The sequence below is a fragment of the Mytilus trossulus genome, chromosome 6 (genome assembly GCF_036588685.1).
Source record: "Mytilus trossulus isolate FHL-02 chromosome 6, PNRI_Mtr1.1.1.hap1, whole genome shotgun sequence".
In the NCBI taxonomy this organism is placed as follows: Eukaryota; Metazoa; Mollusca; class Bivalvia; order Mytilida; family Mytilidae; genus Mytilus; species Mytilus trossulus.
Window position 1 is genome coordinate 5,701,122 of NC_086378.1, and position 72,089 is coordinate 5,773,210.

Below are 72,089 nucleotides of genomic sequence, written 5' to 3' on the forward strand. Positions count from 1 at the left end.
TAATAATCTTTATTTTACTGATGCATTTAATAATTTGTTGATGGTCGACCCGGGGTACATCGAATTTGTTCTTATCTAACTTTTTTTGGGACGAGGCGATTTGTCAACTTTTTTTTAGGAAACTGATAGTCTGGCCGATGAAAATATATGTTCTAACGGTAAAGACTACGATTAGCTTAAAGTGTAAAATTTGGAAAAGTGATCTTGTTCATAGCCTACCTCTGTTTGTGATAATTTTAAATGACAGTTAAAGGCAAACTTTGAATCGTATTTTTATTTTTGTTGATTTTGATTATTATCAAATTTCCTAAGAGGGCTCTGAATAATTTATGTTGTTGTTTAATCTTAATAAAGTACCAAAAAACTAACAGGAGATCGATTAGACGAGTATCATTTTGGTATTCGATTTTCGGTCCTACCGAGCGATATTCGAGTACTCCAGTACTCGTTGACCGTTGTTTTAAAAATGCATTAGATAAAAAAAAATCATGCATTTTGATGTCACAATTACATAATAATTCACAATTTTCATAAAAATAAAGAAAATGGCTGATATAATGCAGGTTTTCACCCATATGTTTTCGTTGAAACATCATACGTAGCAACATTTAAACATAATACATGTAGAAAAGTAGTAAATAAGGTATATATATATATATTCAACGGAAACACCTTATACGATATATATATTGTAAGAACAATTATAAGACCGTGTATGAAAACATGATAAAAAAATTGAGATCAGAACGGGAAAAGGTTCAAAGCAAAAACACCAAAGCGCAGCAAACAGCAAAAGTCCACCAGTTGACGTCAACGCTATGACGCAACGTTAGATATTGCTACTACCACGAAAAATAGCGTTAAGTAAATATTTGAAGGGAAAATTTTTATAGAAATACTGAAACAAATATTTTAAGTTATACATGGAAATAAAGATAGATTTTTAAATTTTCACATTATGATAGAGAAAGAATAAAAATACAATATTCATAGGCTTAGGAAGACACAGACTATCCGAAAAACGTTTATTTAGCATTGTCCCATGTAACAAACTAAAACCATAAAACTCGAACAATTCGCGAAATGTTCACGCAACTCTTCGAAATTTTGCATGAACATTTTATGACGTGATATATTTCAGTATTGGTTAACATGGTTGTCTCCATTTAAAATTTGCATACACATTTTCAAAAGAATATGATGCACGGAAATGTCCCATCGGAAATTTAATTTGGAAACTTGAAACATTTCAGTTCAAAAATAAAATTTTGACAGATAATTCATTAAATTGTAAGCACGATTGTTTTGTACTAAGTGTTAGCTCCCAAAATTCGAATTGGAAAATAAATTGAGCTAGATATTCAATTCAAAACAATAGATTTGCAATGTCTTGCAGAAATGTCCGAGTTAAACTTTCATGCCTTCACAAAACTTTTACGGCCAAACAAACAGAGATTTGATTTCGTGAAGATTATTTTTCGGCTTTGATAACTATACAAATAAAAAGTACTTTTAAAGTAGAAGTTGGTACATCAAATAGCGTTAAGATTACAGGAACATCTATAAAAAATACAGATTAATGAAAATGTCTTGCAAGTTTGTCCGTTGTCATAATTTGACGTCGCCACACGCGTAATTTGCTAGGGACGGCATGAACTGCATTCGCGTGTTCCTTCCTCCAAAAGTATAAATGTTTCAATCAAAACGAAATGATGCACACATTACAAAAATACACATATATTAAACGATCAAAAAGTAAGAAAGCTTCAGTATCATAAGTATAAGCTATATATTAATTAAAGAATCAAGTTTAAGGCAAAGCATAACAAACAACAATTTATAATGTGGAATTAATGGCCACAGTTCACTTTGAATGACGAGGTCTGACATGATAACAGAATGACGACATGATTGTTTTAACTGACAAATCTGTGCACCATTGGTAGCAATGGATGCTCAAGTTCCTCCAGGTTAAATTCTAAAGAGAACGAGGGCCATGATCCCCAAATACGTCGGGTCTTATTCGCATCACCCCCTGGTTTCAGGGGAGTAAAGATTAACAATTTAACAATTTCTAGATCATAACACAGTTAAGCTCGAACTGGTACCAATTCAGAACCGGCCACTCATGGTATACATGAGATGGTCTCAACAGAACTTCCTGCGGTAGCGCAGGAAAGTAAAAAACTAATATGATCCGACGTACAATACAGGAACGGATCATGACCCCTTAATCTTGCCAGACCCCGCCAAACAACCTTTTACTGTGACAAAACATTTTATTACCATATAATGAACAATTATACTATTATTTGAGATATAAACTCTGAAAGTTCATAACAAAATTTAAAGTTCTATGTGTGTTCCAGGTGGATAAACTAAAATCATACTGATTGTTCCAATCCCATTGCTGGTGGCTGTTTGTCCTGGTAAAACTGTATAAAACTCACTCGAATTTAGAATACGAAGTTCTCAAAAGTTTGTTCGGCAAGCAGTTCCATCGGCTTAGTTTAGTCATCTTTATTTCGTCCAACAACGTAGTATATGTTCAAACTTCTCTCTGCACAGCCTGAAAAATGAATAAAACAGCAGCAGACACAAGTAATTGTTGGTAGATTGTGGGGGGAGGTGGGTGGGTTTTGAAACTTTCACTTTCCTAGAGCGGCTAGTTCAATTGTGTGGCTGAGTCACGTGATGTTTATAAGCCGCAAGCAAAATGCGGATCGGAATGATACAAATGTCATTTACGGAAAATACATATATTAATAAAATCTCTTTCATTAAATTGGTTTATCTTAAAAGTGATAAACCTTATTAATTAAAGAATCAAGTTTAAGGCAAAGCATAACAAACAACAATTTATAATGTGGAATTAATGGCCACAGTTCACTTTGAATGACGAGGTCTGACATGATAACAGAATGACGACATGATTGTTTTAACTGACAAATCTGTGCACCATTGGTAGCAATGGATGCTCAAGTTCCTCCAGGTTAAATTCTAAAGAGAACGAGGGCCATGATCCCCAAATACGTCGGGTCTTATTCGCATCACCCCCTGGTTTCAGGGGAGTAAAGATTAACAATTTAACAATTTCTAGATCATAACACAGTTAAGCTCGAACTGGTACCAATTCAGAACCGGCCACTCATGGTATACATGAGATGGTCTCAACAGAACTTCCTGCGGTAGCGCAGGAAAGTAAAAAACTAATATGATCCGACGTACAATACAGGAACGGATCATGACCCCTTAATCTTGCCACTTGAGTGTGTCTATACGCACTCATTAAATCCCCCCCCCCTTTATTTCCTCTTAATCCCTTAAAAACCATAAGAAATGCTATTCCAAATTAGACCTCCGGGAAACGGCGAATTTTTGGAGATGACAGGAAAGTTTCAATACCCCCCTGTATGTTGTTCAAGTATATATTATAACCAATATCGGATAAGTGAGTTCCGTCATATCTATACAAGTTCAACTCTTGAGCTCGGATATTGGGATGCTGAATAATACAGTGCCCATCATTCAAGACATAATTGTTAATGGCCGAGTTTACTCGTTTGCGAGATCTTTCAATAGCTTTTCCATCTGTAGCACCGTGCCAATACCTTCGCATTAGCATTTCGCTCCATACGATGCGAGTGTTAGGTAGAAGTAAATGTAGACGCAAAATATCCCTTACAATATTTTGGATAAGTTCCAAGGTTTTAACTTTTACCAGATCATTGGAACCAAGCTGAATGACTATCATGGCGGGAGGAGAAAATTTTTCAACTGCGTGTAATACTTTGGCATTAAAATCATTCCACAACATACCCCTTTTTCCAAACCAGCGTATGTACACCCCTCTGCTTTGAAGACCAATGTTTGGGCCCCCGTGTCTCGTTTTTGCATTTGTCTGTGCCCAATATACAATTGAAGATCCGACGAACCAAATAGCTTTTGAACCTAAAAGGAGGTATATAATATGTATTATAATATTAAAACACTTCGTGAGCTGTAATGAAATTTAAAGACTCAGATACGAATATAGCGTAAATATGCAACGGAAGACCATCGGCCGCACTGCTTTATAATGTCGTCTTTAACACCATGTTTTGCCATATCAGTTGCTCGTCCTATCCGAAAAGAATGAGAACGAATGTGAAACGGTAGTTCACAGAAACCCAAACATTTTTGAAGCAGAGAACAAAATTGGTATTTAGTTAAGGCCAAACCATTAAAATGTGTATATAATTTATTTGACCCATTAACACCAGAGAAGCGAACCTGCAAGTAAGATTGTAATAGCCTAATAGGACAGATATTCGAATCGGCATGGCTCTGAATGATCAGAGTTATGGAATTGTGCTTTTGATCGGTTTTTGAGCTGCATAATTTTACATGTAATTCGGTTTTGCCATTACTCTTATCAAAAGTGATATCTTCACATTTTAAAGCATGTCCGCTTTCGTCAGTACGACTGTTTATAGCCAACTCACTTACTCGAAGCATGGCAAAATACGCAAGAGAAAAAGCAGAAGAAAACAATAAAGTTTCATATTGAGAATTGCAAACGCTGCGTAAACTGTGAATTAAACGTTTTAACAAGTCGAACGATATCGGTGTTCGAACATCTAGTTTTTGCGGATTTTTCCTACGCAATCCTTCAATCATTTTGCTGATGATGAATGATTTCGTGTTGTCTGTTATATTGTTAATCTTGTGTGTGTGGGCCAATCCGGAGATGTAAGTAGAAACAGTAGACGCAGAGAAACCTTTGTACGACAGGTATGCTATGAATTGAGCTATTTCGTCGATAGGTACCGGCCAGATATCGCGATAGTTATAAATAAAGCGAAACTTTTTAAAACATTCTACAGCTGTTTTATAAGTTTTCCAGGAGTTCGAAGCCATTGAACATTTAAGTAATAGGTCTGCCTCGTCTTTTAAACTTTCCATAGATGGACCGGAATCGTGTGTGGGTTTGCATCTGCTGTGGGGCATAGTTTCCGGAACTTCTGAAAATCACAACGAGAGAGGGAGTCAGCAAGAGAATTCAAATGACCTGGGATATGTTCGGCTTTAATCAATATGTTGCATTCCAGGCAGGCCAATACAAGTTTTCTGATTAGGGACATAACGCTTGTCGACTTTGAAGACTTTTTATTGATTATAGAGACTACACTCTGGTTATCTATGTGAAATAAAATTTTCTTGTTTTTTAACATGCCTCCCCAAATGTTCAAAGCAACTACTACTGGGAACAATTCTAGAAAGGTGATATCGGTTAAAATTCCAGAAATTATCCAATCGTGGGGCCAACTCGCCTGGGCCCATTTCCCTTCAAAATAAATACCAAAACCTTTTCCGACCCCACCTGCACTGTCAGTGAACAATTCGAGATCTGAGTTAGATGACCAGAATTTATCCAGAATTACGGTAGTACCGTTATAGTTGGATAGAAATAGTAACCAAATATTAAGGTCTTCTTTCATAGCCTTAGTTATTCTAGTTCTGTGATGGGGCCTACGCAAATTGCAAGTGGCGTCAATCAAACGACGACAGAACGCTCGACCCGGAACAATTACCTGACATGCAAAATTTAGTATACCAATCAAAGATTGTAAATCCCGAAGGGTGATTTTGGATCTACCTAAACAACAAGAAATTCTGGCTTTTAACTCAATAAGTTTGTCTTCGGGTAGACGCATTACCATGTTGATGGTGTCAAATTCTATACCAAGGAATATCAACACTTCCGTTGGCTCGACCGTTTTTTCCTCTGCTAACGGAACCCCCCAGATTTTACAAGAATCTTGAAAACACTTTAGAGTGTCGTGGCATTGTGAAGTTTGTGCCTCGCCTCCAAACAGAAAATCGTCCAAATAATGTAATATATTGTCGTTTTTTGACTGTTGCTGTACAACCCAATGCAAGGCGGTGGAAAAAGATTCAAATAGCGCCGAGCTAATACTGGCCCCCATTGGGAGGCATTTATCAAAGAAATACTGATTCTCAAATTTGAACCCCATCAGATCAAAATCACCCGGAGAGAGTCTTAGCAAACGAAAAGCCGATTTTACGTCGCACTTGGCCAAGAGTGTGTTCTTTTTCAATCTGTGAATCATATTGACAGCGTCGTCTATACTTGAGTATTTTACAGAACAGTACTGCTTGTCAATAAAGTCATTAACGGAGTGATTTATAGGAAAGGACAAATTGTGAATTAACCTGAATTCTGAACTAGATTTTTTAGGGATAACCGAGATCGGAGAAACCCGAAAGGTGGGGAATGGAGGACCTGAAAAAGGACCAGCTACCCTACCCAGGTTAATTTCTTTAAAAATTTTGTCCCTAGCTATGGTGGCTTTCTCCCCAATCAGCTCTTTAGAATCAATATCCATAGGAAGTCTCGGACCGGAATATTTTAATTTAAACCCAGTTTCGAGACCTTGGATCAGGTCTCGCGCAACCTCTTGATACGGGTAGTTTTTGAGAGCTTTCTTTACTTCATCGACGTTTATTGGCGAATTACCTAGAGAATACAAATGTGTGTAACCTGCAAATTAAAACAAAAACAAACACAAATTAATTAACATGATAAACTATAGTAAATACAGTACAAGGAGAGATAACTCGCCCATTTCTAAAAAACAAGTTCAGTTGTACTGAAAGAAATCTATATATAATTTCTTGGAAAAATAATATTTACAAAACAAGGTAAACAAAGCGGAATTAATTCCTGCAATCTAAATAGGGATGACTACCATTACATTTCGAGCATTTGTGCGTAAATTTGCAATTCTTGCCAAATCTACAAGTACCCTTGTTATTGAAATATCTGCATGTAAACACGCGGCGTTGTCCTACATTTTGACTCGACACCCCACTTGTTGATGAATTCCCACTATGTAATTGAAGGTTGTTGCCGTTTGAAAGTCCTGTATTAAAAGAAGGACTAACGTTCGGAGTAGATACACATAGCAACCACAGTTCCATATCGACAACTCCCCATGAAGAAAAGGGGGAAAAAACTTTACGTAATCTAAACTGCTCATCGTAATGAACCCAGCCTCCAGTGTAACCTCTCGAGGCTGCCATTCTGACTGTTTGCATGTATTTGAAAAACTCCAGACCTTTGTTGGGCCATTTTTCGAGCAATACACTTCCATAAATCATGAAAGCGGAAGTCCAGACATGAATACTTGTTATGGGACTTTTCTTTTGGTTAACTAATGATAAAACCCCCCCTTTTAATACCAGATCACCCTCTAAATTTTGCTCGTTTACAAGGTCCCGAGTGGATCTAAGAAGAATGTTCAGGTCAATGAACTCACCGTTCCATATTTTTTCCTTAATTTTGACCGGAATGTGAGATGAAATGGGATCAAAAACACTTGAAATGTATGAAGGGGATTGGTCCACTTGTACATGTTGTAAACTAGTATCTAAAGACCCAGAACCCGACCCGTGAGTTACAAAATGATTCGAGACAGATAACATACCAAGGTTGTTGTTTGCTGGACTCATCCCGCTGGGGCCAGGTTGTGGATTGGGAGGTATCCAAGCTCCCCTTGGTCTGTCCAGTGCGTCTCCCGCGTTACCATTTGGACTTTCTGTATCCATTTCATCTTGAATCCTGAAAGGAACGAATGGGGGTTCCTGATGTGCGTCTGATACAATGCTGATAACTGGACCACTAGCAATTGCCAAATTAGAAGAATCGGTCGCTAAACTAGAAACTTGTACGGTTCTTGTCGTGTTCTGTGATTTTGAAAGTGCTCCTCGTGTGGACGGCACTTTGCCTTTTCTATATTTCTTTGCTGGACCTGCAGGCTGCTGTGAAACCTTTTTGGGAACATTACGAGGCCTCTTTGGTGGTTTCATAACTGATTTGAAATCTATAAGTTGCGGATGTCGAAGATTTCTTGACGATTGTCTTTTGAAACTTTCACTTTCCTAGAGCGGCTAGTTCAATTGTGTGGCTGAGTCACGTGATGTTTATAAGCCGCAAGCAAAATGCGGATCGGAATGATACAAATGTCATTTACGGAAAATACATATATTAATAAAATCTCTTTCATTAAATTGGTTTATCTTAAAAGTGATAAACCTTATTGTATGACACTACTTGAATAAAATCATACTCGGGTTGAATATATAATGCAGCAATATTCCTCCAAAAGCACATAATTACTAGCAGTAAAATTGAATATCCTATGTTAATTATAAAATCATATTGGATTGGATTCTCATGGCGTTTATACTTGTGTGTTATACTTTGTATTTACCCAAAAAGGAACAATTAGATAAAGCGCATTTCCAATTTAACGTCATTTTTCTGTTACACTAAATGGTAGCAATATCTGACGTTGCGTCTATGAGAAAATCCAACATACGGGGACGGACTTTAGCTGACCGCCCCTCAACTAGTTTAGAGAAAATAGCCGTCAAACATACAAATGAATAAACATTTTAAAAAAGATACAAGATAACAAGGGCAACATGTTACTGACTAAGGACTGGTGCAAAAATGCGGCGGGGTTATATATGTGTTGTGAGATCTCAACATCCCCCTTTAGCAGTAGCCAATGTAGAATAAAACAAACACATACCAGTACGTACAGTAAAACTCAATTTAGAATTGGTAATTAAAATTGCAAAATTACAATGATCAACATAAACTAACAAATGACTACTATAAGTGATTGACATGCCAGCTTCAGACCTAAATTATATTGATTGAAATTTCTTAATATTATAGAAATATACTTATTGAGGTTAGAGTTTTAGTATCAAGTGCAAAATCTAAAGCTCAAACACATCAAACTAATGGATAATATCTTTCACATTCCTGACTTGGTGAAGGCATTTTTTACTAATGTAGGAAATGATGGATTAAACCTCGCTAGCTTAACCTCTCAAATTTATGACAATCGCATCAAATTCCATTATAGGTTTTCAAGGATGTGTGAACAAAACAAACAGACAAAATATGTAAAAAATGTCAAAATTAGGGGTACAGCACAAACACTTTTTAAATGTGAATCACAAAAGGTCATGTAGACAAAGCACATTAGCAAAAATGAAGGACAGGAATACAAAAAAGATTAAGGAATAATAAATTATTGACGAGATGCATAAGAACAGAGTCATGAATTTATTCCTGTAAATTTTATAGTTAAAATTTTTTTTTTTTTTTTTTGTCATCAGTCAAAGTAAATGTTTTGCGACTGCTATAAAAACACCTTTATTTAGTTTTTGACCATTCATTTCTGCAAACAAGACATATTTGGCAAACATAAAATATGTTCTCTTTTGTTTGACTTCCCTGTTACACATATATTTAAAGACTCTGTTAAACTCAAATCGTTTGGTATCATATCCTTAGTTTCTCGTTTGAAGGATTTGTATTTGATTTATTAAACGCAAAAGTTCTCAGTATATTTGATTTATATTTTAAATAAAAGTTTAAGTTAGATTTACAACATGCGAGTTTTGACTAGACCAATGTCTGGTTCAATTGACTACAATACACATTTACAGGAAATTAAGTCCTGACTTCTTTTCAAAATAAAAGTAACTACGCACATTTATAGAATTGGTATGATTTGCAGTATCAAGTGGAGATAAAAATAAAAATGGATTAAATTCACTCATATAATTTTAAGACTAGACTATTTTATTCATGAATACAACATGTAAGTACAGTGTGATGACGCTTTAGTATATCACATAATAAAATTCATTTTGTCAATACTTAATCATTATTTATGTAACAGTTTGGTTTGTGTGAAAAACTATATATATTTCCTCATTTGGGAAGTTCATGTTTTTATTTAAGATTTCAATTATCAATTTTTCATAAAAATAGGGTAATGAATAAAATAGGAATTTATAGCAATAACAGAGCAGGTTTTTTTATTTTGTTTTGTCTAGTTGGTGAAGCAGACAGTAAATAATACTATAATAGCTCTTATGTCCTTTAACAACAAATGTTAATCCGAGGGAATGAGTATTTACTTTTTTGGGGTAAAAGCTAGAAAGGGATAAGAGGACTTTTAAAAAGGAATATCCTGGGCAGGTAGGAACTGTAAGAACTTAAAGAAAATAATTTGCATAGGACAGTATGAATATCAATATTCTGAACCACAAAACACAGGAAACCAATTGTGTATAAATGTAAAAACAATTTAGACGACGAGGCAACAAGTTGAAATGAATATCAGCCCGACTAATGGTTATCAAAGGTACCAGGATTATAATGTAGTACGCAAGACGCCCGTTTCGTCTACATAAGACTCATAATCATAATAACAGTGACATGTAACCATTTATTTTTATTTTGATGTTTAGTTCAAACAGCGTCAGCACAATGCTCTCTTCAGACGTTGTGTCTAGAAATGAAAATAGTGGTGATTGGTTGTGGTACTGTTGCTGTTGCTGCTATCATAGGCTTTGTTTTTATTGCATGTAGAGGGTCGAAACGTGAGTTTTTATCATCCATGGTTACGATTTTAAAGTGATGAATTAATGTAAGCCTGAAAGGATAATTTTGATAAACAAACAGTCTTAAATTGATTTATAGAAAATCCATCTCTCTTTAATATTTTCATTATTTATTCGATATTTGCATAAATGAACAATTAGCGAAATTTGACCCAAAAATAACTAAAACATTTCACTCTTTTTTGCAATATTTTTTTTACTTTATTTTATATTATTTTAGGAAGAGAGCCACCTCCGAAGAAGCACCACCCAACCATTAGGAAGTCTAAGTACGATATGTATTTAATATTTGGGGCCGCTCATTTATTATTCCATTATTCAAATGTTTCCTATCCACTTTGGTTTTCCCTCAACTGAGAGTAAGTTTTTGAGTGGGAGAACTTTTGTGCAATGAAGATATTTAAAAAAAAACTTTAATTTGATTTTACCCGAGGCAAAGATTTCCTAAGCCATATTTGACATAGCATTAGAGATTTTTCTGTTTGATGCTATTCAACTTTATTGTTCATTTTGCCTTATAGCTGTTTTGGATTGAGCGCCACCGTTAAGTTTTTCGTAGACAAATGCTCGTCTGGCATAATAAACTACAAGTATGAAGCTGGTATCTATGGTGTGTTTTTTTAAACAAGTTCAACGTGCATTCAAATCTCAAAGTTACCCTATGTAGAATATGTATCTGAAAAAAACAAACCTGCATGGTTTAGCTACCACCTAGAAGACAGCTTTATTAAGAAATCAAAGACGGTGTATAAGTTGGAGAGCATGGTCAAATCATGTACTGTAAGTAAAACGTTAGTTTGATCCGTTGGGTGAATACTGCCTTGCAAGAAATCAAATATACCACTTATACAAGGTTTAATCAAATCCCATAATAACAATTAATTGAGTTTTGCATTACTTCGTAAGGTCCACATAATTGGATTGAAATTCTGGTCTTGACAAATAGGGTCTATTCATTTTATTTTGTGTCTATCTGATTGATCATACCTTTATCAAAGTAAATTTAACAATTTGTTATTTTCAGGTCTACAACATCATTGTCTCATGTTACAAAGGTGATCTTTCACAAATACAATCCACCCACTCACTTTCTAATTTATTGAGGGTCAGTTGAAAACAAAACTTTACGACAAAAGAAATAATTTCAGCTTTCCATTTGTGAACTTTACATTTCTGTGTAGCAACATTCAAGCAGCGCCTGCATAAAAGTATATATCTCCCAGTTGATAAGATATTCTAAGACTTGTATTTCCTATCTAGATTTCCTTGAAAAGGATAACTGCTCACAAATATTATTAAAAGAAGATTTCTAAGTGGTGAAGGTGAATTCAGCCCTTCGATAGTTTCATAGACGCCATCACCAGTCCTTTGACCGTTATAGAAAATCCGTTACACATATCATAACTTATATGTTTCTTATAATATAGCTACAATACTGTACCTTTTTCCAAAATGTGACCTACCGAATTAGACTTATTGCCATGTCTATTATAATTTGAGCAAAGTAGAGTTTGTTATATGTGAAATCTGCTCAATCTTCCGTAGCGCCTGTTATCACCACACAAGGTTTTGATGGGGTTCGTACTGCTCAGTCTTTAGTTTTATATGTTGTGTCATATGTACTATTGTTTGTTTGTTTGTCTTTTTCTATATTAGCCAGGGCGTTGTCTGTTCGTTTTCAATAAATGAGTTCGAATGTTCCTCTTGTATATTTCACCCCTCTTTTATAAATTCTGAAAGTATTTTAAAGCATGAATTATACGGGTTTAATTATTGCTGGATATGGTATATGCGTTTAATGGTGATCTAAAATTAAAATGAATTATTTAGTTTCATTTATGTTTTGGCTAGTAACAATAAGGCTACTGTATAAGGACAGAAATGTACGAAAGGAATTTGTGAAGGAAGTCAGATGCTTTAAGCTTTTGGTATACAGAGACCGTTTGTAAGAGATAAAGTGAACATGAAGAGAAAAGATAAGGACCGCCTTACCTTTTTTCGAAGAATACCTTTTAAAAAACGTCAAAATCATTCAATCGCGTAGTGGTATTAACTATTTTTGGATTCTCAAAAATTCTATCTATAACTTTTGGACTAGTTTTAATAGCAGTCTATTTCTGTAATTTATTCTTACATACTTTTGATTTTTTAACCCTGTATGCTTACATTGCCTATGTAAATTTTAAAACTGTTTGTATGCACATTGAACGACAAATTAATGTGACGTATAAAATAATGTGTTCGTAGATAGAAGATGTTTTTGTGTTCGGTTAAAGTGTCCCTTTTAAAATTGTTATACGATGATGACTGATGTACCCATATTTTGACTCTGTTATAAATTGTGACTGTTTATTTAACGCATCATGTAAACATAACGGAATTTGATGAGACTATTATTAAAGTGAGAGGGTTAGTGCTATAGAACCAGGTTTAATCCACCATTTTCTACATTTGAAAATGCCTGTACCAAGTCAGGAATATGACAGTTCTTGTCCATTCGTTTTTGATGCGTTTTGTTATTTGATTTTGCCATGTGATTGTGGACTTTCCGTATTGATTTTCCTCTGAGTTCAGTATTTTTGTGATTTTACTTTTTATATATGGTTTTACCTGTTAATGGTTTTTTTATAATTTCAGAATAAAAAGTGTTGTAGTCTACGATGAAATTGATGAATCACCAGTTAATGGTAATATAAACTTTTATTTAATATAGTATAGTGTTTCTGGAATAAAATCCCCTTGTTTTCGTTATCTAATTTAATAATTTCAGTTCCAACAAGAATATTAATATCGTTAAATAACAAGAATATTTCAAATAACAACTCACTTTGTTTGTTTATGTATTACTTTTGATAACACATACATGTGATCATATCAAACTTCTCATCAGGAAACATTAGTGATCTAGATACCCGGTCATAAAACACTCGGTCATTAAACACACAGTCATTTAACACATATGAAAAGTAATACAGATTCAAAGATGGATCATAGATATAGGAAGATGTGGTGTGAGTGCCAATGAGACAACTCTCCATCCAAATAACAGTTCATTTGTTATATGTGTACGGAAAACACTCATTATCAAATGCACCATAAGGGAGTGGGAAAGATGTGTTTAGTATGTAAATATCCGACTTTTACTATATCTCCAGTTTCCCGTTATGAATAAATGTCAGATACAATATCAGACCAACATTCATTTAGACAACCTCTGATAGTACCCCGAGACCAAAAGATTAAGCTTCAAGCAAAAGCATCGTGCTTATAGAACTACCTGAAACAGAGTAGTATGCCTTTGAATACTATACAGGGAAATAATCTAGGCTATACTTAAATCAAACAATTGTCATGTATTGAAACTTTCAAGTCACTTTTCTATCTTTCGCCTCTTTTTTTCAAGTAGAACATTAACGCCATGTTTCTTAAAAGGTGCATGTTAGATATGTGACGCAGATCCTATCTGTTATGTAGAATTGACTTTAAATGCATTTACACGATCAGAATCATGAATGCAACGTCAATATACCGGAAAATTATTTTAAGGATTGTCTGTCGATTTTTCTTTTTGTCTTATAGACCGTGTAGCATGGGCGCTGCTTATACAGAGTAAAATTATTAAGCGATTAAAAGGGTTGCATAATTGGTTAAGGAATACAAAATGATTTTAGGAATATGATTATCTTTAACAACTATGTTGTTTAAATTTATTTGCTAATACACTATCTATCAAATAGCTGACTAAATTATATGTCTATGTATTATATCATTTGTGAACTAATTTTTAACTTAAATCAAATATTTCATAAATCAGCACGTTTTTTAATTTATTTTAGAAAAAGTAAAGAACAAGGAAGATAACAGGTAAAAGGAGGAAGTTTTTTGTATTGTTTTTTATTGATGTTTATATAGAGGTAGTTCTGGGTAACATTTTTCTTTATTATAATTGGTCCTAAAAGTACTTAAAGTGAACATAGACTGCTTAAATTTAAACAGACCTGTTATATAAAAGAAACATAAGATAAATAAATTGTAATTGCATTGTGATCATTTTCTCTTAATTCTTTTCAACTTCGTACTTTATTTGGCTTTTTAAAACTTTTTTGGATTCGAGCGTCACTGTTGAATCTTTTGTAGACGAAACGCGCGTATGGTGTATTTGAAAATTTTAGTCCTGGTATCTATGATGAATTTATTTCCATGTGTATCGTAGTTTGAATTAGAAAAAAGATTAACCTATGATTGAAATCTGAAAACCAAAATTCAGTATTTTAACCATAGATGCAATTTATTAGGTGTTAATCATTGTATTATAATTTTTGTAGGTATAGATATGAAGAAGTAGTTATCAAAAGAAGTAGTGGACTGAACTATGACGATCTTGTGCATAGACGACGTAAATCTAAAAGTAAGTTTGCATTGAATGGTCTATGAGATGTGATGAAATCGGGGGTCGAATTTGAAAGGCAATGCCCTACTCTGTTGAAGTTTCAATTAGAATGTTGACATCGGAGTTCGTTAATGTTGTCATTTCATATTTTATACGTTTTTCGTTGAAGGCCTAACAGAACCAATTTGATTTTATTTTTCATAAATGACTTATTGTAGGTATTTTTAGTCCCAGGTCAAATATTTATCTTGCAAATTTCACAATCAGTAAATTTGTTTTAATTATTTCATTAATGATAAGTTGTTAGAAAATATCGTCGACAACTCAATAAAATTTAATCATTTGATTAGCGTTAGTTTTATAACCAACGTCAATTCACATTTTCGTTCATTTTGAGGGTAAAACTAGACCACGAATTCAAATGTTCAACAAGATAAAAATTCTATAAAGGCAGGAGCCTGTATTTCAGTGGTTGTCGTTTAATTTGTTGATGTGTTACATATTTGTTTTCGTTCATTTTTGTATTTAAATAAGGCCGTTAGTTTTATCGATTGGGTACATTTGTCATTTCGGGCCTTTTTATAGCAGACTATGCGGTATGAACTTTGCTGAGTGTTACCTAGACCTCTAGATCTGTATAGCAAATTAAGGTCATTAAAAACTTCCATTTGTTTGTTGTTATTGGCAATCACCCCACATCTTTTTTTTTATATTGTTGTCATATTTTCGAAAGAAAAAAACTAGAAATCAAGTATCCACGAAAGTATATTGTTTTCTCTATATGCAACAATCGATATCTAAGAAAATAAAAAGAAATCCACAGTAATTTGTCTTAAGAAATGAACAAATATTTCGGCTTTGTGTCATAAACCACCCTTAATTGTTTAGGTAAAGACATCAATTGTATAGAAACACAATTTTGTTGTAGTTTGTGTACTATTTTTTTCGCCATTGCGTTGTCAGTTTATTTTTGAAGATGTTTTAGTTACCCCTTTGGTATGTTTTGCCTCTCTTTTATTGAAACATAGTTTCTTTAAAAGTTTACAGTTTTGTCAATAGAAAGTCTTTGTCGTATTTGTTGATTTCTTGTATTTAAAATGTATGTGTGATGACTCTACTTTCGTTTCTTCTTGTCTGTTCCCTGGTTATACTGTACTAAATCATAGTTTACTTTGCGTCATGCCTTTGACAAAGCTTTCTGCATTTGTTTTTGGTATCTTTTTTATCACAGCTTTTTTGTGTATTACAGTTCCAACACCAAGAGGGCTGTTCAAGAAAAAACGAAGGTAAGTCATTGATGGAATATCTCTATTTCAATAAGAGAGAAAATATAATTGGTAATGAAAGTTCGAAGTTCTTTTTATTTGCAATACATGTTGAAAGGCAGAACACATTAAAGAACGCCAGTGTGAGAATACTTTTCGCTCGATAAAGGTATTACGATAATATTACCTAATCTCAGAAACCAGTTCAACAACGTCCGACTAGCTGTCATATTCCTAATAATAAAGCTGGTAAAGATGTTGTCTTGCCAAAGTGGTGAAGCTCGAAATGGTTCATACCCTTAACCTTCCACTGTGTGACATTCGCTGCAGATGTCTTACTCCTTTTCGAATATTAAATGCATTCAGAAAATATGTCTGATGTTAATAATATTTTACAGGTTTTTTTTTACATATTTGACTCAGAAAAGTGTGTTATTCAGACAAGGGATATCTTTGAAAATAGATAAGTGTCTAGTGCATTAAATAAATTTTGGTATCACCACATTATGATTGGCAATGACGCCGATGATAATTATTTAATCATAACCCAAAATTAAGGATTATTTTGAATAGCAATATTGCCATTGTTATGTCACGTTATGACATATGGTCTCCTTTTATGATGTTCGTTTGTCATGTTTTGAAATTTTCGTCATATTTTTGGAATCCTCTGGTTTCATCGATTTGAATGCCTAAAAAAATTTGCCCATTTACCCCTATGTTTCTTTTTATAAATTTTTTACGTGTATTATGATAAGCCATCTGTTATAGTCTTATTTTAATAATTTTTTAATAGTTTTGGAGAACTTAAACTGTTTAATGATAAAGCTATTTAATCATTAAAATTAACATATCCCCTGATTATTATAAATTACTTTAAATTCAAACATATGAAGTGTTATAAAAAAAATTGTTCCATGATTTTGAAAAGAACGTGTAAAACTCTTTAAGCATGAGCTTTTTCAGATTTGACTGTTGAAGTGCAAATTATACGATCTTAATACAATAATGTAAATGTATATGATTGAACCTAGGTATCTGACCCAATGCTTACATGTATACATCCTTATTGCAATATTATGATCATGCTTTTATTATTTTATTAAAGGGTTCAAGTATTAAAGTCGCAAATAACAGCCAAAGATAATGTGTATTCTGTTGATATTCTTGAGAGTGAACATGACAACGAACCAATATCAGACAATAAAGATGTCGAAAAACCGGCAGTCATTGAACTAGAACAGTTTGATGCAGAAAAGAAAACACAAGACATAATTATAAGTGAAACAAATGATACCAAGTGTTCTTTTATAGAAAACGCTCCGAGTGAAAATACCAACAAAACGAACGGGGATTGTGCAATTAGCAGCGAAATTTCAAACACTGAGACATCGAGTACTGATTCTAAAAAAGTGCAAACAGAGGAAAATAAACTTGATAAACCTACAATCGAGAGTAATAAGCTGATTGGAAATCAAAAGGATAAAAATGATAGTTTCGAAATTTCAAACACAGAGACATCGAGTATAGATTCCGAAAAAGTGCAAATACAGGAAAATAAACTTGAAAAACTTAAAATCGAAAGTAAAAAGGTGATTGGAAATCAAAAGGATAAAAGTATCAGTTGCGAAATTTCAAACACAGAGACATCGAGTATAGATTCCGAAAAATTGCAAATAAAGGAAAACAAACTTGATAAAATGACAAATGAGAGTTTTAAGCTGAATGGAAATCAAAATGATAAAAATGATAGTTGCAAAACTGATCATGCACTGAGAGAGACGGACTCTACAATGAATAATACAGCCATCAGGACAAAAGAAGTTTTGACAAGGCTAAACCATGAAACAAGCGAAACATCAAACTATGACAATTCTTTAAATTTCCTGATAGATAGAACTAAAGGAAAGCCGCCTAAAGTACATGCTAAGCCTAGTAAAATCACAAAAAATAATATTACTGGTAGTTCACATTATCAGATGAAACCATTCACACAACAGGGTAATGAAAGTGAAAAAATCAGTGAAAAGAAAAAAGGTATTTATACACTATTGATCGAAATAACAGGAAAAAAACTAACCCTTTAATTTTAGACTTTTAACCTTCAATTGAATTTGCTTGATAATATTTCGTTAACATCAGGTTTCACTAAGTTCCGGTTTCATGATCTAACTGTAAAATAGATATATCCTCGTAAGGAAACCTACTGCTAATATCATTAAAATTTCTTAATTTATTTTAATGTTAGTCAGGAGATTTTTATGACATATTTGCATCACTTTTATTCTTTTTTTTTCAGACCCAATTGACCAAGTAGACGATCGAATAGAGTATATAAATCTCAGGTTGAAATGAGATATATCCAGACATCTAGAAATTTGCAGTTCTACCAAAAACCATAATTAAGTAATAAGCTGTGATAAATTGATTTCATGCAACGACGATTTTCATATAAGTTTAACCAATCCCTCGTTTTACTAACTTATTATCGCAGCAACCATCAAATACAAGACAAAAAGAATGAAGGAGTCTATATAACATTTAGTCTACTAGTAAATTAAACATCATATTGTCATATAAGTCATCATATGTAATATTAGTTTATAAATTTCATTAAAGAGAACATGATATTCAATACAGACTCTTTAACAGCTATATTTATTCTTATCTTTTCTATTTGATGAAATATTTAATGATCAGCTTACCAAAAAAGGGAAAACAAAACATTATAAATTTCGTACGTTTGAAGCGTTTTTATTGATTCACCTTCATCAAGAATGTTCCAAACCGATTTTTTATAGCCAATGATGTTTCAGGACCGATAACATTGAAGAGCGTACACCAAAAAGGATCTCAAAAACAAAAAAAAAGTATATCTGAGGCAAACTTTGCCATAGGAAAAAGAAACCTTTGTGTATTTATAATTTCAAAACTTACAATCGGGAATTTACAGAATGTTTTTTCTTATTCATGTCAGTATCTAAATACTGACTATTGAGTTGATGATATCCTCGTTCACTGTTAGTAAACCAACAAAGAGACTAAGCATTTTAGTGCAACATATAATTTTAGTGCAAAATATAATATACGCACTTTATACGTCTTTGAAAATTTACAAAAAATATAACAAAAGGAATGTAAAACAGAATGAAATGTTATAAAATAACATAAAGGTTGACACATTTTTATATATTTAGTTTGATACTAGTTTTAAATAGAAAATGTATGTAATATTCATTTACTTAATTCAATTTAGATCTGTGCACCCAAATCCATCATAGGTCAATTTTGGCAAAGGGATTTTGATTTTCTTATTAATTGCTTATTGATCAACTGCGAATTCAAGTAAATACAAACGGGATATCATTTCGTTACAAGGACATTAACTGTCCTTACACAAATATTAATTGTTATAAAACTTTCAGTTTTATTTTCCCGCATTTTCTTTTTCTTTTTATATAAAGACGTAGTTACAGTGCATGACCACATAAGGAAACAAATACTAAATCAGAACTGAATAGTTTTGTTAATTTATTGACCTGCTGTTTCTCTTCTTTTTACTTAAACTAGATCACTTTCGTGACAGTCATTTTATTCATTTTTTCTTTTAAGTTTTTGACAAGGTAAACAATTGTTATCTTCCTGTTCATACGTTCTTGATTATAACCTTGAAAAAGTTTGACCTTGTTTATTTCAATCTTTATTCCAATCGATGACACTGATAGTATGTATGATCATATGGCTCTCGGTTTCCAATGACTGTCTCCTTTATTTCCCATGTAAGCATACCATTGTTGTTTATCAAAAGGAAGTATTCTACTACAAACTTGATTTGCTGTTAAATTTGCACAAGTGCATGTCAATCTCAACCTAGTAAAAAAAGACAGAAACAAAAAGAATATTAATCATAACGAAAATAATATAGTAACCTAATAATTCAGTAAACAATAAGAGTAAAATGATATTACATTACAATGAAAAATGATATATAAATGGCCTCTTTGTTGTGTTGTTATATTATTGTCTAATTGAATTATTCCTCAACTAGTCTATGTACTACATATAAAGGCAATATTGACGAGTTAACAAATAACCTAAATCAGAATCTGTATAAATAATGGATGACAAAAGAAAGAAACTAAATTTCAAATCCATTTTATCAGTTGACCATTACAAAAATTATTCAAGACGCAGTTTTGACATTAATAGTTATCAAAAGTACCAGGATTATAATTTTATACGCCAGACGCGCGTTTCGTCTACATAAGACTCATCAGTGACGCTCAGATCAAAATAGTTAAAAAGCCAAATAAATACAAAGTTGAAGAGCATTGAGGATCCAAAATTCCAAAAAGTTGTGCCAAATACGGCTAAGGTAATCTACTCCTGGGGTAAGAAAATCCTTAGTATTTCGAAAAATTCAAAGTTTTGTAAACAGAAAATTTATCAAAATGACCATATAATTGATATTCATGTCAACACCGAAATGCTGACTACTGGGCTGGTGATACCCTCGGGGACGAAACGTCCACCAGCAGTGGCATCGACCCAGTGGTGTAAATAGTTATCAAAAGTACCAGGATTATAATTTTATACGCCAGACGCGCGTTTCGTCTACATAAGACTCATCAGTGACGCTCAGATCAAAATAGTTAAAAAGCCAAATAAATACAAAGTTGAAGAGCATTGAGGATCCAAACTATTTAGAATATGTCTAAAGCGGAAGTTGTCTAGAAACTAAAATTTGCATTGCTTTATCAAATCATATTATAATATTAGTTTATAAAATGATAGACAAACTTACGTCTAATTCAAATATATAAGAGATATGCTCTAATAAAATTAACGGTACTAATTTTCTTGCACCAGATGCGCATTATGTAACTTGGAAATTTTTGAATTTTGTTAAATACTAAGGCTTTTCTACCTCAGGCATTGATAATCTTAGCTGTATTTGGCAAAACTTTTAGGAATTTTGGTCCTCAATGCTCTTCAACTTCGTACTTTATTTGGCCTTTTTAACTTTTTGGGATTCGAGCGTCACTGATGAGTCTTTTGTAGACGAAACGCGCTTCTGGCGTTTACTAAATTTAGTCCGGGTATCTATGATGAGTTTATTGGACTTTACACGTGACTAATCGGATTCAATTTACAATGAACTTGGTACCAAATGTTAAAATGAAAATAAGTCTATTTTTTATTTTGTTTATTTTCATGGACTTTCGGTTTTTGAATTTTTCTTGGAGTTGATTTTATTTTAAAGATTTGAACTTACCTATAAACAGTCATCTGGCCCATATGTACATTGTACGGATTGTATGTCGTTTGACTTTCATACGTTCTGTCTTTATGGTCATCGTGTCCTCTTCCACTCTTTTTAAGGCATTCTTGTGTGATAACATGCTCATAAGCATCATGATCCATTCCATAGTATTCACCTAAAATATATCTCAATAATTCAACACCATGATGTAATATATCAAACACGTCAGCATGTTTTCTCATTTTATGAATAAATAGTTGTTGTGAATGTTAACCTGATGACCAGTAGAAGTGTTTTGCATTGTTGAATTGGTGTGAGTTTCATTAAGGATAGCCTTTTTTTTTAAGAAAGTACAAATAAAAAACAGAGAATGTTGAATACTGTATTAAAGTAGTACTAAGATGCAGAGTTGTAGCTGTATTAAATACATGTCATTAAAATTTCTTGGGTTTTTTTTGCATTGCCTATTAATAAAAGTAACATTTTCCCACAGCAGAACTTATAGAGTAATAATTAAGTTTCAACTAAACAAAGGCTGAAACCGATCAAAGTCACTAGTTTTACAGTTTTGAGATTTACATGCAACGTTTGTGTTTTTCATTTACTTCCATATGGTCGTTTCCAAAGTCGGTGCTGAATAAGTTAAAAGATCTATAGCTTTCCTCTATTCCGTTGTTAAAATTGACATGATGGGTTACCAAAATTAAATAAAAATTCAGTATATAAATTTTGAAATTTGAAACAAATATTCAAACTTCTTCGAGTGAATTGAAATTAAGTCGGAGTTTTACTGTATTCGTTACAGCCTGTATTGGTTTGTTTTTGTTTAGTAACAAGGAATACTTGTATTTATTTATGTTTTCGTATATTTTTATATAAGTTTTAGATATGAGCATGAGAAGGGGATTAATCCAGAAGAAAACCTCAAACATAATAAAACAATATGATTTTAACTTATGTTTGAAGGAGATATGCAACCTTCATTTGCAAGAAACATACATTAAGAAATACTTTAAAAAAAAAAGAAAAAAGCATCGTTTAGTTTTTTAAATTGATATAAATGATGCACATGTATCACTGTGTTTATGTTTCAATACAAATTGGTGAATATATTATCTATAGCAAAATCCAGGCAAAAACTTCGATACTTACTTAATGGAGAAAACCTTTGTTTTTCCTGTGACAACTTTTTAGATATACATTCTTTGTCTTCTGGAAGAACCACGTGGGTATCCGCGGGAAAGAACCAGTATGTTCCAAATATGAGTTCTATCGAATTATTATAATCGGGATGATTCATATGCAGAGTGGTGGGCGCCAAAGTACCAGTGGACAAAAGCCTTTGTAGTCCCTCATTATCATGTGGACCCACATGTCTCCGTCTCCGTCCATGTTTGTAATGTGTCTTTTTTTCTTTAGAATATGTTTTACTATTTCTCCTCATATGAGGATGGTATGAATTCTTATTATTTTTATGTTTTTTATCTAATTCAGAATTGTGTTTATATAAATCATCATAGATTTCACTGAACGATGGATAGCGATTACCAAGAACATCACCATCTTCTTCGTAATCAGAGAACTCCCCAGGGTCATTGAAACTATCATATTTATATTGAGATCCTTGATCGGGGGATGTTTTCCTGGAAACATCAATGTCGTTTGTTTGTAAAGGCGGTTGATAAACATATTCTTTCTTTCCTTCATTTTTCAATCTGTTTATATCCTGAAAATGGATATAAGATGTAGAATAATATGTTGTTAATTCCCATATGTGGCTGAGAATCGATTAACTGTGCAACTAAAAATATTAAAACTATGAACATAATACAAACATGTGTTTGATATACCTGACGAACTTATTGTCGATTGTATAAAGACAAGCTGGCAGTAATAACATTGTAGCCTTATTAACAACAACTTCTATAAGCAATATATACCAGTCGAACTATTATTCAATGATAAATACGTAGATTGCATGCTTGTTTTTCGAAAACTAGCAGACATCTTGTGTGAAAAAAATCAGTGATTTTAACATGACATATGATTTTCATTTCATGTCATTCTAATATCGTACTGACAACTAAAAATGCACTTAACTAAAACAGTAAATTGTGTGCCATGGTAAGAATTTGTTTACATATTTGGTTATTTATATAGTGATTATGATGCACAAGTAATATGTCAATTCCTTTAATGTGTTTAAGCTGTTGATTTTGCCATTTGATTAGGGACTTTCCGTTTTGAATTTTTCTCGGACATCAGTATTTTTGTGATTTTACATTTTAGAAAGAGTTAAATTCTTGCAGTGTGTATATACGTTAATGGCCAAATCTAGCAGTCAGAACACCCACTTCCAACAGCATCAACATCATATTGCAAAATCTCATGTACACCCTGTAAAAAAAAAGATTATCTCGCAAAACAAATACGTCTGGAAAAAAAAACCAAAAAAATCAGAAAAAGAATATATAAAATAATAATATACCTTAAACCTATCTATAATTATTTCTTGTTTATCCTGCTCAGAATTCAGTTTATAATACTCATAATCTTTCTGGTGTTCTGGATGCTCTCTGATGAAATCTAATGCTTCTTGTGTGGTATTCACCCATTTAGAATGTTCAACTTCTTTTCTGTTAACTAAAAGTAAGTAATATGATAGTTGTTATCCATTCGTTTGATGTTTTTGATGTTTTGATTTTGTCATTTGATTAGGGATTTTCTGTTTTGAATTTTCCTCTGATTTCAGCATTTTTATGATTTTACCTTTTTTCTATTACTAAACCGTTTTTTATTTTTTATTTTTAAAGTTTATTTCGATTCCAAATATATTGTCCATTGCTAAGATGCATCCAGTTTCAATTACTCATTGCATATTAAATTTCACAATTATAAATGAAGTAGAAATATTTCTTGTTAAAAAACGGCAACCTCATTAAAAGTGTTAACATTTATGTATAACTTTAGCATTTTAAAATGTAAGCTCTGATAGTTATTAATGAAGGGTAGTCCAGACACAAATTTCGAACGGAAAATGCTTGGTATATTTAAGATTGATTTACTACCACTGGGCCAATTCCAATGCTGTTGTTAATCAACGACATTATAAACTCCTTCCGAATAGTCGTGATTTATTGTATATATTTGTCTGTTAAATAATATTTCAAATTAAAAGCTGATATTTGACGATATCAATTAATCGTTCGTCGTCTTTTATTTACTTTTTGCATTTGACATTCAAAACTTAAATTTCTAATGTTGCAGATGACGTTTCTCTCATTATTCAATGAGCTTTTTACGACCTTTTCATTACTGTGCGTGTATCTTAATATCTTTGAATTGTTTAGGTTTGACTTTAACTGAACTGAAAGGATGTTCCACATAGTCAAGAGAGGCAAAATATATCAGAGGGATATTCAAGCTATAGTATAAAATAAAGTAACAACGCCATTGGTAAAATAAAGAAAAAACAACCAACAAACAAACAATAGTATGCAAAACACAACAAAGCAAACTAAAGACTGAGCAATACGAACACCATCAAAACTGGAGGTGATTGCAGGTGCCCCCAAAGGGTAAGCAGATATTGGCTTACATGTGGCAACCGTCATGTTGCTCATGTTATTACTAACTTGGTCTAATTCGGAATGTCACATTAGGGAAAACAAAGGATAGTAGTTACAATAATTGGATCATATCTGCTGTCATTTGTAAAATCGATATTCCGTAACGGTCAGCAAAGTTTAAAAGTTGTCCGTAAAATTTACGAAGTGATGATTTCCACTCCATCACTTAAGAGTTCTTGATTTAATAGCTTTCCTGTCCGCAATTTTTCTCTATTTAGGATATCAACATAGGAAATACAAGCGCTGGAATATCATATCTACTAGAAGATCTACTAGAAAATATATACTTCGTATAACGGCGCTGCTAGAATCTAGCTACATAAAAAATGGAAAGTTCACATTTAGGAAGATAGAATTATCTTTCATTTGTAGTAAATATTTGTTTATGAAACAACCCTCACTGTCAATTTCAAGATGCTAAACTAGATACAATATGCAAAACATTGCACTTCCTATCATGATTTGCATTGAAGAGGGTCGATGCGTACAAGGAGACTATTAAACCATGGTATCCAAGTGGTAGGTCAGAAGCCATCCTTTAGAAAGTATTACGGCAGCAGTCGTTAATTGTTTTACCGTTCGGATTGTTTGTCACGGATGACCAGGTGTATAATTCAATTGTCTTAGCCATACGTGCGTCCTCTTTTCCTTCATTATGACATCACCAAATGAAAACTAATACTGAAATCGCACTAACATTGAGCAACACAACAGATGACACATATGGAGCAGGATCGCCTCTCCTTTTCGTTTCTGTAGGATTCGTGTTGCTCAGTTTTTTCTTACTAAGAATTATTTTGTAGACTGTTGATTGTCTATTCGATTTTTTCGGGTTTCTTCCCATGATTTGGTCGGTCTCTCTATAATTCATGATTCTTACCATTATCTTCGACTGTTCTTTTTATTTTGGAATATTCTTTTCATAGATATTAGGTTCCAAACATTTGTAAATCCAAAAATATATGGTGAGTAATATTTTCAATAGGGACAGCACCGTATTTGTTTTTAATTGTACGAGTTTGCTTAATTTTTGCAACAAAAACTACATAAAAAGTATCGTAAATTTAAATGCAATCAAATATAAAGACCAGCTATGAAGCAGTGACTAGTGATTAATACTACACCTTCAGTAGAAACGATCATTTATAAAACTTCTCAATTATTCTGTTGGATGAGAACTAATGTTGAAAATGCAATTTACGAGCGACTCTTGTAAAGGAGTTATAAATCCTCAACAATATCACTTTATTTTGATATGTCATATGTGTATTCTTTATAAAGGGGAATTTTTAATCAAGCTAACTATTATTCTCAAAAGTGACGAGTCGCAACCAAACTATCTTTGACAGCATGTAAATCAGCTCTTCGGAGTACACTTGATGAGCACAAAGAATTCAAAAGGTACGATTTGCTCTTCAACTTTTTACTTGTTTGGCTTTATAAATATTTTGATATGAGCGTCACTGATGAGTCTTATGTAGATGAAACGCGCGTCTGGCGTATAAAATTATAATCATAATACCATTGATAACTATTTAGACATGAGATCATTACAAAATGAAAACAATTATTTTATGTTGATAAAAGAATACAAAGAAAAAAAGATGAAATTTAAATGTTATAACATTCATATGCGAAACCATTTAAATTTAAAATGCGCTCTTGAGGACTAAGTTCATTTGACGTTAAATGTAACCCTTAATTGTTTTAGTAACTGGTCAACGAAGGAAACTGATATTGATATGAAACGTGGTCTAATTGTTATGCTTGATTTTCCTATGAATATTAATTATACTAACTTGAATAGTAGACTGTTGTTCCTGGTGATGGAATGTTCTTGCTAATGGCATATATCTTGCTATATCCTTGAGTTTTATATCTCAAACGGCAGAAATCGGATCTACTTTGTTCATGTACATTGGTTCCTGAAACAAATGGTTGTTTATTATATTTATTAAAAAACCTAACGAGGTTAAAAAGATCCAAGCCAATGATTATTGCATTTTTATTGATTATAGGGAAACAAGTTGTCAATAATGTCTTAAGTTTTAACCAGTGTGATGACACTTACTGATATCTCGTTTCAATTTCAAATATCTCTATGATAATTGTTTTATTTCACATTTTTCATATTTTTTATATATTGATATATTGTAAGTTGTATGTTGTTGGCATCGGTATTTGCAGGAGTAATAAAGTGACAAATTTAGACTGTTTCTTATCAGTTTTTACATTAGGTAACAGTAAACACTCATCACAGATCCAATTAAGTAAACTATGATGTAAATCCTTCTTTGTCTTCAGGGTACGTAAAACATACCCAATAATAAAATAACGCGACATTCTTTCTTAACGCTTACCTTTTACGAATTCAAATGTTCCGCCTTTTCCCTCAAAATTGAGACAATCCGACATCCAGTACAAGAAAATATCATTGCCAAATCCCTCAACACTTATTGTGAGCGGGGATGCTTGAGCTCCTACAGAATCACGAATAGCTGGATTTATTAGGGGAAGACCAGTTTTACCATCTAAGATTGTAGTCTGAAGATAAACAATGTATACCTGAGTCGAAAGTATTATAAAGTTTACAGGTACCAATCATCGGGTGTTTACGTGGCATTAGCAAATCGAGCTAGAGTATCAATTATCATTTTTTATGTTCTAGTGAAAACATAATTTTGTTGAGCTCAAGTTTCCTTCTTGTGTTTTATAAAGTTGCATATACAAATCAAAACATACCAATGTATTATTGAAACAAAGTCTTAGATAGAAAACTAATTTCCGCCTCTACTTTGAAAAAGGGGATGCCGATTGAATTTTGTACCTTAGGATAAAATTAAAAAAACATTTACATGTATACAGGGAGTAAATTTTTGTTTCAATTTTTAATTCAGATTTTGAATCAAAAGTTCCTTAAAGATTTTTTGTTGTCTCTAAAAGTTTTACAGAATATGGTAGAAATTAATGTCTCATATGAATATTGATGTATTATCCTACTTGTCGTTGCAACAATCACGTCTTTGTTGGTGATGAAAAAAATCCTCGGTTCTTACATTATTACCAAAGAACCTTCACGATTTTTACTACCCATGTTCAACGCAGTGGATGCGATTAATTGTACAGGATTTGCCTACATTTAGAGAGCATCTGCATTAACCCCAATTTTTAATATTTTTTTGAATTTTTTGTTTGTTAGATTTTATGTGCCTCAAATTTTAGATATCTGTTTTGTCTTTTCGTTTTGTCTTATTGTCGTTTTTCTTTTGACTATCGCCATAATAGGCTCTATTGGTCGGAACTGTCAACTATGTTTTAGCTCGCTCTCTCTCTTGGCTCTCCATTGTAAACCAAAGATCATTGTATACATGTGTTAATCTAAAGCTGTATTAAACAAGTAACATTCAATTGCAGTTAAGTAATGACTTAATGCCCTGGTGTAGTTTCATCTTAACTGGCGTGGTGGCAGCGTGATACGAATTTACGCCTACAAGAAAGGTTTATTATTCATCATATTGTTGAGACGAACATCGGGACTGACTAAAACCTGTCTAGGTCATCCGTAAATAAATATTTACCGTGAAACTTAATCTGCATTATAAATAAACAAGAGCATAATACAATGGCAAATACTCACAGAGCACCTAAACAGTGGTGCCTTACTAAAATTGAAACTGTAAATTCATTTGAAAACTGGAGACAAAACATAATATACACGTTATCATTAGACCCACATTTTGCACCATTCTTAGGAGACAATGTACAATGGGAAAAGAAAACTAGGTTTGGTCCCAATCGTGGCTTTTTGAATGATGGTGAAGATGTAGCCGAAGCAAATAGGCGTACACGTGAACAAAAAGTCAGCATGTTAGAATTAATGCTTGGTCAAATAGCCAATTATTGCCCAGTTATATCTAGAAACACAATAGTAAAAAATTCTACTTCTATTGAAAATATATGGCAAACCATCCGTTTACATTATGGATTCCAATCAACGGGTGCTCATTTTATAGACTTTGCAGCAATACATTTTGAACCGAACGAACGTCCGGAAGACCTATATCAACGAATAATGGCCTTTGTTGATGACAACCTGCTCCGACGCGATACCAAAATAACGCATCACTGGGGCGCAATCGTGGAAGATGAAGAAATGACACCTTCACTTGAAAATTTTGTCGTTCTAACATGGTTAAAACTAATACATACAGACCTACCAAAACTAGTCAAACAAAGATATGGAACAGAATTGAGATCGCGAACATTGTCGTCAATAAAACCGGAAGTTTCGCAAGCGCTTGACTCATTACTTGAGGAACTCCGTAATTCTGAGGATGCAAAAGTTATGCGAGCAGCTACTTCTAACTTTCCTGCAAAATCCAAGTTTGTTCATGAAGAAAAACTCAAATTATCTTATCCACGCTCTATTAAAAGTTGTCCGTTGTGTAAAGCAGCAGGTAGACCCGACCGCCACTTCCTCAGCAAGTGCTCTTTTTTACCGAACAGCGACCGAAAATACATGGTTAAAGCCCGACAAATTGCCGGAATATTAGATAATTCAGATGAAGAATTGTCAGACGTAGAAGTCGACACTGTTTCTAAACCTATGCATTCAGTAAACCGAGTCCAAGTCCGCCAGTCTCCGTATCTTGACGTGTTCCATACACATTATAACACGCGTCTAACTATTGATAGTGGTGCGACCGGCAACATGTTGCGTGCTTCCGCAGCTAAACGAATGGGTATTGAAATAAAGTCTAGCTCACAATCTGCACATCAGGCCGATGGATCTTCACCCCTCAAAGTCATTGGGGAAGTGCACACTAATTTCACACGTGATGGACGTTAACTACATTTTGAGGGTTTAGTCGTCGAAACTTTGGATGTAGACATCTTGGCTGGTATTCCTTTTATGGAAAAAAATGACATTTCTATCCGTCCCGCTAAACGTCAAGTAATTGTCGGGCACACGTTTTACGTGCTCCAGCTCAATTTACAACTATTTGGCCTGGTGATTTTCTTGAAATGCAATTACCATCTAATATTTGCTCAACTGATGATACATTCGCCATTGAACCAAGATTAGAGTCGCATGTTTCATTTATGCATGCTGTAAAGGATTCAAACGTGTGGCCCCCGCCAAATTTGATTACAAGCGTTGCCGGCAGAATTCGCATTCCAAATTTGACACAGGAACCCCATAGTTTAAGACGCAACGAACACTTTTGTCAAATACGATCAACATATGTTCCTGAGTGTAAAAGTGATGTTGTCGAATCAATTAAAAACAGTGATAAAATAAATCAGCCAAGATTGACAAATCATTCAGAATCAGTAAAAATTGACCCAGATAATTTGTTGTCTCAAGAGTTAAAAGTAAAATTCAGGGATACAGTAAAAAACTTTGATGATGTTTTTGACCCACTTTTCAAGGGATACAATGGTGCCGCCGGTCCATTTCAAGCTAGAGTGAACATGGGACCAGTCCAACCACCGCAACGCAAAGGCCGTGTGCCGCAATATTCCCGTAATCAACTAGTAGAACTTCAACAAAAATTTGATGAACTTGAAGCAATTGGTGTTTTCAAACGCCCTGAAGATATTGGCGTATCTGTAGAGTATGTTAACCCGTCCTTTTTAGTTAAGAAACCAAATGGCAGTTTCCGTTTAGTTACCGCATTTGCAGACGTAGGTCGATATAGCAAACCCCAACCGTCACTCATGCCAGATGTTGATTCAACCTTTCGTCAAATAGCACAGTGGAAATACATAATAGCTACAGACCTCACTAAATCGTTCTACCAAATTCCACTTTCGAGTGCTTCAATGAAATACTGTGGTGTAGTAACCCCCTTTAAAGGTGTGCGTGTGTATGTGCGCTCTGCAATGGGCATGACAGGCTCAGAAACAGCACTTGAGGAGCTAATGTGTCGTGTTTTAGGTGATCTGGTAGAAGAAGGTGTTGTAGCTAAAATAGCTGATGATCTTTATTGCGGTGGAAATACCCAACTCGAATTACTACAAAACTGGACAAGGGTTCTTCAGGCTCTGCAAAAAAACAGTCTAAATTTGTCTGCTACTAAAACGATTATCGCACCCAAAACTACAACTATTCTTGGATGGATTTGGCAATTAGGAACTATCAAAGCCAACCCGCATCGTATTTCTACTTTATCAATTTGTCCACAACCAGACAAAGTATGTGGTTTACGGTCTTTTATTGGAGCGTATAAAGTACTCGCACGTGTAATACCAGATTGCGCTTCATTACTAGGTAAACTTGATGATATTGTAGCCTGTCGAGAATCTAAAGAAACTATAAAATGGTCAGACGAACTTACTGATATATTCTCACAGGCCCAGAAAGCTCTTTCAACAAATCGTTCAATATTTTTACCTCAACCAAATGATCAACTATGGATCGTTACGGATGGTTCTGTAAAAAAACATGGCTTAGGCGCTACCCTTTACATAACACGTGATGATAAAATACATGTTTCTGGATTTTTTAGTGCAAAACTGCGAAAACGCCAACTAACGTGGCTGCCTTGTGAAATCGAAGCACTGTCTATTGCCTCAGCTATTAAGCACTTTAGTCCGTATATCATACAATCAAAACATAACACTTGCATATTGACCGATAGTAAACCCTGTGTTCAGGCATTTGAGAAGCTGTGTAGGGGAGAATTTTCAGCAAGTCCACGTGTTTCGACATTTCTTTCAACAGCCTGTAGATATCAAGTAACAGTAAGACATGTAGCAGGAGCTGCTATACTTCCGTCCGATTTTGCAAGTCGCAATGCTCCAGACTGTGAGGATTCAGCCTGTCAAATCTGTACATTTGTGCAATTTACTGAAAATTCAGTTGTTAGACATATCTCAACAAAAGACATTCTTGAAGGGATTCAAAAACTTCCGTTTACAAGCAGGAACGCCTGGATATCAATCCAAACAGAATGCTCGGACTTACGGCGAACACATGCTCACTTGCGCCAAGGGACCCGACCGTCAAAAAAACTTACCAATGTGAAGGACATAAAACGCTATTTGAACAATGCGTGTATTGCTAAAGACGGTTTACTCGTTGTTAAGAGAAACGAGCCGATGGCTCCTACACGTGAATGTATTGTTGTTCCTCGTCAGGTTTTAGATGGACTACTTACATCGTTACACATTAAACTCGACCATCCTTCAACCTATCAACTTAAATCTGTCGTACACCGTTACTTCTTCGCACTTGATATGGACAAAGCAATTGAAACTGTCAGTAATGGATGTCATCAATGTGCCGCTCTTCAAAAAATTCCTCACAAGTTAAATGAACAATCTACAGGTGACCCACCAGAGACAATAGGGTCTGCATTTGCTGCAGATGTGATGAAGCGTGAACGACAGCTTATCCTAGTTGTGCGCGAATATGTTACGTCATACACAGCCGCTCGCTTGATCACAGACGAGCGCCAAGAAACTTTACGCGAGTCTTTATTGTGTCTTTGTGTTGAACTATGTCCACTCGATGGACCATTTGCCGTTGTTCGTACCGACCCTGCACCAGGATTCCAAGCTCTGGTCAACGATGAACTGTTGCGTCGACATAGAATTACCATAGAAGTTGGTCGTTTCAAAAACAAAAACAAAAATCCTGTAGCCGACAAGGCAATTCAAGAGTTAGAAGACGAAATTTTGCGACAAGATCCGAATACACGATGTATATCACCCCTGTCACTCACTCTGGCTATTGCCCGTTTAAATTCTCGCATTCGTAACCGTGGGTTATCCGCAAGAGAAATGTGGACTCAACGTGACCAATTCTCAAACAACCAAATACCTTTGACAGATCAGAGTCTTATTCAGCGTCAATATGAGTTACGAAAATCGAACCACAGTTACAGCGAAATTACTAAAGCTCCCTCTGGAGCCCTACCCGAATCTCCGCATTTAGAAGTTGGTGATCTAGTTTACTTATATAACGACCGAAACAAAACTTGTGCTCGTGACCGATACCTAGTTGTTTCTACAGACAATTCTTGGTGCAACATAAGAAAATTTGTTGGTTCTCAGTTACGCAATACATCATACCGTGTAAAAAGGAGTGATTGTTATAAAGTCCCGTCACTATTAAACACTTTACGCCAACAGGATACTTATAGTTACGACAATTCTACATCTTCAGACGAGGACGATAATACAGGAAAACCACAAAGCCCGCCTAAACCTCCTGACATTCCGAATGTAATATCAATTCCTCATTTACAGGAGTTAGAACCGGAACTTTTCGAAAACGAACCAAGTGACTTAGGCTTACCAATAGGCGAAAACGAATTACAACACGAACCTGATGATCCAGTAAACACCGATGTAATTCGACGATCCACACGGGAACGCCATCCTCCTAAATTTCTTCAAGACAATTATTTGCTATCTTAGTGAGAGACAAATTATTGCGTTCTAATATAACACGTTTGGACCATTAGCACAAAAACAATTTGCGTTGGAATAGCAAATTTAACTATTATTTGTTTGATTATTATTATGTATAAGTGGGGCAGAATAATCCCCGATATCACTTGAGGGCAGTCTACCCTATGAAAGTGTGTTTTTTTCTACAATTAATATGTTTGTTCTTGTAACATTTATGCAGAGTCTTAAAAGTAACTTTAATTTCATATATGAGAGAAAAAAAAGAAAAACTGGTAACGCCATAATAGGCTCTATTGTCCGGAACTGTCAACTATGTTTTAGCTCGCTCTCTCTCTTGGCTCTCCATTGTAAACCAAAGATCATTGTATACATGTGTTAATCTAAAGCTGTATTAAACAAGTAACATTCAATTGCAGTTAAGTAATGACTTAATGCCCTGGTGTAGTTTCATCTTAACTGGCGTATGGTGTTGTTGAGAGTTCTTCGTCTTGTGCGTTATGATTGCCCCTTTTGGCATATTATCCCTATGTTTTGTATGTTGAAAAATGACAAAACAATAGCATTAACATGAAAAAACAAAAGACTTAAAATTGGTTAATGATTTGGAAAACTTCATCACCTTATTTATGTAAAATCTAACTGTCTGACATTTGTCTATCTCGTTGGCAATTAAACATTCTTGTCGGACATCAGATCAATATAAATGTATTATTGTTGTATCCCTATATTTAACATTATCTGATATACCTCAGTACTGCGACAAGTGCAGTAATGATCAATTTATAACTCGATTGTAACTTAATCATGCAGTGAAATATTAGTAATTTGGATTTAGATTAATTTTACTACTTCCATGGGAAGCCAATAAAGGGAGTAATGCTTACGTCAGAAAAGTAGTATAACGGAAATCCTGGACCATTGGCGTATTTAATCATAAAGTCTGGTATATTGTCCTCATTGTAATAACCGGGCGCAGGCGTACTGAAAACAAAAAGGTAAAATTAAGGGGTCGCTTTATTTTATCTATATTCGGGCAAAACAAAATGTATTTGAAATAAAATAATATCATATTTTTTTAGCCATGGCATTGTCAGTTTGTTTTAGATTTATGAGTTTGACTGCCCCTTTGGTATCTTTCGTCCCTCTTTTGTGTAAAATATTTTAAAATATAAATTACATTTTTTTATTCAAACATAACATAATTTACGTTCAACACTGTTTTTGATATTTGTTAAATACTGTGTTATATTTTTATCACGATATTGGATAAAACACATAAAAACTAGAATTTCATTCACAAGGAATAAAACCGCCTGTTTGCACATAAAGGTTGCCATGTAATATAGATTTGCAGTACCGAACTCAATAAATACAACGTTAATTCATTAGTCCGCCTACATTGAGTTCATTTTGGCTTCAAGCTAATGTTGATATGCAATCTACATGTTTAAATATTTACAATCATTTTCATCCAGTAAATAATTAGTGTTTATTACTAGATTTCTCACTTGATGTTGTCACCTACACAATTTAAAGCTTTAGCAACGAGTTAATCTGAACTATTTTCACAGTATGTGCAGCCGTTACAGACAACACAGAAATCTTTAGTTACATTCATCAATTCGTGAAAATTACACGAGGCCCTCTTTAATCATTTAACGTTTCGTTTCGCTCTATCAAAACACGATACTCAGAACAAACGTGTCAAGGGACGTCATATGAGACCTAAAGTTATGTGATATAGTCGACATGCAAGGATTGAAAAAAATATCTTCTGTTTCAATGATATCTTGAGTTAAATTTTGTAGTAGGAATAAACTATTTTTTTCAAATAGAAGTCAAATATAGGTATTTGAAATGTTGATCTGTTATATACAGCTTTGCACTGTAGAAATACGTAGATATTTTATATAAGAACTACTAAATCGAGGATCTAACGTTAGGCTGCTTTTTTTATTTGCTGAAATTATAAATTCATTACTTGATGACCAAAATAGAAACAAATGGCAATTGTTCGGCAAATAATACTGGAAGATTGTTTTATGCGACAATTCCCAGATACAAATTAGGTATAAGAAGGAAAAAACAAAAACATTTTTTCTTCACCTCTTTAATGTACTATGATCATAATTACTAACCAATTACGTTCTGCATTTGATCTTTTAATGATCCATAAAAGCGTTTTTTTTTACACAACATATACCTGATATAGCACCATCTGTCGGTTAACAATTAACAAATCTGTGGATAAACGAGGGGAAAATTAATCATTTTCTCTAATGGAATATTAACCATGTATTCCAATTTCCGTGTATGAATTGGAAAACATTCATCATGTACTTTTGTGAACAAAGGTTTGGAATTAGAGTTCTATATTTACTATAAAATGCGTATGAGTTTTGTTTCAATCTTATTGTGTATACTTACTTATAAGACTCAGACATTGGATGTGTGTAATTCCATATGACATTGAATGACATTCCATCTATTGCTAAAACGCTAGAATTGAACATTGCCATGACAATATCTTCAACACCATCTCCCGTAAGGTCGAGCAATACTGGTGGCGTCATTACACCTTTAAATTCATCTGAATAGATCTTTTGAGCCTAAAAAATATAAGGTAACTGAAGAATTGTACAAAAGCATAAAGCCATTAGGTAATAAAGCAATATTTATGATGATAGTATTTGGTTCCAAATTTATAGACGGTCAATTCTAATTATTTTATCCTGTCTTTTACAATATTGACCTATTGACGGGGAGTCCATGCGATTCCTTTTTTTCTCCCTTGATTAGTATCTTCTTTATAGATTTTTTTCTTGAGAAACGATATGCTACTATTGCATCTAACTTCTCTACATTTTTATAGATTATATATTAAAGAAGCAGGTTAGTTTGCTAATTATGAATGAGAAAATCTATAGCTGAACGCTATATTTGGAAACGCAGAGTTCTAATGTTTTCATTTAGACAAGCTACCATTTGTTGTTTCTCACAGTTCACCTAGAATTTCAATGTCCTTCAGTCTAATAGCAATATTTTACCTTTGTGCGTATATGTTCTCCTTAAAAAGTATTCCTAATTAACGTGTATATATATATTATTGTATACAGACTATTTGTAACTTTCCTGAGTTTTTTTAAGGACAATGAGGCGTGGGTTATTAAATCTAGCATCACCTTTGATTCATATTGTTGGTTTCTTTAGTGGCAGAGTTGACTTTGTTTTATTTCGATACATGATAAAATATTTTGTATTTGAAAAAAAATATTTGAGACTTTTGTCTGCTATGTTACCTTATCAATTTCCCCTTTGTAAAGGTTATCCAATGAAATATACCACAATGATCCACCATGTGTTTCACCTCCTGTTCCAAATAAAACTATTTCTAGTCCATCTATTAATTGATAAACTTGTGGCGAGTAATATGATTCCTTGTCGTCGGGTACTCCAACCCATTGCAGTACCTTTCCAGTTTTCCCGCTAAAGAATACAATTCTCCCCGACAGTCGGAATTTACTTCCTGGGTCCTGTAATGGATCTCCACCATGAATGGCTAATATATCTCTTACACCATCCCCATCAAGGTCTTTTACAACTTGTGACGTATATAAATTCATTATTTCATTTTTAGCTTCCTGTTTGTCAAATGTCCATAATAAGGTTCCATCTTTCCCACTGACAGCATCAAACGCCTGTAATTGTTATATGTTATATTTTAAATATGGAGATGTGGTGTATGTCGTTTATTTAAGCCCAATTACAAGCTATTTTAAATGTCCTTTTCTTTTGTCGAAAAGCTCTTTAACTGATTCGGTTCTTAAACAACCTTGGTAGGTCAAATATTAAGCATTGAGCCTTCCTGATGAAGGTTTATCCAGAAAGGAATCTCTTTAAATGTCCATAATACGGTGCAATCTTGCCACTGACAGCATCATATTCCTGTAGATATTACATACTTTATCATAAATGTGGAGATGTGGTGCATGTCGTTAATTTAAGACTAATTGTCTACAATTTTGTGCCCTCTTTGGTTAATATAGTTCAACTGATTAGTTTTTATACACCCTTTGTTTGTCAAATATTTGGCATTAAGCGTTCCTGATGAAGGTAAATTTAGAAAACCGCTTTTGAAAAGCAAGATTCTACTGTTGCCTTTTTGAACTCATAAGATTGATTTTCTGTTTTCCCTTTTGTACAGCCCTTGGTTGAATACGCTTGCTGGTGGACTTTCAGTCCCCACTTCGATACTGTTTTACATGATGTTTAACATACCTTTCTTATACAGTGTATTGTTCGTTTGTAAATTTAAAAATTATTATGAAAGTATGGTTTTAACTCTTCAAGTTTGACCTCAGATATATTTTGGTTATTTTTTAAAGACCTTTTTGGTTATATAGCACATCAATTATTCGGTTATTATGCCTTCTAGGCTTCTAAATACCGGTTTTTGGGAGCAATAAATAAAAACAGTTGCTTTAAAAAAAAACAGCTGTGCAATGATTGAACAAATGTTATTGCAACTGAGAATGACATTAGTCACTGTGACGACTTTAATCCATCTCAAATATAATTGTAAAAGGAATCTCTAAATTCCGCTTGAAGCAGTAGGAACTCATGTGTTACTCGATGCATATTGCGTCTCATCTAATGAAGATTAATGCTTTAGTGTGATTGTTTAAATATGCTGAGAGATGTATTAGTTCACAATAAGAATGAAGACGTGATGTAGTTACTAGATTGTGTTTCATGTTCTATGCAGGTTCAAAATGTCGAAGTTTCTTCTAAAGTCTTCTACAGTAATTTTGAAAATTGTCAATAGCTTTTATGTTCATGCAACATATCAAATGAAGAAAAATGTCATTGAGATAATTTTCACGCATTAGTTCATACAATGGACTTATATATTTGAAAAGATTACTTCAATTACTTTAGATATTTCAATTCGCAACCTTTGTTAACTACATCAACCCCAAAGTATTTGAAAGAGAACCAATTCGAATGAAGTTGCAAAAGGAACACCAGCTAAATTTCAAACCAAAATTTTGGATCTGTTGAAATATGTTTCAATGATTTTGTTACATTTGTGATAAAGAACCTGTTGGTTTAATAACTTTTCAGTTATTAGCAAGTCTTTTCAATCCCTTGTGAAGGAAGCTAAAATGTAACCAATGAGACATCATTATCTAAGATGATGCCACACGGAACATCGCCGTCTAGGATGAAATCAACTGAACATCATCGTCTAAGACAATATCAAAAGATCATTGCTGTCTAAGATGGGACCAACAGATCATCGCCGTTTAAGATAGTATTGACGAAACATGACAATCATGCATACAACGCAAATAAAAAACGGGAACGAAAGTGCATCTCCTTTTTCTTTAATTCTATATAACACTTTTCTTAATGAAACAATAAATATCTAAATTGAGAAATTTCTCTGTTCAAGTTAAATATATGTATAAGATGCGTTCAATTTCAACAGAAACTCCAACTTTTACTCCAAACGATATAAGAAACAAAATCAGCAATTAGCTGAAGGGATAACTGATCTCGAACCTGAAAATGAATGACAGTGTTAAAACAATATTGTAGATATTTAAGAACCCACCTGTCTACCCAACAATTCAATCACTCTGATGAACAAAATGAAATAACATGCAATCATGCAACAGTAATCGAATGTACTTAATAATTTCAGTATAAGACAAATAAAACATAGGCCTATAGGATAACCAATACTATAGATGAAAATGCATCAAATGATGCTCTCGCTACTAATTTTTAACAAAGGATTCCGCATCGAATTGCATGCGAGATCTAACTATCCAAACGCTATCCTAATTACAATGTAAACTAAAATAGAACAAAATCGAAAATAGACTTACTTACAAAAATAAACAGATATGTGTATAACTTTTATTTTTCAGGAATTTTCGTAATGCTACCGAACGTTAAAAATGTATTTAACTGTCCAAACTGTTGATATCGTACATGTATGTGATGGTTATTCTAGAAAGGCATGTGCGTTGCAATGAATAATTTACTATACAGTTACATTACCCCAGCTCTTCCGCCTCCAGTACAGTCAAGAATCCCATCATTATTTAAATCTTCATTACAATTAATTCCGAAAAGTTCGTGTATGGAATAATGGCGCCAAAGTTCCTTCCCTGATAAACCGTCTAAGGCCATCATTCCACCAAAGCATGGAGCTTTTACACCAAAATATATATCACAGACAATATCGGATACAAAGTACCCGTCGGCACCTGTAAATTAAAAGGTCTATGTATTAAAATATCGGACCTAACGTACCCATTGCTACTAATAAATTAAAAGGCCGATTAATCAAAGTTTAATTGGCCGATTGACATAAAAAGGAAATAACAAATATAACATTACATATGTTTAAAACTGTCGATTTTGTGAGTTTAGTTGGTGATAGATAATTATATCAGGCCTCACGGTCATAAAACTTTCGAGCATGATTTTTGTACGCAGACTCGAATATTAACCAATCAAATTGCTGGATTTCATGTTTCGAGCATGATTTTTGTGCTCGGAGCACTGAGCAAAGTTTTATGCATTCAAGGCCTGATGATAAGTTCATGATTAAAAATACCAAATAGAAAATATCTAGAAAGATCTATCGTACATTTTAGTTAACCGACAATGTATGGAAGTTCAATATTAATGTCTTGTCGTGATAACAGAAACCCTTGCAAACCCTGATTGATTGTTGATGCCATTGAAATGTTTAATTTTTATTTAATTTCCTAAACGCTTGCTCTTGTGAGTATCGTCTGAAAGACAAATAGTGCGGCTATCCATTGAAATCGACGTTTATAAAGTAAATGTATGAAGGCGAAGTACATGTATTCGTAATTGGGCGATGTTTCGTAACTTTTTGTACGTTTATAAACGTTAAACTGCATCTAAATGTCGAGTAAATGATAAGCAGCATTTATACTCCAAAAATCAATTTAAAATGTGTGAACTAGGTTTAATAAATTATAGAAAGCAAGTAAAAGGGCCATCGAAATGCATTTACTCTTAAAATTAAGGGGACTCCTTGAAAACCAATTACTACATGTTTTAAAAAATTGCATGTTTCTGCTATGAATATTTCCGTTATAATGATATATTAGTAAGTTTTACACGAACGTTAGGTTTCTTATATCTGTAGTTAACAGCATTGGGACTTGTCTGATTCTATAATAACCGTCCGTCTAACTGGTTCCCGATATGGAATGTTGGATTCAAATGGCTTGTTGTAAATTCAAAGCTAGGGACGCTTATCTATGGATGCAATCGGTCTCCCTAATTTAGGAGTACATTCGATTCCCTCAGTTGAACAAATAATCGTCATTCTAATTTTACCTATACCAAATCTGCCATCACAATAAATGCACGTATCTGTACCAAAACTGGCACCCCTTTGCACTTATCCGTACCAATTCTTCCATCACTGTTTACTCAACTGTATACCCTATCTGTCACCATTGGGTACTTACCCGTACCAAATATATATACCATTATTGTCATATTATCCGTACCAAGTCTACCATCACTGTGCTCTCACTCATTATGTGTACACCCGTACCATATCTAACATCATTGCGTACTTATCTGTACCAAATATACCATCAATGTCATATTACCCGTATCAAATCTGTCATAACTTTGCACCTATTTTGACCAAACATACAATCACTGTCAATAACCCGTACCAAATCCCAGATATAAAATTCAATAAAAACAACACTATAAACTTACCCGTGCCAAACCCAAAGATAACATCCAATATTCCATCACTATTTACATCCACTAATCTAAACGACGATTCTGTATTGAGTTTAGGTAAACCAACAGTCCAAACGTCTTCAATGTTAATGTTATTACACCCTACCAGATTGTATCCCAAACTATCAGTTTTAGATGTCTTTGTGTTTAAGGTCCCACTCTTTATATAGTTCGTATCATTGAAATAAAAGACAAGTAACGTAATCATACATCCAATGGACGCCATCAGACAGAAACAACAGATCACAGGCTTGATGTTTTTCCTATTCCTACAGGTACAATTGTCACAATGATATTTAGCATATTTTTTAAGTTTAGGTCTATTACGGGGATACATTAAAGGTTTAGAGGAAAATTTATCAATATGTATCCCTCCATTTATAAACACTTCATCTTCTTCGTCTGTATAATATTCGTCGTCGGTTTCGTTACCAGTTCCCCCGGATGATGCTCGAAATCGGCCATTGCACTGACTGTCTGATGAACTCCGAAGATTCCTATGGGAATGATGTTCTGTTGCAAGGGGAATATTTCCATCAAGTGTGAATTCAGACGAAACGAGAAGTTCCCTGTCGATGTGACTATCGGCAGGAACCAGCAATGATCCATTAGTTTGTGTGTAACCATTTCTACTCTTAGCTCCTCTCTTGAATAAAACTTCCGTTTCCAAGTTCATAGACATTCTAGCACTCTATTTCATCTGAAAGGAAGAGAATTTGGAATTCCAATTAAAAGTATGGTCATTTGTAACATTAAATACATTGTATGTTTAAACAAAATTCGTAACTGCGGAACCCTGTACCTCGCCTGCAAGTGCTGCTGTCGGAGTTTAAGTGAAATGTGAACTGTAAAAGTAAATTGATTTATCAGTAAATAAACTTATCATAGATACCAGGGTTAAATTTTTTTATTTACGTCAGACGCGCATTTCGTCTACAAAAGACTCATCAGTGACGCTCGAATAAAAAAATGTTAAAAGGCCAAACAAAGTACGAAGTTGAAGAGCATTTAGGACCAAAAAGTCCTAATAGTTTTGCCACAAACAACTAAGGTAACTTATTCCAGGTAGAAAAGCCTTTGTATTTAAAAATTCTACCTTTTGTTAACAGTTTACAGACTTTTGTTTTAGACTTTACTTCTGTAGCTTGAATATAAGCTCCTCTCCAAGTTTCATGCCGATGAGGGTTAACTAATGTATAATGTCAAAATAATTTATCCTGGACTGTCTGCAAATGGTATTTACAAAAATCTAAATTCATCTATCAGTAAAGTACTGGAAGTGGGGAAAAGTTTGCTTCAGATATCATCTTGAAATCATGCCAAAGTTTCATAAATTTCAATGAAGGTTTGACAAAGTAACTGATTTCTAGCATTAACACCAGACTGCTCAAACTAATATAAAATCAAGGAGATGTTTAATTATTGCCAATGAGAAAACTTACCACAATAGTCAAAACGAAGTGGTTAAACACAATTATAGACAACCGTACAACAAAGTAGATTTACAAAAAAAAATTTGAGATGCATGAACAAAGTAACCCAAACCACTAAACTACAGATTCCTGACTGGGGACAGGCATATAAAAAATGCAGCTGGGTTAAACAAGTTTGTGAGCGCTCAACTCTCTCTAACCTGGGACAGTGGTTTAACAGCACAACCAAAACAAAAATATGAAAATCAGTTGAAAAGGCTTAACTCAGTAGATCGGTACAAAGCAAATAAAAATCAAACAAAAACAAAAACACAGAAGTCTTTTGATAGTCCTTTTATCATCAAAACATAAAAACGAAACAAATACTTCCATGACTTTTCTCTGGATACTGTCTTTTGATCTTTAAAAACCCGTTAACCACCTATTAAATCTAAATGTTTTCCGATGTGATGTGTACATTCTCGCTACATCGAAAACCTGTTGGTGAACTTCTGCTGTTGTCTGCTCTATAGTCAGGTTGTTGTCTCTTTGACACATTCCCAATTTCCATTCACAATTTTATACAGAAAACAAAATGTAAAACATTTTACAGCCATGTATTGGAACTAATAGTGTAGGCCGGGTGCCTCCAATTATACTGTTGTATATGGAATGAATTCCTGTATTAATTCTTCTTATAACACTTCGGTGTTGACATGAATATCAATTATATGGTCATTTCTATAAATTTTCTGTTTACAAAACTTTTAATTTTTCGAAAAACTAAGGATTTTCTTACGCCCAGGAGTAGATTACCTTAGCCGTATTTGGCACAACTTTTAGGAATTTTTGGGTCCTCAATGCTCTTCAACTTTGTATTTGTTTGGCATTTTAATTGTTTTGATCTGAGCGTCACTGATGAGTCTTATGTAGACGAAACGCGCGTCTGGCGTATTAAATTATAATCCTGGTACCTTTGATAACTATTAATAATCATGCTCTGCGAAAATAGGTCTATCAATCATTATTTAGGTTGTTTTCGGTGACAAAGAAAATAGTAATCTAGTCTATTGCTGGTGTTAACGGCTATCAATGTAGCTTAAGCAGAGTTTTACGACCTGCAATTACTTTATATATTGATTGTCAGGATGTTGTGATGCTGCCCACGTTTGTAAGTCACTCTTTATCAGCCTTTGTTTCTCATTACGCTATATTAGACGTTACAATGTAAAATTTTCAAAGTATAACCTGGCTTTGTTCAATGGGCGAGATATCAATAGATAACATAGAAATAACATTGTTATACGAGAACTAAGATGTGGGTGTACGTCAAATCAGCGATTGAAATAACATAGACATCAAGAGAACAACATATTCAACAATAGACAGGTACCCGGTTGTCAGAATCATAAAATTCAAAATATTTTTTTTAAATGTACTATTTTTGCATTTACGATGCATATTTTATTATGGGTCATATTTTTTGACATACGTTCACAGTCCCAGGTTATATATAGGAAATGCAGATTAATTTAGATAATAATCTTTATTGTCATATAAACAAGGGTACCAAGGGCCCACCACCAGGTGAACTACAAAGTGGTCATTATCAAACTAAACTATTCCAAAGCTTTCCTATGATCGGTGGTATGGTGAAGGTTTTATATCAAAAGATGCATAAATACAGGGAAAGCTAAAATGAATTATAGGCAAAAAATTATTATAAATTATATATATGAATAATTTTGACAGTAACGGGAGGAGCAACCTTACTTGTTTTGTTCACATTAAAATAATAAGAAAAGTATCGTTATAAGTTACAGTCATTGCCCAACAATAAACATTTTGTAGCAGAACAAGCAAAACGTAATGATCTGTTTTATGAACAATGTTGGAATTACTGTTATCCAGAACACTTTGAGGTGACATTTTAAATAAAAGTGACCAAAATAACTTGACATTTAAAGTCGAAATAGAATGTCCCATACTATAACTGAATTCTAAAAAGCACTTTCTTGGTATTAACCGTCATCTAGAACGCTTATAGCATTCCCTTTTCACGAATGTAACCTACAGAATTATACTATTTGCCGTGTTTGTAATAACATTGAGCTTTTTGATGTGATAGTTTTACAAGTATAGCCATTGATTTTGCAAATTAAGTATATTTGATTAGAGTCAAATATCAAACAAAAATAGTAAAAGTAAAAGTAAAATACTGTCAACCATGTTTGTTTTACATTCATAAGGAAAGTTTCTTTCGCCTTATACTTATGATATTCATAACAATTCTGGTAAAATATTCGTTATTGTAAAATTTGTATTGAAGAAAATCAATGACTATACTTGTTAAAGATTTAGGATTTGGTTGTGGTCGTCTTTTCTCTGCATTTTGTTAAAATAAATGTTAAAATATTTTTGTTAAATTTTGTCATTAATTAGTACATAAAATGTTCCGAAATATGACATAACCTTGGTTTTAATGTTCTCTATGAAGCTGTAAAACTAGGAAATAATGAATGTGAGTACCCGTTAAATTGTCTTAAGTACTTGTTGCTATTGTATCTAGACGAATTTCACTACTTGCCGAGACCGTGTGTCACAAACCAACAAATCAAGAAAAAGGTCTCAAGACACTTGAACAATCTCAAACTACCAGTTACTCTACTTTTGATATAAATGCATATAATCTATAATAGCAATATAATATATGCCATTGTACGTTAAGCTAAACAATAATTTATCGACAACAACTGTTAGTGATTTCAGGTGTTGTCCACAAATAGGGCATACTTTTGCGACGAAATCTTTAGATGCTTTTTTATTTATATACATCATTCCATATATTGAACCAGACGCGAATCAGTGTTTAATCAGAGTTTGCCTACTTGATTATCTGTTTATATATGTGTGTGTACATTTTACGTCTTAATGAAGGTTTTTTTTATCATGAACTAATGAACATGCAAGGATTCTATGTTCCCAACACATTAACAAAAGCATGGCAACTTCAAAATCGTTTGGAATGTTGTAATTTAAAATCCGGTGAATATAAACAATGCTTAGAACACAATTCTTCCAATATCTAAAATCGATGGCTCATTTTCTCATTAACCAATATTCCATGTAACGTTTCAATTATTAACTCTATTTTTCCTATTAGTAGATTTTTGTATTTATCAATAAAAACATTTTTATTTATTTTCAATACATGAAATTAAATAATCAAATTAGCACACAAAAGATATAAATGCTTACCCCTATTGTATTAAATCTCCTTGTCCTTACAATGTTGTTACTGTTGTTTCCCGTACACCAGTCCGTGTTATATTTACTCTGTTACTGGGATCGATTAACATAAATCGATGAGGACACTGCAATATTTACCGTTTCATCTCATCAGAAATTCTACATTTATCAACAATATTTAGTTTCAAAAAGAATACTGATAAGTTAGAGGAAATCGATTTTCTTTCCGTGAATTCAGTTTCTAGATTTATCATTGAATACTATTAGAAGAAATAGAATTGAGAATAGAAAAGTAAGTTTGCAGCACTTCCATTGAGATTAATCAGTTTGGGGTCTGTGGTGTACTCCTCCTGGGTTTTTTTTCGGGTTTTTCTCGTTTCTGTTCATATGAAATCAGTAATGCCATCAGATTTCCAACTTCATCAATTGTGCTGTGTATCGTAGGCGTCTAATAATTAGACCCTATCCAAAAAGTTTTTAAAACGTACTAATGTGTACCCCTTCTACAAACCGAGATTTGTGAATAAATCACTTAAGCATACGAGATTAGCATTGTCTAGATACTTTCGTTTAATATCTAATCTACGTCAGCATCTTTGGTTCAAATGTTTTATTCTTTCGCTTAACATTTATTTGTAAACAAATTTTAACCTTCACAATTAAAGTTTCTATGTTTTGCACAGCATATTCTCTTTATTTTATCACCATTTAAATCCTAAATCAGTTTTTCTATCCTATGAAATCTTTGTTTTTATATTAACTGTTAAAAGATCTTAAAATTACATATTCATCGAAAGTATAGACAATGTTAATCTCATATGCTTAAGTACTTTATTTATAAATCCTTTTTATAGCCGTTGAATATAAGGTCAAATAGCACGCTATATATACGTAAATAAGACTCCGTTAAATCATAAAAAAATATCTCACTGATCTACGAATAACTAACTTTTAAACTTGTTAGCACGTGATGATGTTATCAAATGATATCGTTTTATTGAAATGTATCTCTCTGATTTCGTTATGATCATATGACGAGTGCGCGAGTTCCGGCAGATGTGAATTTCAGATTGAATGAAATAATGGATTAAGTGAAAAACAAATAAAAAATAATTTTGAACTTGAATTAACCAAAATAGATAGTACGATTGCACTAAGCATGGAAGGCATTTTGCATAAAATGAAAAAAAAATGGAAGATTAATATCAGTGAAATGAAGGGATATATAAGCTTTGGTTCAAAGAAAAATTAATATTTGAATACAAAGGGTCATTCATATTTATATGGTAAGAGTTAAAGGCAGCTACTAACATATTTATCGAAAAGAAAGAAGATGTTACTTTCCAATAAGTGTTAATCATACCACATCTTTTTTTTATATGTTAATTTCCTATGATTAAGTACCTTCCTTATAAATTTTCTACAATAATGATAAACTACGGTTAGAGATAAGTATTTAGATGTATATGTAATTATAAAATCTGCAATATCATGACACATATACAAAATAGTCATACTGAACCAGGAATAACAAACTTTCCACCTCGTAAACACAGGAAGGTGTTCATAAAGGCACATTCAATTGCAACGCAAATCAAATTGAATAAGGGAAAAAGTGGAAAACATATAGAAACTTGCATGTACCAACCGAGATACAAAAGCAATGTTTACAGTCGAAATGTTGTAACATGAGTAGCATTTGGATAAAATGAAAACAAATCAATGACACTGAAGGGGAGATGCTTACACATATATGATGAATGCAGCTTTTTTCGACAAAAATTCAAGTTTAGATACAAAGGTACCGTATCATATATTTGTTAAATCGGAAACGAATGTATACATTACAATGTAATTTAGACTTACATAAATTATCAATAAAATATTTGAATATACGTCAATTAGACAACTCACAGACAATTAAAAAAAACACACATCTAAAGACCAGCATCCAGTCTTCATGATCAATGACAGACAAATGGCCATGGAATACCGTATAGCGGGTTATTTTTGCGGGTGTAAAATTTCGCGATTTTCATTGAACAAGGTATACGAAATATTTTGGCGGTTATTATTTTGGCGGATTAAAAACTTTTATTAATACCTTTGTATGTACACTTTTAATTTGGCGGAATTTATATTGGCGATTAAGTTCTGTCCGCGAAAATAAGCGAAAATTTGCACCCCGCGAAAATAACCCGCTATACGGTATGTCAAGCTTCAACTCACCCATAGTCTACATTATCAATAAAGTCATAGGCTATTTAGGGGTCCCTATACTCTAGCGTAAGGGTTCGTTTCTGGTTAGGTTTGGATATATTCTTGGTTAGGTTCAGGAATGTTAAATCTTGATTGGAATAAGGTTTGGGAGTAAAGGTTATGTTAGAATATCTCTATGCGTTAAGACCTCTGAAGTAAAAGAAGAACTCGGCAATAAAACTTTCATAACATACCAAAATATTCGAATTCATCTTCGTATTTCTAGCATACTCTTCGTTTCCTTGGCATTGCCAACTGCATCAGTTCGTTCGCCAAAGGATCTGTATTCAATTAGAGCCAAATTTGGGTTAGATATAAGCAGGGGCAGTTCTTTTACTATATCGCATCTAAAAACGTTGTTTTTGCGACGTTGCTAGTGATTGGCATCTCAATTTCGCGGACACATTCTCTTACGTCATGACATCAACCTGGTGCTTCTTCTTTTGATTTGATTTTTGGGCCTCGAGGCAAGAAATAGTCTACGTTTTTCAACTACAAATACTTATATGATTTTACAAATATGTGTTATCGCATTCATCATTCATACTGTTACAAGTTTGTAAAATTAGGCGGATTGGGTAGAAGATAAAATTGTCTCTAAGAAATCCAATATTGGCAGTCATCTTGGTTGATGGATTTGCTACAAACTTACACTTGGTCAACACCTCATAAGTAACTTTTATGCCACGTTTGGTTTCATTTGGTTCTCTAAATGAAGACATTTTTATGTATTGTCCATATGTCCTATGTTAAACAAAGTTCTTCACTGGTGGCCATCTTGGATAATTGATTGCGTTCAAAGTTACAACACGTGGTCAGTAACTCATAAGGAACAATAATGCTATGTTTGGTTTATTCCATTTAGTGGTTCTCTAAAAGAAGAAATTTGAGAGTATTTCACGTTGGTCATATGTTAAACTAAGTCCCCTCTGGTGGCCATCTTCGATGATTGATCGGCTTCAAAGTAACAACACTTGACCATCACCTCACAAGAAAATTTCGTCCCATCTTTGATTTCATTCCATTTTTATTCCTTTTAGTTGGTTCTTTAAATTAATTCATCATTTGTATGCTAACAGTATTGTCAATAGGGGTACATGTTAAACAAAGTCCCCCATCGGTGGTCATCTTGGATAAGGGGTCGCATACAAAGTAACACCACTAGGTCAATTTCTCATTTTAAAGGAACATTTATGCCATGATTTGTTTCATTCTATTCAGAGGCTCTCTTAAAAGAAGACATTTTTATGTATTGACCATAGTTAACCAACAATTTCAAATATGTTGACCTATTTGTAGATCTCGTCTTGCTAGTGATGGTTTACTAGTATAAATATATATTCATCAGAACATGTGTGCACAATCAAATTTTCTCTATCTATAGTGGTTTTCAAGATGATAGACAAAACTACCATTTTACTTCCAAAGTCATATTTTATACAAGGTAGACCACACAGGTTGATAGGCTATGTCATTGGACAAACGTTAAAAACAAGATATCCAATGACGGTTGCAAGATTCATTTAAAAATCTGTTTTGTTGATCTTGTATTGCTGATAGTGTTTAGTTGATAACCAGATGCTCCGCAGGGCGTAGCTTTATACGACCGCAGAGGTTGAACCCTGAACGGTTGGGGCAAGTATGGACACAACATTCAAGCTGGATTCCGCTCTAAATTTGGATTGTGATTAAATAGTTGACACAGCATAGGTTTCTGACACAGAATGAATGTATTCAAATGAACTTAAAATTTTTGTTTTCTCTTAGAGCAATTCACTATGCTGTTGAATATTAATCCTCTCAAAAAAATGTTTGAAGAAATTTTCTTTTTATTTATGAAATTTCAAATGAGAAAAATTTAACCCAATTTTTTATTCACATCCCCCTTTCCCTTATTCCAAAACTAATTTCAATTAAAATATTCTAATGGAGTTTGCAACAATTACTACTCATTTAAATACATGATGTAAAAAAACTGCTTGTTATCACAGAATGGTAAAGATTATTTAAATTTATCAGTTGGTAGTAAAAAGTGAATATACATTGTATATTGTATATAACAAAGATTTAAGTTGATTCTGGACAAAGAAAGATAACTCCAATTAAAAAAAATTCTTGCAGATATTTCTTGCTTACTATACTGGACAAAGAAAGATAACTCTTAATTAAAAAAAATTTGCTATTTCACAATATTGTGAAATTAGATATTTCTTGCCATTGCACAATACTGTGCAATTGAAAAGACTTGCTATTGCACAATACTTAATATAATAATTTAAGATCCTGATTTGGACCAACTTGAAAACTGGGCCCATAATCAAAAATCTAAGTACATGTTTAGATTCAGCATATCAAAGAGGCCCAAGAATTTATTTTTTGTTAAAATCAAACTTAGTTTAATTTTGGACCCTTTGCACTTTAATTTAGACCAATTTTAAAACTGGACCAAAAATTAAGAATCTACATACACAGTTAGATTTGGCATATCAAAGAACTCCAATTATTCAATTTTTGATGAAATCAAACAATGTTTAATTTTGGACCCCGATTTGGGCCACCTTGAAAACTGGGCCAATAATCAAAAATCTAAGTACATTTTTAGATTCAGCATATCAAAGAACCCCAAGGTTTCAATTTTTGTTAAAATCAAACTAAGTTTAATTTTGGACCCTTTGGACCTTAATGTAGACCAATTTGAAAAAGGGACCAAATATTAAGAATCTACATACACAGTTAGATTCGGCATATTAAAGAACCCCAATTATTCAATTTTGATGAAATCAAACAAAGTTTAATTTTGGACCCTTTGGGCCCCTTTTTCCTTAACTGTTGGGACCAAAACTTCCAAAATCAATACCAACCTTCCTTTTATAGTCATAAACCTTGTGTTTAAATTTCATAGATTTCTATTCACTTATACTAACGCTATGGTGCGAAAACCAAGAAAAATGCTTATTTGGGTCCCTTTTTGGCCCCTAATTCCTAAACTGTTGAGAACTAAACTCCCAAAATCAATACCAACCTTCCTTTTGTGGTCATAAACATTGTGTTTAAATTTCATTGATTTCTATTTACTTTAACTAAAGTTATTGTGCGAAAACCAAGAATAATGCTTATTTGGGCCCTTTTTTGGCCCCTAATTCCTAAACTGTTGAAAATAAAACTCCCAAAATCAATCCCAACCTTTATTTTGTGGTTATAAACCTTGTGTCAAAATTTCATAGATTTCTATTAAACTAAAGTTATAGTGCGAAAACCAAGAAAATGCTTATTTGGGCCCTTTTTGGCCCCTAATTCCTAAAATGTTGGGACCAAAACTCCCAAAATCAATACCAGCCTTCCTTTTATGGTCATAAACCTTGTGTTAAAATTTCATAGATTTCTATTCACTTTTACTAAAGTTAGAGTGCGAAAACTAAAAGTATTCGGACGACGACGACGACGCCAACGTGATAGCAATATACGACGAAATTTTTTTCAAAATTTGCGGTCGTATAAAAAGTCATTAGTGTCCAATTTATCTTTTATAAATTTTATCATAATAGACAAAACAACAAAAACAATTGTCACCAAAGGGCAATAACTCAAGGCTTTGACTGATAATTTAGACCATATAAACTGATTTGTAGAATTGGTCTTGCCTATTATGTTTGCAAATTAAAGTTTGTCTGGTCTACTGCATTAGTTTTCTATATACATGTTTATAATGAAGTGCTCTGCAGAGTATGTCTTGATACAACCACAGAGGTTGAACTCTGAACAATTAGGGCCAGTAGGGACACAACATTCAAGCTTGATACAGGTCTGAATTTGGATTGTGATTAAATATTTGACACAGCATAGGTTTCTGACACAGAATGAATGTGATCTAATTTTATTGGTTTTACCTATTATGGTTCAATATCCAAAATTTTTATACATGTTCTCATTCAGCATATCAAAGAATCCCAAGAATTCAATTTTATATGAAACCAAACAAAGTTTTTAACAATTTTGACCTCGATGTGGACCAATTTGATAACGGGGCCAAAACATCTATATATATAGTTAGATTAAGCACATCAAAGAACCCCACATATTCTACATTTGTCAAACCAAAAGAAAAAGATTAAGCACATCAAAGAACCCCACATATTCTACATTTGTCAAACCAAAAGAAAAGGTTTAAATTTTGGACCCCAATTTGACCAACTTAAAAGTGGGCCCATAATCAAAAATCTAAATACATGTTAAGATTCAACATACCAATGAAATCCAAGAATTCAATTTTGGTTAAAATCAAACGAAGTTAAAAATTGGACCCTTTGGACCTTCATGTAGACCAATTTGAAAATGAGACCCAAAATATCGAAAAACCTCAATTTTTTGATGAAATCAAACAGTTTCATTTTTGGATCCTTTGAACCTCATGTGGATCAAATTTCAAAATCTTTATACATAATTAGATGCAGCATATTAAAGAATTTCAAGAATAAAACCACATTAAATTGCTCAAGAAATAAGCAATTTATACATACATGTAGTATATGAAAAGATTTTTTTTACCCTTAATTCTTTTACAGTTTGAGCTTCAACCCTAAACCTTTCTTTTTTTTTTTTTGGTATTAAACCTTGTGGTACAATTTAAGAAAGATCCATACTTACACACAAGTTATTGTCTGAAAACTAGAAAAAAATACTTATCTTGACACCTTTGGGCCCCTTGTTTCTAAACTGTTGGGACCATAACCTCTAACCTTCCTTTTGTGATACCAGTAAACTGTAGTTATATAAAAATTAGTACAACTTTATTCCAAGTGCAATGACTTTTAAATTGTCATTTGACAGTTTTGATGTTCATGGAAAGTCAGTATCAACATTCTGAACATTTTTCCACCAGTCAGTTTTCCTCTATTTGTAATGGTATTCAATATAATATATATTTACATTTTTAGCCAAACAAAATAATAACTTGATCTATAAGTTGCCATGGTGTAAAAATCATTTACACGAGGAACATTAGATCAATACCTTCAAGCATGACGAAAAAGTGTGGAAACCTGATTATTTAAATGAATTGTCTAAGTTCAAGAACCATAACTCTGCAACATAATTATCAACTAAAGAACAGTAAAAGGAAGTGACAATACCAAAAATACTAGATCTGTATTTTGTGGTATAAATAAGCATTGTGTAAAAGTTTCATAATATTTGGTTAATTCAGCAATTCTTCCACTTGTAAAGCGGCACAATTCTTGAAAGGGTGAAAGTGACATCACTAAAATTCAAACTTAATCTGTGTTAAGTGGTAATATGCATTGTGTGCAACTTTCACAACAACTGGTGAGTACTTGAGTATCACAATAAGAACTCACACTCTGATATCAAATATGCTTTTCTTAATATAGCTTTTCAAAACTGGCTTTTTTGTTAATTCTTCCAAAATTACAATAAATACTTGTAATAATTTCTGAATTTCCAGTTATACCAACCTCTAATTATAATTTGAGAGTGAAATTTGTGTTACCATAAATGAATTTCTAGAAAAGGCTATACATAAAATCACTAACACATTAAATTCAAAGACTATATCAATCATTTCAGCAATTACAAGACAACAGCATATCACTTCTCAGTCCTTTATTTTTACATTCAACTGTTTTTACAACAGCTTTGAAATTTTAGATTGCTTTTCTTTCACTTGGGCTGCAATTCTGTCCAAATCTTTTCGGCCTTGAGCAGTTAGCTTTCTGCCAGAGTTATTTCCATCCTTTTCTACAAGTTTCAGAGTTTCCAGTGACTGTAAAATTTTACGGGAGACACTGGTGGAACTTCTGCAAAAATGGCTAGGAGCGGTACCGTTCCTTTTTCTACCTATAAAGAAAATCAAGAAAAAGAAATTGAATAATTTTTAGAATAGAATGTTCTTCTATCTACATATAATTTTTTTCCAGGAATTATTATTAGTTACATCTAAAATATTCAAATTTCAAAATAACAGGTAAAATAAGCTGATTTCTATTACAAAATACAGTAGGTAACAATTCCGGAACAGACTGCAATCTATCAGCACAAAAGAGTAAAGATATATGACTGGCAAACGAGTTCAAGTGCATAATAATCTTTTTATCTCTAGCACTTTTGAATGGAAGGGAAACAAGAACACTCATCCCTTATTGTGGTTCATTTGTGTCATCAATTATAATTATTTCAACACCTTTGCCTTGGTTTTAATTTATTATGAAGTCTTGTTGTTAACTAATGTTAAGAACTATGTATTTCTGTGGATTAAGACTAATATGCTTCACAATTAAAACCCTGAAAATTTGTGCATCGTTGATTCTCATCTTTAATACCACACTTCTCATGTTCTGAATAAATCATATGCATCTTTAACTTGCCTTTTTTACATTATTAAACCAAGGCAAAAATTTACAACTTTCTCTTAAATATCAGACCTAAAAGGCATGTGATTCCCTTGCCATGGTATCTTAATCAGGCCTAAAAAAAAAAGATATGTGTTTCCGATAACATCATTTTGAAAAATAGGGTCGGTAGGTCGGAATTCTTTTTTTTTTTTTTTTTTTTTGACATCGTAAATGAAATCCGGAAAATTATCATGGTTTTTCCAAGTCCGGATCCGTAATTAGTTTCAAAACCGGAAGTGTGCCATTTGCAATGTTTTTGAAGCACCTGTTGTGCAAATTTCTTGGATTTTAACCTATTTGGAATACCTTTTAACATTAATAAAATGTTTTACTGGCTTTCTATGCAAGAGGAAGCAAGAGAGAAAAAATATTATGTCATCTATCAGAAACCTGTGTCAAAAACAGGGTCGGTTGATAAATTTTTTTTTTTTTTTTTTTTTGGAAGATCCAATAAAAAAGTTAGGGTCGGGGCTAAAAAACAGGGTCGGTCGGGTTACCGGAAACACGGGTCTTTTTTCTCTCGGCCTCAATGATGGGGATTGCAGTAGAAAACTCCACTGTACCTGGTAAACATCAATTAACTTACCTCCATAGATCTTGGTGAAGTTGGCAACACCACATGGAGACCTAATGTACAAATGTCTGCAGATTGAAGCTGAAACAGAAAACATCATAATCATAAAATATTCAATAACAAAAAAATATATATCATCTTGCATTGCATCTTGAGAGTAGTTCTTTTTATGTACACATATTTAAACAACTAATTAAATCTGATCAACTACAGAGATGAGAAAACAAGTGTTGTCATTTTAATTCAATATTCTTGCCTTGAAAGTACAATTTCTTATAACATGACGAAACATATACATATTACTTTGTAGTAAATATAATTTTAAAAGTAAAATATTCCAATGATATATAATGTCAGTAGAAGGCCTGTAAGAAATCGATGTTCCTGTTTTGTTAATTTTGTCTATTTTAGTACCTTCTTTAATTCAATGATATTTCTGAACACCCAAGTTATACATGTACCAGTAAATAAATGTTGTTCATGCAACTGGTTACTACCTCCATTCTATCATAATTATAACATTTAAAAGTTGGTATTGGGAAATAAAACAGCTTGTTTCAGGTAACTATCACAGCTCTAACGGAACAACTTTTCTTTCAACACTCGATAGGTTTTTAACCATCTGTTTTAAAACTAAGAGATTGCCAGTAACAAGAAAATAAGTAAATGTGATATTTATAAGTAATGCTGTTTTAAATAATGTCCCTACCTGCACGGATATAGTACCAGTCCTCATCGTAAGGTGCCAATTCCTTGAATCTGCCTAATTTGACGATGATAGCCCAATCTGGAACCTTCATTTTTCCAGATCTGTTGATAAATAAAAACTTTACAATTTCAAAATATCAAGAAAACATTTTAATATAAAAGAAAGATAGAAATCTACCAAGCCTGGCAATACAAAATAATATTTCGACATACAGTAAATTTGGAAAAATGTGTGGAGTGTTAATGTTTTTGATTTAAATGTATTTTTTAATACAAATAGATGTAATTTTGGTTGTGTTTTCTTATTCAAGTATATTTTTATAGTTTTAATATTAACAGTATTTTTAAACAGTCTTCAACAATAAACTTTTTAATCTACAGTCCCAAAGCAACTGTTAAGATTCTATTTGTCTGTACGTAGAGATGATTGCTGTAGGCCTGACAGCTTTTATACAAGCCAGCCAAGGACCTAGGTTAGCTTGTGGTTAAGGTCAAGGAACAGTAAATGGGCAATGTCGCAGATTTTGCTCAAATTTTGCATACAATCTTGGCTCGATGAACTACAACTGACAATCGAAAAAATAATGCATTTATCTCTTTTATTATCTGAAATATTGCAGATTGATTTCTTTTAATATGGGTGAATATTTGTATAGAAAGCACATAAAATCGGCGAAAAAACAAACACAATTTGTCTTAAAATCGCAAAATCTTTTATTCTACTCCATAGATTTTTCTTTAAACACTGTATGTTGTTGACACATAAAATTCCGTTATAATGATACAAAATAAAGATAGGGTCACCGACTTCGTTTGTTGTCTAATCATAATTTTTTCATATTGTTGGTAGTGAAAGACGTCAAAAATCAACGTTTTACAGTCTGAAACACGGGGACGTTACGATAATTTCGACGTCTTATAGGATTTTTTTACAAAGAACACAACATTGAATGATGTGTACCGAAAAAACGAAGTCAGTGACCCTATCTTTATTTTACATCATTATAACGGTAATTTATGTATCAACAACATATAGTTTTTTAAGAAAAATCTATGGAGTAGAGTTAGAGATTTGGCAATTTAAAGTCAAATTTAGGAGGTTTTTTGCCAATTTTATGTGCTTTCTATACAAATGCTCACCAATTTTGTAATAATTCAATCAGTAATATTCTAAATGATTAATGAGATAAATGCATTATTTTTTTCGATTTTTATTTAGAGTTCATCGAGCCAGAGTTGTATGCAAAATTTTACTTCAATCTGTGACATACATGTAGCCCATTTACTGTAACTTGACCTTAAATGCAAAATTTAAATAACTCAGGGACGACATCAAAAGTTCAATGTAGGATAAAAAACTTAATTCACATAGTTTTTTCGCTGACCCCCCTACCCCCCTTCTTAACTTTAATTGGGAAACATTGATTTACCTATATGGATATATGTAAAATCGATTTCAGATTAAAACCTGCAGCAATGTTGACCCCCACCTCCAAACTATTTGATTTAAATTTTTTTATCCTACATCGATCTTTTGATGTCATCCCTTATTGTTTGGAGATTATTTGAAGTTCCAAGTTTCTAGTAATTATTGCTTTTTTCCAGTTACCACTTTTCCGAACTTTAATTAATTCAAATAAACACTTTGGTTTGTGTTGCCTGAAAATATTAAACATAGTTTTTTTGTATTCATTTTTAAAAAGAGTTGATGGCAAAATGAAATACGAATATGCTGAAGCACTGAACCACGGTCCACCTTCGAAATTGAAGTGAAAGCATAGGCGTTAAATGATTAATATTATAGGACCAGTCTCTTACAGTTAATTGAAAAATCAATACTTACTTCTTGAGGAAGGCAGCAAGTGCCTTTGTGTAATCATGTGGATCAACGTCCTTGACTGAGATACCCATGTCTGAAAAATAAATAAAACAATAATTATCTATTTTCTATTTCATATACATGTTACAGATTCCAAGAAATATAAATTAAACAAAAAGTTACATGGACCATGATGGTATTGCCTTTTTCCTTATTCAAATAGAATCCTTACAACATGTCTTTGGCTGAAAAGAAAGTTTACAATATGGCTGAATATGCTTTGATTGTTTATTTAAATAATGTACCATTAGCATTCACCAAGAATTGCACACCTGAATTATTTCACTATTTCAGAATACTTCTTCCAGTTGAAACTTATTCAGTTATTGTAAATCAAATAATGATTGAAAGAACTTCTATTTCATGACAGACATTACAAGAGAAAATGTCTGAAGTCAACAACTGGCTGTGTTCAAATACTTCAGGTCAAGAGTGGCTTCCAACTTTTAGATTTTGTTCGAGTGTTTGAACTGTAAGCGTTGATTCTTTGGTTGATAGTCTGCAGAATGTATAGATGGTGATGTTTCATTTCGTTTATATGGTGATGGGTTAGTCTGCATGCTGCATACATTTGTATAAGCGAGTATCTTGCACAACTTTTAAGTCTATGAACAATTTTAAGAGAACCTGTGTGTAATGGTTTGGGTGCAATTGCATCAATATGCTTTAAAGGAGGAAGCTAAATATTCCAGGTAACTGGTTGCATTCAATATCATAGTTTTTGGTTATTGTATTGCTTTCTTTTTTTTCATTGTTCAAAATAAAGTGAGATTCTGACAATGTTGGTTTTTTTTTTGCATTAAAATTTTGAATCATTTTTGGTTAGTGTATTGCTATAATTTTTGTTTAATTGTTTCAGATCAAAGTGGCCATGTTGTTAAAAACAATTACCTTTTGTGTTTTGCATTTCAAATTTTCAATGCTTTACTCATACCAAGCTCTTTTTTTATGTTTGAACTTCACTTTTAAACATTTCCTTTGCATGCAGTATTTACATCAGAGCAATTTAAAACAACAATCATGATTTTCTAATTATTCAACTGGAATTTGATTGAAAATTGGGTGCGAACCTGTAGGGTGTGAAAGTGTATTGGGCGCGAACGAAACTGATACCATTCATACCACAGCTAACCTACAATATTGTAGATCTGTGCGATATTGAATGCAGTACAGGTAACAAAGGTTATTCATATAAAAATGTAACAGCAAATTTTCACAACTTGGATGTATGAAAGAATTAACTACACTTTGAACTACCTTGTATGAGAGGTAGCTCATAATTTTGGGGGACTGTATCTCAAATGGTGGTATGGAGCATCTACATGTACATGCAAAGGCGGCCATTATGTTTCCGCCACATGGTGACAATCATTATTATTGAAGTGACAAGTAAATTACAACAAAATATAGAGCATTACATGATTTATAACAAACATAACTAGGGGAATTGTCTTTCTGAACCGTTAACTATTTAAGCAAATGGAATTATTGTCAAGTTGTAATTTTGTTAGCAAGAAAAAGGGGGAAGTCCACTCCCTTCTAAAATGCGCCGATATGAGAGCAACATGACATGAATTTGGGTTTGTTTTTCCTTCATGATGTGTATATTTATAAACATGAACTTTATTTCGAGTTATCTTACTGCCAGAATGTTATATTTAATAAAAATATTCTACTTGTCGAGTACAACGTGCTTACCGAATTTATGGTATCGAAAAAGAGGCTTTACTAAGGGAGGTAAGTTGTGAAGTCATTTACGGAAGCAGGTTAATTCGCCCCACAGGGAAATCGCCGCACACCAAATCGCCCCACCTTTTCACCAACTCGCCCCACTTTAAAAAAAAAATCGCCCCACTTCTGTAAAGGGTCAACCGCTGTTAATCGTTTTCCTGCAAATTCGTCCCACTTAACGAAAAAAATTCAAATCTACATGAATATATATAATTTTCGGGTCTGCCAACTCGCCAAAACAGAAATTTAGTAATGTTATTTTTATTGACTTGAGGTGGCATGAGGATTGCTCTATGTTTCACGAGTGGTGCTTGTTTGCATTTACGCCACAGAAATACTGATACTCACTTCTTTTTGTTTTATTTCAACAAAAAGAAAAAAAAACTACAAAATAGATACAACAAGAGGGTGTTAAACGATGGAAACGGAAAACGGAAAACGGAACGGAAAAGGAAACGGAAAGAAAACAATATTTCTTCTTCTTCTTCTTCTTCTTCTTCCAAGTAAGGAACCATATTCATACTGAAAGGTTTTTTGGTCCCGCGAAAACTTAGCGCATTGCCGGGCAAGGCAGCAAGTCCTCTCAAAGTTATATACATTTAAAACATTCGCCAATTTACAATTAAAATTATGTACACTCTATGCTGTTCACTTCCTTCCAGAGCCTGCTTTCAGAGCAGCTCTGAAACCCTCTATCGAATCAGCTGATGTTGTATTAGCTGGCAGTTGATTCCAGTCCCTGATGGTCTTTGGGAAGAATGACTGTCCATAGGTTTCAGATTTTGTTCTTTCTTGGTAAAAGCGGCCTATACCTCTGGTCCGGCTGTCATTGGGTATTAGATATTGTTGTCTATCTATATCAATAAGCCCATGCTGGATTTTAAATAGCATACATAGTCTGTTGGTTTTTCTACGTTCTTCCAGGCTTTCCCACTGTAGTTGTTTAACCATGTGTGTTACATAGTACTGCAACTGACATCGAAAAAGACGCTTAGTTAACGAGTTTAATGGTCCGGAATAACACACGGCTGCAAATTGTTTTAAATGATAGAATAATATCTATATTTTAATTTTCGTCGGGTCGTAAAAAGTTTCTATGGTCACATTTTTGTATTTTATCTCTTTAATGGGGGTACCCCCAATTTACGGTTTTGGGTAGTTACCTTTAAATCCAAAAATATATTTGTTGGTTCAATTTCCCTCTATTTTCGTAAATATTTTCTATGCACATATCATCAAGGATCATCAGAATGATGAAGACATAAATATAATACCATCTCCAAGTAAAACTTTCAAACTTAAAGTTGGCTGTTTTTTTAGATAGAAATTTAACGCGTTTTTCTTTGAAAACGAGAAAACGTATGATTCAAAAACAGTATTTGACATTTGAGAGGACAAAACATATTATTGCGATACTGCATGCAAATTTTGTTGGGCAAATTCCGAACAATTTGGTCAAAAACTCAAAAATAAAAAAACATTATATGTACCTTTTTTAATTACGGAAATTTCCTATCCGTCAATCAATTCCAGCATTTATTTTTCCTTCACAATCAATTTGATAGTTTCGATGTGATAATGAAGATTTTGTAGGACAAGTTAATTTATTTTTGAGTGATTTGAATATATATAGTAGTTATTTCGTGTGTTTTCTGTAAATAAGTTATATTTTTGTTAATAAAATTTTGACTTTTTATAAAAGTTAACCAAATCCTTCGGATAAGAGGTTTTTCCGGATAATGACCAGTAAATTATACATTGTGTGTTAATGTTTAACCTCAGAGCAATAAATATGCATGCAAGTGGTCGGGGGAAAAGTACTATAAGTTTCGCAGAGATTTGGTGTGTGACAAGGTGATGCTAAAACCAATTTCTCTTGATATTCTGCTTTCCTATGGCGATTCATCAGTGATGTTATGAGACTTGCACCAGAAGGCACAATTGGTGCGTCTTTAAATTAGATTGATTGATTGTTGGTTCCTTAACGTCCAGTGGCAAATATTTCATGCATGTTCAGGACGAGAACAAGTTAACAATAAAAACAATAGGTAGGTTTTGTCATAATGGAGGCCATGTGGGATGATGGTCGGGAAAATTTAGACTGCCACTGGAAAATGATTGTACCGGTATATAGGATTTGGACAGAAATTTTCCATTGCAACAGACCACCTACGGACCCCTCAAAGAGTTGTTGCAAGGGTTTTTAACGTGCAAAGAACGTGACACTCCATTTACACGAGGAATCGGATGTAACGTCACCATTCTGACCGGACGTGACTGCGAACTTGATACTAGTACATCCCGTACAGCAAAACGGACGCCCACTCCGTTTTATCGCCGGTCGGGAGAAGACCAAGTGACCATATTTCGTTTCCTCTTTTAACCTTGGAGAACTTTAAATTAGAAAAAACAGAAATCCATATATGTGATCAAACTGATCGACATGTATCCCGTCACAACTTGACACTTTTATACGATCTTGAGCTCAGTTTCTTCCTTGTAGTTTGGATATGAAAACAGGGTTTTTGTGTAAAAGAAAAACCTTTACAAAAAACAGAAAACTTCACAAAACTGAGTCCTCTAAACGTGTTGACAGTCTTTCAAGTTGTGCTTATTAATGTGAGTAATCATGTATCCATGCATAACCAAGTTCTTATTGAAGTGGACACCTGTGGAATTAAGTAAAATAGTTACTGAAACATTAGAATTTGAACTTGCTGTCAGTTCATGAATAACGATTGTTAGTGATGTGATTTATTCTTCCATAAGAAAAAGCTTTTCTCATGTAGCACATACTCTTCATATACCGATCACTTTTATAATTAGATATTTTAATTCAATCAATATTTTAATTAGATTGACCCAAGATTGTCTCTGATGCTTACCAAACTGCCAAACTCCAGAACTAACTAGATATTGTGACACCTTACAATTCAGACACAGGGGTGGGGGCAAGGGATATGAAATATAGAGTTTAGCTCTGAATTTAAAATAGGGGATGCCATATCTACTGCAGGAAAATTGAAGTCTATGTTAAGACTTTCAGAATTACATCAAGATGTGTCTGAAAAAATCAAGGATACATTAAAAAAAAAGAATAATTACTTCACCCTGCCACCAGTGTTCTTATGAGCTATGTCCTCGTTTTGGTATGTCTATAGTTTCTTAATAGATATAGGAATATGTGGTATGAGTGCCAATGATACAACACGCCATTCAAGTCATAATTTATAAAAGTAAACCATTATAAATCACAGTCCGGTTTACAACACGGAGCCTAGGCTCAAAAGTTCATTTGTTAGTTAATTGATGAAAAAAAACCACAAAGGCGCTTCTGAACCGTAAATTGTCCCTAAAGATAACAGAAATTCGTAAATGTATGGCTATTAAAAAATCAATCGTTTCTGTAGCAACATTCGCCCCATTACATTTGGAATTGGCATGTTAGATATATCATGCATATGCATATGGGAGTATGTGTCACGAACATTGATCGAAACTTTGTACTCACATTGCTTTTGTGTTTCCTATGCAAAGGTAAGACTAAATGTGACGAGTTTGAACAAATCATGACGGTATTTACGCTCCAGATGTCCTGCGCCGAACTTGTTCTTATAAAAAAAAGGGAAGTGTCTTGTAATGCTAATACGCGTAATGAATCCACATATGTTGACTAAGAGATTGATTCATGTCCCTATTTAATGAATACTTGAGCTATTGTGTGTCGCTTTTAAAAGTTATATAAGGATCATGAACGATTTTGAATTACAACATTAGAAAATTGGCATTGCATTGTATAATTTTTCATCCTTTCCCTTAAAAAAATAATGAGTTAACTTTTTAACCAAGATTATACCACTTAAAAAATGTTCATGCACTAAACTGACTTTGTTTTACACTCATTTTTTTAAACCTCGCATTCGCCTCGGGTGACTATAGTATATTTTGTGTTATAACTGCTCTGTCCAGGCTTTGCAAATACACAATATGAAATTATCTATAACTCGATACTATTTTTCACAAAATACACAACCTTTACGATGCAAAATTAAAAACACTGTTTCAGCGCTTGAATTTTGTTTTTTTCAAAGATAGAAAAAATATTGAAATAATTTGATAAACTGGTGTTTTATAGTTTAGAAAATTATTCTGTAATATACTATAGTGAAACGCTATACACAATATGAAAGTTTATAGATGTGAAAAAGTCAAGGCCACTTCTTCTTTTTCTATGTCTTAAATGGGAAAAAATCGGAAGGTTCCAAATCAACGCTATTTTGTAATGGCAGCTCTTCATATAAGTAGTCAAAGTTGTCGTTTTAACATCATTTATAGCATATGCCTATAATTGAATCGTTTTTTGTAACATTCTATTGAATAAATATCAGAATATTTCTCCTTTTTGTCCTTGTGGTTGAAATATTGATATTTTTAGGTCTGACCTTTGACCTCAATTTAACAAAATTGTGACCACTCTGGATTTTTACGACCCAACTTTTCTTATTGTACACGTTTTCCTCTTTCCATCGATATATAATTTAGGTGTGTGTTCTTCCGGACCATTAAAGTTTAAAAAAATGAACTCTGGTTGCAGTACTAACACAGCCAGGTGTTCGGTCTGAGTAGTTATTATTAACGAATCTTGCTGCTCTTTTTTGAACTTGTTCTAGTGATTTTATCTTCTTTTGGCTCGATGGATCCCAAACTGTGCAGGCATATTCCACTGAAGGTCTTACCATGGCTGTATATGCTGCTGCTTTTACTGGTTTTGTGCAGTCTTTTAGGTTTCTTCTGATAAATCCCAGTGTTTTATTTCCTTTGCCTACAATACTGTCAATGTGTCTATCCCAAGATAGGTTGTTGCTGATTGTTACGCCTAAGTATTTGCTTGCATCAACGTTGTCTAGTGTATGTACATGGAGTTTATATGATGTGTCTCTCACTTCTTTGTTCTTCTGAGTTATTCTTATAACTATGCATTTTTTGGCGTTAAAACTCATTTGCCATTTATTCTCCCATTCTTCCAATGATGTAAGGTCTTTTTGTAAAAGTTCGCTGTCTGGCTGGTTGTTTACTGTTCTAAAAAGTAGGCTATCGTCTGCAAATAGTTTTGTTTCAGATGATGTTGATGTTTCTGGCATGTCATTTATGTAGGTCAGAAACAATAGCGGTCCAAGAACTGTGCCTTGGGATACGCCTGAAAGTACCGGGACTTGAGAAGAGACAGCTCCTTCTAATATAACGCTCTGCATTCTGTTTTCAAGGAATGATTGAATCCATTTTCTAGCTTTAGGGTTTACTCCATAAAATTCCAGTTTATGTAAAAGGCGGTGGTGCGGTACTTTGTCAAATGCCTTTGCAAAGTCAAGAAGGATGATGTCGACTTGTTGTCCTTTTTCCAGTTTTTTTAGCAATGTCGTTGATTGTTATTATGAGTTGCGATTCGCAAGATCGTTTTTTGCGAAATCCATGCTGTGCGTTGGTAAGTATGTTGTATTTGTCGAACTGGTCCATAATACTGCTGTGGACTATGTGTTCCAAGACCTTGCATGTGATGGAGGTTAAGGATACTGGTCTATAGTTGGAAGCTATATGTCTTTCATCTTTCTTGAATAGAGGTACCACGTTAGCATCTCTCCAATCTTGTGGGACTTCTCCGGTGTTAAGGGATGTTTGGTACAGATCTGTTAGAAAGGGAGCGAGTTGGTCTGCTGCTGTTTTCAGGATGAAAGATGGAATTGAGTCTGGACCAGTAGCTTTGTGTGGTTTAAGGTTTTTTAGTAGTTTGTGTACTCCCTTAGTGCTGATTTTGATGTCATCCATGGTGGAATATGGGCTCTTTCCTTTGTTGGGAAAGTTATTTAGATTTTCCTTTGTGAAAACTGACTGGAATTGATCATTGAGTATCTCAGCTTTACTTTTATTGTCGCTTTGCAGAAATCCCATTTTATTCTTCAATGGTGCTACACCTGTCCATTCTTGACCTTTGCTCTTTATATAAGACCAGAATTTCTTCGAGTTGTCTTTATAATTGGTGCTTACTTCTTCCATATATTTTTTGTTGGCTTGTCTGACTTCCCATTGTGTTTCTTGTTTGAGTCTCTTATATCTATCCATGTCTCTTTTCTTTTTTGTTTTCCTGGTCTTCTTATGGGCTTTATTTTTTTTATTTATCTTCCTTCTGATGTTGGTGTTTATCCATGGATGTGTGTGTTTTCCTTGGCTCATTTTTGTTGGAACTCTCTTATCTATTGTGTTTTGGATTGCTTTTTTGAATGCTTGCCACATGGTTTCAACATTTCTGTCTACAGTGTGAACGAAAGATGAGTTGAAATTGGCCAAGTCCTCTTTTATTTTGTGTATTTCTGCTTTCTTCCATAAGTATATTTTCCTTCTCACTGGCTTTGGTTTAAATGGTTTGCATGCCAAATCTAGTAGGACGATATCATGGTCACTATTTTCTATTGATGGTAATGGTTTGCATCGTAGTTTAAAAGCTGGATGAGAGGTTAGTATAAGGTCCAAGGTGTTATCTTTACGTGTGGTGAAGTCTACAATTTGCTCCAATCCGTTATCAGCTACAATCTCCAAGAAAGTTTGGATATTGTCTGTTTATTATGGATTGTTCTGACCAATTAATGTCTGGTAAGTTAAAGTCGCCTCCAGTTAAGAAGATGTCTTTCTGATGTTTTGTTCTGATGGTATTTATTTCATTCTGTGTTTGGTTCAGATATGTGTCGTCAGTTTTATCCGGTGGTCGAGAGAAAGCACCTATAAGCATTTTCTTTTTCCCTTCTAGATGTATTGTACCAGTAATTAATTCTATGTCTTTACTTTTTGTGATGTTCCCTAGCTGTAATGTTTTTTAGCAGCTATCATTACTCCCCCATGGGCATCTTTTGGGCGATCTCTGCGTTCCATATCATAATTGAGATAGTCCGGGATTATCTCGCTTGACTTGATGTTTGAGTCTAACCATGTTTCAGTGCCTATGAATATATCTGGTTCTGTTGATTCAATTAATGTTTCAAGGAGTTTACCTTTTTTCCTTAGGCTTTGAAAATTGATGTTTAGGATTCTCAATTGTTTCTTTGGTACTGTCTTTGTCTTTACTGGTTTAGGTGATGATGTCATAATCGGTACATCTGTACTGAAAGTTGAGCAGTTAAATGATGGGGAATTTATGCTGGATCCTGATGTTGATTGGATGGATGCTTCGGATGTACTGTCTGCCATTAGTGGATTGGTTGATATGTTTAGCGTTGAATGTTTGCTGCTATCTCCATTTGGTATCAAATATATTTTAGTTGAAGAGTTGTTTGGTTTTGAACATGATGGGCATGTCCAAGTGTCTTCACTTTTACCAAAATTACTGAATTATGTTGTGGACATTCCAATACAGTTTCTGTGTGTCCATTTGTCACAGTCATCACAGGCTATAGATTCCAATTTGCATGCTTTTTGGCAAATTGTGCACGGAAATCTTGGCTGTCTTGGGCCTGGTTCGTCTCTATGCCACTCAGTAAGAGTAAGATGAGTCTTTGTGTACTCCTCTCTCTGATAGTTTTAAAATTTTGTTGTGTCAATTGAATATGTTTTTTACAGCTTTTTATCCAGTAGTAAGTTTGAACAGATGATGTTACTGGGTCAAGATGGTGTTCAGATAAGTATTTATTCACCCCTTCTACAGCATTGTTGTTGTAAATGCAGTCCTGATATGTTGGTTTGTATTGATGTTGTTGGGTAAGTATTACGTGATGTACAGTGAAAGCTTGTCTTGTCCAAAGAGTAAGTGTCAGCATGAATACAGTATAATAAAACATTTTGGTTGTTGATAATGTATCTTATACTATAGTACTTACAATATTGTTGGTGTTTCAATCTAGTCGCTGTGTTCTTTTCAATTTCTTCAAATGTCCGGTTCTGGAATAGAAAACATTGGTTGGGTGGTTTGTGGTGATCTTATACAAGAGGTAAGTAGCAAAACCTGATAAGATTAACTCACCTAGAATTTCACTACTCGTCTTGTCTGTTCACTTTTTGCACCTTTGTTTTCTTGGTAGTTTGAAGATGTTGATTAGAATAAGGAGTTTAATTCCTCTTGCTCAACTCGGATTTGCATGAATTCAGATTCTTGATCTATATTAAAGCATTCAGTGTAGGTGTCCAGCAATATGTCCCGTTTGAATGGTTTTACACTAGTAATTTTGGGGCCCTTTATAGCTTGTTGTTCGGTGTGAGCCAAGGCTCCGTGTTGAAGGCCGTACTTTAACCTATAATGGTTTAATTTTTAAATTGTTATTTGGATGGAGAGTTGTCTCATTGGCACTCACACCACATCTTCCTATATCTATTAGTTATCGCTAGGCTCAGTAGACGTCCAGGATGTATGCCGTCCTTGTTGTTGATTGACAGGTTGACAGATTTACGTGTTTGTCCTTTCCATCTCTTGCGCCCTCTGAAGAAATATTTGCTTATTTTTACTGATGTTTTGTTTAGTCTTCTGTTGAGTTCATATATTTTACCATTTAGTTCCTGTATTTGTTTAGTTGCTAAGAAATCTTCAACTTTGTATGTTTCTGGTCTTTTATGTCCTTTACTCTTGTTCCAGTTTGTTATAGATATGAGTGGGCAGTCAATAAATTTTATCTCAGCCTGTTGATAATTGTTAATAATACTTATAGCTCTTTTGTATTGATCTTCTATATTTTGGATTGCTCTGTTATTGTGAGATTTTAGTTTAAATGTATTTTTCTTCTTTTGTGGTGAGATCACATGTCCCGGACCAGAGGTAAATAATTATATGGTGGTGTCTGTTGATGGCCTTTGCAATTCTAGTTTTGATTAGGTCAACAAGTACTTCGGTTGTTGCCCCCGATTTACACCAAGTTTCCAGTGGAAATTCTTTTTGCAAGCAATTATTTCGTAGGGTAAAGCCTTTGCTGTCAGAGACTAATATTGCAGTTTTGTGGAAATTGTGGCTGGTCCGCAATGTATTTTTCTAATTTTCTACTTATATGGTCATTTCGTGAATTGACGGAATGAAAGTTGGAAAATGGAAAGAACTACGAGAACCAGTAACGAAATCACGAAAAAAATATTTTTACGATAGGATAGGAGCTAAATATCAAAGAAAAGGCAAACAGTTTCGAAAATACATGACGGCTAAAAATAAAGCAAGAGTCTATACATAGCACGTGCTTTTCATCGAGGACTACATGCATCTTAAACAATGGGAACCGTCTCCAACATTATAGACTTTAATAGTTGATGCCAAAAATCTCTCTATCTTCTTAAGTTTTACCAAAAACATTAGAGAGGGAAAAACAGTCGTCATTTATAAGAGCAATCATTGAATTAACTTTAAAATTGTACTTACTATAACGGAAATTTGCCTTGTATATGTAGATCTTTTATTGCTGATCATTTTTGTTTTAAAAGTTTCAAGCTATCGCTTATAGATTTCAAAATAATTGGCAAAGACACCAGAGATTGCCGAATCATCAAGAGCAAAGAATCCAATAACGAGTCGACTAACGATTTCGTCGGGATTTTTACCGCCTTGTAGATCTTGTCTTGATGGTATTTTTTGCTATTAAAAGTGTCTATCTATTTCTTATATAATATTTTAACATACATTATCGTCCTATTATGTTTCCTTTATGTTTTCTTTCTAATTATAAAGAAAAGATACAACGAAAGTCACCAATTCAGAACAAGGCATCAAGATACACCACATTACTAATCTTGATTCAAGGCAAGTAAAAAAAGAAACAATTAAAGAAAAGAATGACGAAAAGCATTTCCCTAAATATCTATTCAGAGGCGGATTTAGGCCCCCCCCCCCTTTTTGGGAAAAAAATTGGTTGCTTATATAGGGAATCACTGAAGCGTGACTGGGGCGGCCCCTCTTAGGTCAGTCAGTGGGCCCCCACTTATGAAAATTCCTGGATCCGCCACTGCTATTACTTAACAACCTTTCTATAGAATTGTGGTCAATGTTCATGCTATTAGACCGTATGTAGAGTTGTTTTGTGTGTCGTTGGGTTACTATCTTAGTATTGAAATTAATCAACCTTTTTTTTCAAATGAGAAAAATCAATCATGCAGACTGCAGTTATTCCAATGATAAACTATCAACTATTCCATCAGCTTGAACAACAAGTTATTTGATACAATTAAATCAAATTTCAGAACGAAGCCAAGTTGAACGGTACGTACAGTTGAAATGAACCAGCATGCATTTTTTTCAATTCAATCGTAAAAGTTTGCTTGCGTATATGGGGACTACATAAACATATTTTTTTTAATCATTAATGAAAGCGATATATATTATCAAAAAAAAATTCGCTTTTAGCAGCATAGTTTAGTTCAACTTCGTTTTATATAAAAAAAAAGCTAAGATACATCGTTGATGAATTATTCGCTTGCAAGTAAATAATTCATCCTCAGTTTACCCATATTAATGTGACCTTTAAATTCAAACCATAAGCTGGAGATTAGTTACGCATATATTAGTCGTGTTCAGCTATTATTAATAAAAGAAAAATAATGTCAACATCGAAAGTAAAAGAAGGATGAACCATTTCGTTTACTAATACGATCCACAAAGAATCATTCTCATTCAGTAAAACGATATATATTTTTTTAATCTATTAAATGAAACAGTCATGAAAAAGTCCGATTGCACGAGGTCGACTCGTTATATATTTATGTTTATGTGTATATCGGGTCATGTGGAGTCTTCGTGGGTAATCTCGATGGTTAATGAGATGACGTCTAGACTTAAATACACACGAAATTCTGATATATTTAATTGAGTCCAAGCCTCTTTAATTGTTTTTTTCAGACTTATTGTTATTTTGATATAAGTTTAAGTTTTAGTATGTAATAAATGGAATATGAGAATTCATTGGAGTCAAATCGGTGAACATGAACTTGACAGCTAACGTCTCCTTAAGTCAAGGACGAGACAACCGTCAAATATAGAAAAAATGTCAATCGTTTTTGGAAGAGAAAATTGTAACACCCTATAATGGAAGGTACATATTGTATTCGCCTTGTCCGTCCGTGTGCTTGTGTAATTCCAGCATTACATATTAGTAAAAAAAAAATGTCGTCATTGAAACCGTCCAATACTTTAGTCTTTTTCTTGAGGTACAACTATAGACTCTGTCATTTCATACAACATAGACAGAGCAGAGTATAACTGTTGAGGAACAAAAACATTTCAAACATCAAGATTGTTCTTTATATTTGCTTAATCTTCGAAACGTGATGAATCGTCTCGCCCACATGTCTCCTACCAGGACGTTGCCCCTGATCGAGTGTGCACAGAACCTAGTGATACGCCACTGAGTCTGTTTCAGTTTTAAAATCACTGGCACTAAAAAAAGATAGCAATACTCACAAACGAGATTAAAATCAACACTGTTTGACGGATATGAAAGAACACGGCAGCACGGAAATTTAATAAATATGAACAACCGCTGCACTGCAGGCAGCGAATTAACTGGACATTTTAGCACCATCAACGAAAAGTGAACACATTTTGTAAGTTGCCAGAATTATAACTCATTTAACGACAGAAAAATCTAAGGTAATTGACAGCATGTTCTCTTTTTTTTAGGACTGATTCATATTTACAATACAAAACATTAAACGGATATGTTCTGTAATGTCAATTTAAAAACGCACACTATTCCCTACCATGACATGAAGTTTATATTGAATCACAGAATCTTTTTTAAAAAGCTAAAAATGCTATAGTATAATGTTTCCATCAAAAACGATGTCATTTTCGACTAAAATTTATAACCTGCAATCTAAGCGTGGACACAAGTGGGAATCATCTGTGTTGCAATAAGATGATTCCATTTAAAATCACGGTGGTTCGGCAAACAAATACTGTATAATTCTCACGCTAACACAAATTCCAAAACTCGAAGCTCATTTATTTACCACCGGATTTTTAATATAGAATTCACTACAATGTGAATATAATCCACTGAAATTGTATATAATAATACCATTCTTGGGCGATTGATAACGAAATATTCGATATTAAAGAACTGTCTTTTGAAGCATTGAAATTTACTCAAGAAAATATCGACATATGGATGACGGACGTCAAAAAGAAATAAATTTCCAATGTCTTAATTAAACAATAATCCTTGAAATCCTAAATATAGACAGCATATTTTAAAAGAAAGGATAAACGATTATTATTGTCACGCTTAGGATATTATGAGATACGCAAAAACGTCTTCAGATTTATAGCTTAAGCATTGTGACGTAACAGTTGGTTTGTCATTGGTTACAGAAATGATTGACAGTAATAGAAGGACGTTTGCTACTGAACTGTGATGTGTCGAGTATCTTACTACTATACCATGTAGAAAATGTAAAACAGATAGGATGCTAGAACGCGACCATCAAGTGAAATTAAAGCGGCCAAATGTATATCCTTATGCAAGACATAAATGGTAGGAATTTTCCTTATTTACATAAAAATTCAAAAGACAGAAAAAACCCCGGAAAAACTTTAAAAGTTGTAAAAGTTTAATAAAGAATCGAAAAATATAGTTTACTGAATT

General features: G+C 33.4%; 5 protein-coding genes across 6 annotated transcripts in view; 2 read left to right on the top strand and 3 right to left on the bottom strand.

Moving 5' to 3' along the window:
• Positions 1 to 1,813: 1,813 nt before the first annotated feature.
• Positions 1,814 to 7,965, bottom strand: LOC134720647 (uncharacterized). Of its 2 annotated transcripts, none has more exons than XM_063583033.1 (2): positions 7,491 to 7,965; positions 1,814 to 2,569 (listed from the first exon to the last, which is right to left on the bottom strand). In XM_063583033.1, the coding sequence occupies exons 1-2, from the start codon at positions 7,870 to 7,872 to the stop codon at positions 2,511 to 2,513; spliced, it is 441 nt and encodes a 146-aa protein (XP_063439103.1). In that variant the 5' UTR covers positions 7,873 to 7,965; the 3' UTR covers positions 1,814 to 2,510. The 2 variants fall into 2 exon arrangements, with proteins under 2 accessions (XP_063439103.1, XP_063439102.1); XM_063583032.1 differs by having other exon boundaries at positions 1,814 to 3,951.
• A 2,382-nt stretch (positions 7,966 to 10,347) lies between these two features.
• On the top strand, positions 10,348 to 18,762 carry LOC134720648 (uncharacterized). Its single transcript, XM_063583034.1, has 8 exons — positions 10,348 to 10,473; positions 10,715 to 10,763; positions 13,132 to 13,181; positions 14,331 to 14,358; positions 14,820 to 14,902; positions 16,134 to 16,170; positions 17,258 to 18,186; positions 18,449 to 18,762. Exons 1-8 carry the CDS (start codon positions 10,389 to 10,391, stop codon positions 18,502 to 18,504), a joined length of 1,317 nt encoding a protein of 438 aa, XP_063439104.1. The 5' UTR covers positions 10,348 to 10,388; the 3' UTR covers positions 18,505 to 18,762.
• A 152-nt stretch (positions 18,763 to 18,914) lies between these two features.
• On the bottom strand, positions 18,915 to 48,599 carry LOC134720649 (uncharacterized). The gene is made up of 13 exons (XM_063583035.1): positions 48,389 to 48,599; positions 45,945 to 46,060; positions 41,248 to 41,974; positions 39,532 to 39,740; positions 36,762 to 37,160; positions 35,890 to 36,071; positions 34,347 to 34,443; positions 27,402 to 27,585; positions 26,841 to 26,966; positions 23,901 to 24,055; positions 22,565 to 23,138; positions 21,425 to 21,587; positions 18,915 to 20,019 (listed from the first exon to the last, which is right to left on the bottom strand). Exons 3-13 carry the CDS (start codon positions 41,954 to 41,956, stop codon positions 19,884 to 19,886), a joined length of 2,934 nt encoding a protein of 977 aa, XP_063439105.1. The 5' UTR covers positions 41,957 to 41,974; positions 45,945 to 46,060; positions 48,389 to 48,599; the 3' UTR covers positions 18,915 to 19,883.
• Positions 48,600 to 53,798: 5,199 nt separating this feature from the next.
• Positions 53,799 to 57,810, bottom strand: LOC134720651 (small ribosomal subunit protein eS19-like). Its single transcript, XM_063583036.1, has 4 exons — positions 57,727 to 57,810; positions 55,885 to 55,985; positions 55,188 to 55,256; positions 53,799 to 54,047 (listed from the first exon to the last, which is right to left on the bottom strand). Exons 1-4 carry the CDS (start codon positions 57,792 to 57,794, stop codon positions 53,836 to 53,838), a joined length of 450 nt encoding a protein of 149 aa, XP_063439106.1. The 5' UTR covers positions 57,795 to 57,810; the 3' UTR covers positions 53,799 to 53,835.
• A 13,870-nt stretch (positions 57,811 to 71,680) lies between these two features.
• Positions 71,681 to 72,089, top strand: part of LOC134720652 (uncharacterized) — an 11,948-nt gene continuing 11,539 nt past the window's right edge. Inside the window, exon 1 of the mRNA XM_063583037.1 lies at positions 71,681 to 71,978. Coding sequence (XP_063439107.1) covers positions 71,911 to 71,978 — 68 coding nt within the window. The 5' untranslated portion in view covers positions 71,681 to 71,910. The remainder of the gene's footprint in view (positions 71,979 to 72,089) is intronic.

What these genes read in the sequence shown, in the direction of transcription:
- LOC134720647 (XM_063583032.1), bottom strand. Translation starts at nt 7,872, where the DNA reads ATGAAACCACCAAAGAGGCCTCGTAATGTTCCCAAAAAGGTTTCACAG. An exon ending in TCCAGCAAACAACAACCTTG is followed by an intron (nt 3,952 to 7,490) that starts GTATGTTATCTG and finishes ACCTCCTTTTAG; the next exon opens with GTTCAAAAGCTATTTGGTTC.
- LOC134720648 (XM_063583034.1), top strand. Translation starts at nt 10,389, where the DNA reads ATGAAAATAGTGGTGATTGGTTGTGGTACTGTTGCTGTTGCTGCTATC. An exon ending in TGCATGTAGAGGGTCGAAAC is followed by an intron (nt 10,474 to 10,714) that starts GTGAGTTTTTAT and finishes ATATTATTTTAG; the next exon opens with GAAGAGAGCCACCTCCGAAG. An exon ending in CCAACCATTAGGAAGTCTAA is followed by an intron (nt 10,764 to 13,131) that starts GTACGATATGTA and finishes TTATAATTTCAG; the next exon opens with AATAAAAAGTGTTGTAGTCT.
- LOC134720649 (XM_063583035.1), bottom strand. Translation starts at nt 41,956, where the DNA reads ATGTCTATGAACTTGGAAACGGAAGTTTTATTCAAGAGAGGAGCTAAG. An exon ending in CTGGAGGCGGAAGAGCTGGG is followed by an intron (nt 37,161 to 39,531) that starts GTAATGTAACTG and finishes TAACAATTACAG; the next exon opens with GCGTTTGATGCTGTCAGTGG. An exon ending in CGTTATACTACTTTTCTGAC is followed by an intron (nt 27,586 to 34,346) that starts GTAAGCATTACT and finishes GTTTATCTTCAG; the next exon opens with ACTACAATCTTAGATGGTAA.
- LOC134720651 (XM_063583036.1), bottom strand. Translation starts at nt 57,794, where the DNA reads ATGGGTATCTCAGTCAAGGACGTTGATCCACATGATTACACAAAGGCA. An exon ending in CTTGCTGCCTTCCTCAAGAA is followed by an intron (nt 55,986 to 57,726) that starts GTAAGTATTGAT and finishes ATTTATCAACAG; the next exon opens with ATCTGGAAAAATGAAGGTTC. An exon ending in CTGGTACTATATCCGTGCAG is followed by an intron (nt 55,257 to 55,884) that starts GTAGGGACATTA and finishes TTTCTGTTTCAG; the next exon opens with CTTCAATCTGCAGACATTTG.